This window comes from Lissotriton vulgaris, chromosome 2_1 (genome assembly GCF_964263255.1).
Source record: "Lissotriton vulgaris chromosome 2_1, aLisVul1.2, whole genome shotgun sequence".
In the NCBI taxonomy this organism is placed as follows: Eukaryota; Metazoa; Chordata; class Amphibia; order Caudata; family Salamandridae; genus Lissotriton; species Lissotriton vulgaris.
In genome coordinates this window covers 178,172,242-178,243,874 of record NC_141687.1, presented here as the reverse complement: position 1 = coordinate 178,243,874, position 71,633 = coordinate 178,172,242, and the positions used below count along the sequence as shown (strand labels likewise).

Here is a 71,633-nt window from a genome sequence, read left to right as displayed (position 1 = left end):
TTCACCTTTAATGTTGGCTAATAAAATAGCTGAGGCTTGTTTGAAACTTTTCAATAATTTCATACCAAGATTCAAGGCTGGTTCTGGACCGTGTTCATTTTGAATATGTCTCAGAACGAGGGGAATCATCGCCATAGACAGGACACCATGTGTTTTTGTGTAATTGAAGCAAAGGCTGTACCCCAAGTGTCACAGTCCTCCACGTGTGGTGCTATCCCCATTGGTAAACAGATTGTTAGAATTCTGTGTTTCTCATGAGGTGTACTATGGGAAAATACTGCCTCTATTTGAGTAATTTTCTGGGCTAACCAGAATGGAATTTGTTCCCTTTTTGCGGGCAACTTACCCATGAATGACTGTATAGTCTGTGGTGTGATTTTGTTTGTGTTCCCCTGATGACGGATGTGCCGTGGAATTCTTATAGCAGGTTGGACTGTTAGAGTCTGCATGACATATTGTACCAATTGTCTATGTATTTTGATTAACTGTTTTAGCTGAGCTAACAGTTCTACATCTGTCATTTGTTCTATGGCAGGATGTGGTGTATAGCTGGCTAGTACCGGATATGTTGCTCCTGGTCTACCTAGTTTACCGAGCCTGGTAATGTAATTTTGATGTTGTATGGCGCCTTTAAACCAGAGCTGATACTCTTGGTAAGTTAGTGGAATTTCAATGTCCTCGAAAGGAACGTATTCCACTGTATGTTCCTCTATCTTATAGTAGTGGAACACATGTGTTGTTGGATTTGCTTGTGGAAAGACAATTCATGAATAGAATACCTCTGTCTGCCGATATTCGTGTGCCTCTATGACAAATATGACTCTACCACCTCTTGCTGATAGGCCATTTTCTATAAGCTTTATAGCTATGTTTTCCTTACATTTATTGGGATGATAATAGCATCATTGTCTGCTTCACTAAAGCCTGTTGTGTCAAGACCTGGTTGGTCTGCTGCTGCTGTTTTTACGGGATAAAGAGATCTCTGTGAAAAGCACGACTGAGTTACTCTAGTATCTAGCGTTAAATTAGTGCCTTACCAAACGTTGGGCGCCATGTAGTGTAGTTCCTATATTCCCAGTAGGCTCTGCGCATCGGATTAATATATCCTATATATCCTATAGATTAGACTTAGGACTAAGGTCTATTAGATCTCTACCAAATATATTAGACTTAATTGTGAGTGCCAGCAAGAAACTTTCTCCAATTCACAAGAAGGGGTTAGTTTCTGACAACCCCATAAACATGACAACTTTGTTTCCCCAAGATAAAACGTATCTTCAGAGTCGTGGAAACAATAGATAGATATTTCACTCAGTCAATCGTGCATGCTTCGTTTCACCAGAGGTGCAGAGAAATAGATAGACAGGCGTTTTCAATAAAAAGGTTTTATTGAACAGTCTTCATTCTCAAGCATAAGAAATGAACTGCTACAATCGTAATACTGGTTGTAAAATATAATGCGTACAGTAAGAAGAGTAGGATAAAATAATACCGTAAAAGCATTGTATGGTTCCTAAACCATAGATAAATACATACATAAATAACAAAGGCTAAAAGTACTCAACTGGTGCTTCTAAAATACGCCTACCCTGATGTACCTAACCTAACCTTAGTACGAGGGAAGAAGTAAGTGAGGTGTAGCATAAATGTACTATTCTTTGCCAAGAATCTGTCCAAGATTTCTCCTAGGGTCTAATCAGCTCCGTACCTTAGTTTGGAATGAAGAAGGTCAGGCTCAGGAATCGATTTCCCAGCAACCCGCAAGGGTAGCCTGGAAACACTAGAGCTGGATTTCTCGGCAGGAGAAAAGACAGCGTTTCTCTCAGTGCATTTGCTGGAGGGTCGGCTTCCTTCGGCACTTGCAATAGCAAGATGCGTCAGGCAAATAGATAGTCGAACTGCTCCAAACCACTGTGTGTTTGCTAAGGCAAGTGTGGGCATATTTATACCTTGAAGTTGCCGAGTTTGACGTAAAGGTGGGCATAATAACTTCTTTAAAGACTCTCAGTTTGAAAACTCCATGAGTTCTTGGACAAGTCAGTTAACGAGCAAGGGAAAGTCCCTAGCTGTTATAGCCGAGTATTCCAAGATATCGTTGTAGATTTTTGGAACTAGTGGAAGTAGCTCTGCCGTATTTGGACTGCATGAGCTATGACTAAATATGGTTATGATTCTTATGCCTATGTAAGGACATAGTGATTTATATCTATATAAGGGCATGCATTGGGAAATTTACAATTGTGTCCTAAAATGGTTCACAACATAAGTAGGGAGTCCTGTTTGAACAACTATAGCGCTAACAAAAATGGCGCCTCCAGTTGTCTGACCAATGGCTAGTGGCACTGAACATAACCAGAAAGTAAAATACTAAGCTCAAATGTGCTGAAAAACACCCTCCATCCTTTAGCCCCCTTTAGCCATATAAAACTTTAAAAGCTTTCCAAATGCAGCAGGGAACCAGAATTAAAACATTAACACTCTAAATCACAGGTGAGTACAGCCTACTGCAGTGCAAGTACACAATCATCATGAGCCTGAGTGACCAAGTCATAGCTATCAAACAAAGGGTCCTGGTTTTCGGCTAACAGGGCTTCCCATAATGTGGCACAACACCTTTAAATTTATGACCAGGAAGTCTAGCTGGGATTGTCTGGGGGAATATACCTGAGCCCATTTCCACTACCAGATTAAAAAAAAATATATATTTAATTTTAATTTTTAACAAAACAGACAGAGGGACAATCCTGCGGAACAAGCGCGAATTTCAGCAAATTTCTAATTCAGCTGCACTGAGACCGACAGTGAGCCTTTCATCCAGGCTCCCAGCACAAAATACTAATACAACAATTGTATCCTGGACAACGCAGCGACAACCATATATTTATACTTGCCCTCCCCTTCAGGTTCAGCCCAGTGCATTGTCAGTCGTCGTTTCCGATTCAGCCCCCATAGAATCCAGCCAATAGAAGCCCGTCCACCAGCCCAGGCCGTATAAAACTTTGGGGACACGCCCTACTCCAGTAAGTCACTTTTTCTGTCGGCATGTAGGTGCCCATCCCATTTCTCCATTTACGTATGGAAGGAGTCTCAAGTGCACTCGCTATGTCTCTCCTGTCCACTCCTAGTCCTAATGTACTAAACAGGAGTTTGAATCTTGGAAGATCAACCTCATTTGGGATATCCAACAGGACAAATTTGGAATCAAGCGGGATCTAGACCTCCAGTATATGGGAGAGCTCTTGAGTAATTCTGGTCCAGTAGGTCTGTATGTGTAGGCATTCCCATAATGTGTGTAAGAAATAACCTATTGCCTCGGTACAATGAAGACAGGTCAGGGTTGGTGCTTTGCCCATTTGGTTTTAACCTATTATGATCAAAGTATACACCCTGTGCAGAATTCTGAATTGTATGGGATGGAGGCGTGCTTTAAGAGCAACTTTCACTCAGTGCATCAATGTGGCCTCCCAGTCAATATTCTCAAACTCACCCAGGTCTCGTTCCCATTGCTCCCTTAATTTAGATACTGTCTTTCTACCTTACTCTTCCATTTAGTAAGTGGCCCTCTAGTGGGACATATTCAGCGATTTCCATCTCACCTATCCACTTTGCTTGCCAGGCATGACACAGCTGTGCATATTTAAGTAACTGGGATGAATTTAGATGGTATGTCTTCTGGGCAGAAGAGAAGGACATGATATCACCTGCTTCAAGAACATCTCCAATTTTGGAAAGGCCTATTGTGTCCCATGTCTTAAAGCCCCGCACTTTTGCGGTTTCCTTCAACCACATCCTGGTCCATAGGGGTGTCTCCCTTGTGATCTTGTGAGTCGAGCCCAGTGTTTTTCTAGCCTGACCCCATGCCATCAAAGTCACTTGTGTTGCTCGTGCCAGACTGTGGGAGCCCTCTCCTCCATTCAAGTAGTGAAGATACAAACGTTTATGCAGCCCTGACCATTCCAGTTGAAATGTAGAGTGGTCTTAGTGGGGCGTAAATCCAATTGTTTATGTTGGTTAGATGTACTGCCCAGTAATAGCCTTCAATGTCAGGGAGTGCTAAACCACCATTATATTGAGAACGCTTTAGCGTCCGGAGCAAAATTCTCGGGTGTCCACCATCCAAAAGTAAAGTCTGTAGAACCTCATTGATCTTAGAGAACGTTGACTGAGAGATAAATTAATATGTATTTTGAAGGGAATAGAACAGCTTGGGTAGCGTAATCATTTTAAAAAGGGCAGTACTATTAGAAACATTCAATCAGGCAAGGCGATGGGACCCAACTGTCTCCCAATAGAGCTGTATAAACTCACTGCATCTATTGTAGCTCCTCACTTGTTAAAGTTGTATATGGAGAGCCGAATGAAAGGTGCTCTCCCGGAAGATCAAACACGTGCCTCCATAATAGTAATACACAAACAGAGTAAACCACCAGATCAGTGCATCTCCTATAAACCAATCTGCAACGTAGAAGCTAAAATTTTAGCCAAGTTCCTGGCATCCCGACTTCTACAAATAATAACTAAATTAGTACATCCTGATCAATATGGCTTTATGCCTGGCAGAAATACGGGTTCTTGTGGAGACAATACTGTGTAATACAGGTAATCAGAATACACAATGGCAATGGCAATGTACAAGGGTTAAGTGGATATCAGACAAAAAATAGCAGAGTACACTGTAGTTGCGTATTTGTAGTTTATAATAAATATTCAGACAAGTTTCAAATATACATAACAAATGGTGCTTTGTGTCCCCCCCAGTGCAAAATTGGAACCAAAAAAAGGGGAATTTAAGTGACATCTAGTGACAATTATAGTTTGGTTTCCATTACTTTGAAGAAACAACCATTTTAAACTTTTTAACAATTTTGCTACAACACTGTAAACAAAAGTCAATATTTGGACAATGATTCGTTTCTTTTACTGTCAACAGCGTTTCGACCCTTTCATAAAAACAGGGTCTCTTCAGGACCTAATGATATAGGGACATCTGTAAATTAAAAAGAAGAGTGGTGTAAACTATAGTCCAGTGGGATCGCTATTTGTAAATAAACACTTGGATGGCCCAAAAAGAGATGTACCTGGAACAAAGGATAAATTGTATGCACAGCCACGTGAATGGAGTGAAAACACCGGTCAAGTGCAGAAGAATGAAGGTGTAATAGTGCATGTCTATTTTGTAATGTACATTGTGCATTGCAAGCTGCTTTTTTTTGCTTCATTTTAATGGCTTGCAGTTTGAAGCTTTCCCGCTAGGTAACAGTTTTAGCAGATAAATATTAACCCCTTGCATGCTTGTGACGGAACCGTTCCGTCACAAGCCTCGGGTGAGCTGTGCTTGTGACGGAACGGTTCCGTCACGGCCCGCTCGCCGCGCCTGCGCGGTGCGAATTCCGCACCTGCGCTGACGAATTAATGCGCGGGCGGGTTTGTGACGGAACCGTTCTGCCACAAGCACCGCTCACCCGCGAGCCGTGACGGAGCAAGCACGGAACCGCCGCGCGGCCGCCCCACCCCCTTAGCGCTGCGGCAGAATAGCTGCCGCAGCGAAGGGATTAATACTGGCTTCTTTTCTGTGTATTTACGTTTTCTTTTTTAGTTTATCGTAGTTTTGGCTAGTTGCCAGTTCCAAAATGGCTTCGCTTTTCCCGGTTCTGCGCAGTAGAAAAGGCTTACATCATCTGACTGAGAGAACATTGTGCATGGTCTGTGCACTTTGCAACTTCAGCTGACTATGTTCGAGGCCATTTGGTATGAATGACGGTGAGTGGCGGAGAGCCAGAATGATAAACACGAGAACAGCTGAATGCCTGCCAAAGAGAAAATTCAAATGCCTGCCAAATAATGACTATGTAGAAACAGCGGAATCACTGCCAATGAACATTTAAATGCCTGCTAATGAACTGGGACAGTCGAATTTGTATCTATCAGTTTGTCAAACAAAGTTATTCACCTGGAAGTTGAGAAATGCATGGACATTCGAATTTGTATCTGTCATCTTTTTAATCAGAAAGCTATTCACGGACATCCTGAAAGTTAAAAACTACATTGTCATGAACGGACTTCCTGAGAGCTGAGAACTGCAATGTCATGACCAATCAGAGAAAGGGAAACTGCAAGAGTTGATACATTTGAGGGTAGCGAGTCAGCAAATACAGTATAAATATCAGACCAAAATTGGGTTTAGTGTCAGAGAAGCTATTTGTGGAGAGCTGTTTGCAGAGATTCTGGGAGCCTGAAACTATGTTACAATGCTCACTGATGACCCCTGTAGGTTAGAGATTGTTGCGGAACACAAGCCTGAGGAGGCCAGGTTTAATAAGTAAAGTTGGGGTTTAGTGCTGGGTAGGAAGGTTTTAGTGTAGAAATCTTTAGAATTAAATGCATGTTTTTAACTAAGGTTCTCTGATCTTTTCATGAAAAATTCTCTTTCAGCTACATGACCAAGGATTGATTGATTTTTTTTATTTGGAGAATAATGGAATTAATGTGAACCTGAATTTTCTCTTCATGACATTTATTAACAGTTTCTTGATTTATTTCCAGAATAAATGGCAATGCTCAGTGAGAATTAACAATGACAGAATAAGTAATAATTTTCTTTTCTGCAAATTAAATACATAAAATCTTTAAATGATTTCAGGTGTTCATGATTCTTTTAGAGTCAATTCATTATGCAAATCAATGTATTGTTGTAGTAAGGTTAAGCTGGTCTTTACAATCACCATTAACTTGCTCAACTAAGTGGTTCATCGAACTAATTAGTGGAGTACATTGATGCATAGATTAGTTAGTAAAATTATTGATGCATACAAATCTTGGTGTTAAAAGCTGTGCTTAAACGTATCCCGTCATAGGAAAGAATTCATTCAACCCATTTTTTATATATATTTGCAAGGGTCTGGGGTTAAGTGTGTGTGACTAGAGGTGTTGTACTTTGGTGTTATGGGCCCTACCGGAGTGACCAGGACCCTGGGTTGGTGATATTTCTGGGTAAGCTCTGCATCAGGACCAACTGCACTTACTGTTCAGATTTGGCGTGCGACTCTCAGGACATGAGGTTGGGGAAACAGATTTACCCAGGCCACACCACTATGGAATTCTGAACAGTTAGGCATGGGCATGCAGAGGAAAAGCCCCGGCTTTGATAAATGGGGCCTTAATGGTACCTCTAAGAGATCTTTGGTCTAGGGGAGGGTGATTCCATCACTGAATTACTGAGTATGACTAGCAATGGCAGAGACCTTCTGATACCTGTAGGAGTGCTATGCCTTCATGGAAACAATCCCCCGAGGTGAGGTACTTCCCAAAGCATCGCCTTTAGAGGAGAGATTACTAGACCTTTATATGATCCAAGGGGTGCTCTCCCTCACTTATAAAAAGTTAATTATTACCTCTCCTGATACACTCCTCCCCTTGCACCACCGCTGGGAAGCAGACCTAGATAACCTGACTGACGAAGACTGTATGAAAGCGTTAGCCTCTCATAAAAAAGTGGCGATCAGAGCACGGTTTTGATTAGTGCAGCTTATAGGTAGAATGACTGAGTCAACTGTGTTGACAGGAGGGGTCCTTTTTTCATATTATTTGGGAGTGCCCTGTAATTTAGAGCTTCTGTTGTGACTTGTATCAATAGTGTATGTGAAGACGATTTTACGCCATTTGTTACGTGGTCTTCTTAACGGTTGGGCCGCTACGGACTTGAATCGTATAGAGTAGACCTGGGCGACCCTTGGTATGGTGATTGCTAAACTAAATATAGCTCGTCTTTGCGGGCTGAATCAGTATCACTTTTTGCATGCCTCTGTGCTGGAGCATTAGATTGTTCATGCACACATACCTCTTTGTGCACACCAACTATATGTATTTTTCTGGCACATTCATGGCTATGGATTGACGCAAACCATGCATCAGAATCAAAGCAGCTAGAAGATAACTAAAATGTAGACACATTTTCATTTTTAATGCAATTGCTCAAAACGATTTTGCATTCCTCAAACTGACAAACAAAAAGGCTTGAAGGCTAACACAGGAAATGTTGACATTATAGTCCGAAATACGGCAACACCAAATATGTGTCGCTTTTCCTAGGGAATGCATTCTACACAATGAATTGTGTAATGTTAGTGCAGACTAGTACATTGTGACTGAATCGCTGTTTATGATGCTTTGTTCACTTGATGACATATATCTAACTCAAGAATTTATGAAAAGTTAAAAAGTATATGTTTTCCAAGTTGTTGCAACCTAATGCATATACTGATGCAAGGCAATTCTTCCTTGCCCTAACTGGCTGTTCAATAGAACAGTCACAAATGTCAGGATTTTAGGAGTTTTTCCATAACATGGTAATTCCCTCAATTAGGAACATATACCTGTTAAAACATGACCCCAGCTTTGTTCCTCTTGTCTCCTGAGCATGGGGATACCAGACATCGGTGGGCTTTATATGGTTTCCAGTTTCCCACGAAACGCAAAAGCAGATATTGTGCACTTCTGCTAATTTAGTTTTCTGTGCATTTCCCTGTGGAAACATTTTACGGGGCATCCTGTACATGTGTGGTTTAATATATGTTATGAACGGTTCGCTATTTCAGGCTGTTCGCGGTGGATGTCATCTTTTTCAGTTTTATACAAACCACATGTACCACAGTGAACTTGCACCTCCCAATTTGCCTCCATCCGGTGGATTGTTTCTGTGAAAGCAAATTTCTTCTACAGCAAATGTATCTTTTTTGCCAAAATGTTTTTCTTACCCCAAGTAGCACTCACAGGAGGCAACTGTGCTTGTGCCAGACTATATAACACACTCAAGTAACATCGCTCAGATGTTGTCTATACTGAGCAGCTTTGGGGGCCATTTTGAGCGAGGACACTATATAAGCATTCTCCTTGGTCATCATCTGTACACTATGAGATTCGAAGATGCAGCTAACTGGTTAATATCTAGTTTCCTTTAGCTGTGGTTGACCACGACCTGCCATTGATATCTATTTTCTGTTCTGTATCTTTGACATGTGCCGTTCAGAAGTGCCATTCTGGTATTTCTTTTTTTGTGAAAAATCTTTTAATTAAGATTAAACAAGGGCAAACCATGTGTGTAATCAAGAAACAATTGACATATTTCATCATACAGAACAGTTCACCATGTAAAACCTGAAGCGTAGTCAGGGGACATCTCGTGATCTTCGTTTTGAATATTGCCTATTCTAGTTCCACTGTAGGGGACACACATAATTCACCTTGATATGTATTACATTTGCACCACTTTCTGTCCCATTGTTTGGGGCACCCTCTCACCTTGAACACCTCCCTCTCGGCAATCATACATTTGCCATATTCCTTCATCTGGAGTGAGGGTCTGTCTGCCACCGCCCAGTTTCTCGCTATGTCCCTCTTGACCAATGTGTAACCCAATGTCATGAATTATTGATCCGCGTCCATAAGGTCAGTTGGCTCCCGTATATATATTTAGTAGACCCAGCCTAGGTGTAAGGGTATGCTCTTTTCCCAGGACTTCTAGGATACTTTCCGTGGCCCCCTCCCATAGGGGTCTCACCCCTGGGCCTTCCCATATCATGTGTAAAAAGGATGCGTCTTGCTGACCCCCTCTAAGGTATAATGCATCAGGTCTGGAGCCTATCTTTGCTAGGGTCGTTCCCGTGAGGTAGGATCTATGTGAAATATTTAGTTGGATGAGTCTATGCCGCTGTGCTATGGCTGCCTCCTGAAGTGACATCAATGTCGCCTGCCAGTCATCTTCATCCATTGCGCCTAAGTCTACCTGCCATCTCTCTCGAAGTTTATGAAAGGTGTCCGGTAGATCATTACATAGTTTCTTATATGTGAGTGATATAGCTTCGTAAGCAGAGGACCGTCAAGTAACCTGTCTTCCATAGGGGACGAGTCGGGGATGTCTGCCATGTCAGGGATAGCTGTTGTGAGGGCTTGTCTGACCTATAGGTATCTAAATACCTCCCCTCCGGCCATAGCATACATTTTCTGTAGGTCTTCAAACTTGAGTAGCGCCCCCCTTTTTTACCAAGTCTCCTATTGTTGAAATTCCGATAGTGTCCCATTTATCGAACCCGGGGTAATTGCCTAGGAGTCCCAGTTTCCGAGTTCATCACAGGGGGGTGACCTTGGTGAGGGTCACTGCCCAGCCCTGACGGGAGGTTGCCAGGTGCCATATGATTACCATGTGCGCCGTGGGGCCAACGTATCAACCTTTTTGGGCCTTAGAGTATAGAGCCTCCAGATATTCCAATCTTCCCATCTGGTAACTATCCAGCATGTACGCCGGATCTACCGGAGAGCTGTAAATTCAGTGGTTAACCACCACTAGCTGTGTCGCCCAATAGTACAGACAGATGTCGGGGAGGGCAATACTCCCATCGTACCACCCTTTAGTCAGCTCGTGCATGGCTATTCAAGGGGATCCATCATCCCACAGCAGCATGCGAATCTCGCTCTCCACTCCGGCGAAATAAGGCGTCTAGGACCCTGTGGGAGTAGCTCTGAATAATGTACAAGAACCGGGGAAAGCATCTTAAAGAAGGCTGCTCGCCCCACCAGGGATAGAGGCAGAGAGCACCAGTGTTTGACGTCCGCACGAAGCCGGGCTAGGGGAGCCCCGAGATTGCGATCGTAGAAAAGTTGGGGGTCAGGAGTCACAGAGATTCCCAAATACCGGAAGCCTAACAAGGTGATTTCCACTGTGCAGCCCGATGGCAATCGGGGGCCTCCCCTTTCTAGATAAACAGCACTGATTTGCTCCAGTTAATGGCATATCCCGAGTATTTCTCGAAGTTGGTGAATATATCCAAAACCCAATGCAAGGATTTATAGGGGGATGCCAGGTAGAGCAAAATATCATCAACATAAAGTGAAATCCTGTCATCATGCCCCTCCGCCCACCTCAAAGCCCTCACCATTGCATCTCGCCAAACCCATGCCGCGAGTGGTTCCAGCATCAGAGCAAACAGCAGGCGAGAGAGAGGGCAAACCTGTCTGGTACCCCTGCCGAAGGGGAAGGACCTGGATGGATGGTCATTGACCCATACCTGTCCCCGAATATCTGTATATAATAGTCTCACCCACCCCATGAATTTAGAACAAAAACCCATACGCCTCAAGACTTCGAATAAGTAGGGCCATTTGATGGAATCAAACGCTATCGAAGCGTCCAAGGAGCGGATCACAGCGTCTTCTTCGATAAACTCCCGACGGGCAATGACATTATGTCGGTGCCTGATGGATAAGTGTGGCTCAGGGGTTAGAGGCGGCAGACCCGGAAGCTGAGATCGGCCCTGGACCAGGGTACAATTCCCCGCCTCGGCAGGTCTTGGGCTAAAAATTCCACGGACTCGATAATTCTCGGTCCGGTGCCTTCTCGACTCACGGGTTCACACTCTGCGACTCTGGGCAATAGCTTGCTTAATCTCCACAACGGCCCCTCGCGGCGGGATGCCTGGCTTTCACCTTGTGGATACCCTGCCGTTGTAATCTCACAGGGGAATACCAGGACGGGTTCCCTAAGCAAGCGCCGGGATACCCACTGCGGGTAGCTGTGCGCTATATAAGCTCAAATACATTTACAATAGATTTACATTCAACGCTGTATTCATCCTGGGCATGAAGCCCGACTGATGTAAAATGTAAATTGATACTTGTATAGCGCACTACTCACCCACAAGGGTCTCAAGGCGCTTGTACGAATACCGCTGTGGAACCCATCCTGCCTTTCCCTGTGAGGCGTCCACTCCTGGGCACCCCCAAGGTGGAGGCCAGGCATCCTTAGCATTGTGGGGGCCGTTGTGGAGATTAAGCAAGCTATTGCCCAGAGTTGCAGAGTGGGACTCCATGATTGGAATAGGCAATGAGGCGATAATTATCAGGTCCGTGGAATTTTGAGCCCAAAACCCGCCGAGGCGGGGAATTGAACCCTGGTCCCGGGCTAGACCTCTGCAGGTGGATCAGTGATGGAATGACCGCTATTAGACGTAAGGCTAGGAATTTAACTAAGATTTTTGCCTCCGGATTGATCAGGGAAATCGGGCGGTAGTAGCCACAAGTTTCATCCAGCTTACCCGGTTTCCTAATGACTACAATGGATGCTAGCCATAGGCCCGCCGGCAGGAGATCCTTCTCATAACTTTCTTCAAACATTGCCCTCATATGAGAAGTCACTTGTGTGGCAGTCACTTTCAAGAATTCTATAGGGATACCTTTGGGGCCCATTGCTTTGCCTGATTGTATCTTGCTCCTAGCCTGTTGAATCTCCACATCAGTCAAATCCCCCTCCAATGCCTCTGTGTCTTCGTCTGATAAGACTGGTATGTCACTGTCTTTCAGGAGTTGGAGGGAGTCCTCTGAGGTGTTTGGAGTGGACGGGGTATAGACTTGTGCTAAGTGAGTGGCGAAGACATTGGCAATATCTAGTGGGTGTGTGACGTGCAACCCATCCCCTAGAGTCAGCAGAGGCACCCATCTCTCCCCTTGTTCCTTCCTCTCCAACCACGCTAGTAATGTCCCCATTCCGTCCCCGTTCGTACAGTGTGTGTGCGGTATGAAGGAGTTTTGCCTGTATGTTTTCTCTGGCCAGGAGCTTATATCCCTCCTATTTGACCTGCTGTCAGAGGGGGCCATATTGTGGTCATCTTCCAGTCTCTGGAGGTCGCTTTCTACCTGGACTGTATGGTGTTGCCGTTGTGTAGTGTATCCCACCTTGAGAGCCAGAGCCTGTCCTTTGATCACTGCCTCAAATGGCTCCCACACCGTTTGTGCTGAGTCCACTGAGCCTACATTGTCTTACAAGTAGTTCTTTGTGCATTCAATTAGATCCTCTTTAATGTCTGGGATCTTCAGCAACCATAGGCTTATGGTCAGGGTGGTGCACGGTTCGTGCTCAAAAACTGTAAACTCTACTGTCACTGGGGAGTGGTCTGAAATGCCTCGTGGGGGGCCCTGGGGTTCCGAAACTGACCAAGGGAGCCTAACTGTGTAAGGAAATAGTCAATCCGTGAGGAGCTTCTGTGGGCGTTGGAATGGTATGTAAATTGAACCCCATCGGGCTGGAGTGCACGCCAAATGTCAATTAGGCCTAAGGCACCAGCGAACTCTTCCATCAATGTGTGCGGTCGTGGCAAGTGTCTGAGTGGATTCCTGGCTCTGCTATCATGCGTGTCATATTGAAGTCCCCTCCCAGTATTCGCATACCCAAATGAAGATCCGCCACTACCTTCCCCAAATCCGCCAGCGCTTCCGTGCCCATTGCCGAAGGGAGGTACACTGTTATGTTATGTTAGTATGAATTTGTAGAGCGCACGTTCACCCCAGGGTTTCTTGGCGCTGTGTAACGCTGGGGAACCCGTCCTGGCTTTCCCTGTGAGATGGTCCCTATTGGGCATCCCCAAGGTGAAGCCAGGCATCCCCAGCAGCGAGGGGGCTGTTGGGGAGATTAAGCAAGCTATTGCCCAGAGTTGCAGCGTGGGACCGATGGTTAGAGAGGCACCTAGGCGAGATTTATCGTGCCTGCTGACATTGGTTCCGTACCCTGCCGCGTCGGGAATTGAACCCTGGTCCCGGGCCGACCTCTGCTTCTGGGTCTACCGCCTCTAACCGGTGAGCCACACTTCTCCACACTGAGACCACATTTAAAGACCCCTCTGGTCCGCCCATGTCCGCCTCACTTGGTATTTCTTTCTTGACTTGCAATTGTAATTTCCTTCGGGCCATTGCTCGGATCTCATTTTGGGCAGAGAACTGTGCTTATTCTGGAAATTGCCATATGGTTACGACTTTTTCTGGAGTTTATCTTCTACCTTGCTTGAACTACTTTTGAACAGTCTCCTAATTCTGAAACTTGTATACAGTGACTATTTTTCCTTCAGTTACATCTACTTTACCACTTGCCTTACATTCACATTTATTCCTAAGATGTGTTTTCTTTCATTTATCTTTGGAACCTTGATGTTGGCTTCTTTTCTGTCTTAGATTTACCAATTAATTTGGTGGGCAGTGTTGATTTCTTGCGGTCGTTCAGACAGCGTTATGGGTCTCTTAGCTCAGGAATTTATGCCATACTGAAACTTGGTCTTAAATGCGTCCCCAATAACTTCCATAGCCAAAGTTTATTAATTAAAATGATCTTCATCTACAGACTGAACAGTTGTTCAGTCAACACTTACAGTAATGAAGTATTTCTACTTCTTATAACAATCAAATACCCCTTACCTCAAGTTCAAGTTCAAAATTTGTATAGCGCACTACTCACCCAGAGGGTCTCAAGGCGCTTGAGGAGGATGAGGTACTTTACTTATCGAATATCCAAGTTTTTAGGTGCTTTCTGAAGGAGAGGTGGTTCTGTGTAAGGCGGAGGTGGGTGGGGAGAGAATTCCAGGTTTTGGCCGCTAAGTAGGAGAAGGATCTTCCCCCCATGGTGGATCTATGGATGCGTGGAATTGCGGCAAGGGCTTGATTGGACGATCGTAGTTGGCGGGTGGGGGTGTAAAAGGACAGGCGCGTGTTGAGGCATTCGGGTCCTAGGTCGTAGAGGGCTTTGTGTGCGTGGGTGAGGAGACGGAACGTTATTCTCTTGTTGACGGGGAGCCAGTGGAGGTCTTTCAGGTGACCGGAAATGTGAGCTTGGCGGGGGATGTCTAGTATGAGTCTGGCTGAGGCGTTTTGGATGTGTTGGAGTTTTTTCTGTAGTTTGGCTGTGGTTCCAGCGTAAAGGGTGTTTCTGTAATCCAGTCGGCTTGTGACCAGTGCGTGGGTGACCGTTTTTCTTGTTTCTGTGGGGATCCAACTGAAGATTTTTTTGAGCATGCGTAGGATGTTGAAGCATGATGATGAGACGGCGTTGACTTGTCTGGTCATCGCGAGGGAGGAGTCTAGGATGAAGCACAGGTTACGTGCGTGGTCCGTAGGTATGGGTGCTGTTCCCAGGGCCAGTGGCCACCATGAGTCGTCCGAAGCAGAGGGGGATGAACCTATGATGAGAACTTCCGTTTTGTCAGAGTTCAGTTTTAAACGGCTGTTCTTCATCCACTCGGCTACTTCTTTCATTCCTTCGTGTAAGATGGTTTTGGCGGTGTTTGGGTCTTTGGTGAGGGAGAGGATCAGCTGGGTGTCGTCTGCGTATGAGATGATGTTGAGGTTGTGTTGGCGCGCGATGGATGCGAGGGGACTCATGTATACGTTGAAGAGGATGGGACTGAGTGATGATCCTTGTGGTACGCCGCAGATGACTTCGGAGGCCTCAGATCTAAAAGGGGGGAGGCGGACTCTCTGGGTTCTTCCGGCGAGGAACGAGATGATCCAGTCCAATGCTTTTTATTGTATTCCGATGTTGCTGAGGCGTTGTATGAGGGTGCTATGACAGACTGTCGAAGGCTGCGGAGAGGTCAAGTAGGATGAGGGCAGCTGTTTCTCTGTTGTCCAGTAGTGTTCGAATGTCGTCAGTTGCTGCGGTGAGGGCGGTTTCGGTGCTGTGTTTGGCTCGGAAGCCGGACTGTGAGGGGTCGAGGGATTTGTTGTATTCGAGGAAGGTGGCGAGCTGACTGTTGACGGCTTTCTCAATGACTTTAGCAGGGAATGGGAGGAGCGAGATGAGGCGGTAGTTCTTGAGTTCAGTGGGGTCTGCTGTGGGTTTTTTCAGAAGGGCGCTGAGTTCGGCATGTTTCCAGCTGTCCGGGAAGGTAGCGGAGTTGAGGGAGCAGTTGATGACGTCTCGGAGATGGGGTGCGATAATGGAGTCTGCTTTGTTGAAAATGTGGTGGGGACATGGGTCGGTTGGCGATCCTGAGTGGATGGAGTTCATCAGGCGGATGGTGTCTTCAGTGGTGATTGTGTTCCAGGCGAAAAGGTTGTTAGAGGGGGGTTTTGGTTCGGAGGTGGGTGGAGTGGACTGGTCTCCGGACTGGTTTTCAAAGCTGTTATGTATGTCAGCGATTTTGTTGTGGAAGAATGAGGCTAGGGAGTCGCAGAGGTCTTGGGAGGGAGTGATGTCGTTGGTGCTGGCGGTAGGGTTGGTAAATTCTTTGACGATGTTGAATAGTTCCTTGCTGTTGTGGGCGTTGTTGTCAAGTCGATCCTTGAATGCTGATTTCTTGGTGGATCGGATAAGTTGGTGGTGTTTGCGGGTGGCGTTCTTGAAGGTGGCCAGGTTGTCAGTGGTTGGGTTTTTTCTCCAGGCTTTCTCGAGGGTGCAACAGCACTTCTTGGATTTCTTAAGGTCATCGTTGAACCAGGGGGCATTTTTGCTACCTTGCTTGATTTGATGGTTTTTCAAGGGTGTTAGTTTGTCTCCATTGTGTGAGGTTGGTGGCTGCTTGGTGTAGGTCCAATGATTTGGCAGGAGGGTTTTGGTGAAGCGATGTGAAGAGCTGGTCGATGGTAATTTTGTTCCAGTTTCTTCAGGGATTTGGTTGTGTGTGGTTGTGGGTCGTGGTCTTTTTGTAGTTGAAGTGAACGCAGCTGTGGTCCGTCCAATGGAGAGCTGTGGTGTGGTTGAAGGAGATGTGCTTGCTGGAGGTGAAGATTGGGTCGAGCGTGTGTCCGGCATAGTGGGTGGGGGTATCAACAAGTTGTTTGAGTCCGAGGTTGACCAGGTTGTCCAGAAGGGTGGTGGTGTTGCTGTCGTTTTTCTTTTCCAGGTGGAAGTTGAGGTCTCCCAGTAGAATGTAGTCCTCGGAGGAGAGGGCGTGTGGGCTGATGAAGTCAGTGATGTCTTCGCTGAATTGTGTGCGGGGTCCTGGTGGCCTGTAGAGGAGGGTGCCTCTGTGTGTGGTCTTGGGGTCGGTGTGGATCTGGAAGTGAAGGTGTTCGGCGGTGGTGAGGTTATCGTCGGAACTGGTCGTGATGCGGATGGTGTTCTTATGGACGATGGCGATGCCTCCTCCTGTTTGGTTGGTGCAGTCCTTTCGGATGATCTTTTGGCCGTCCGGGATGGCTATGGCGATGTCGGGAGCTGATGAGGCGTTCATCCAGGTTTCTGTAAGGAAGGCGACATCCGGCGATGTAGTGTCGAGTAGGTTCCAAAGGTCAATGGCGTGTCTGTGGACAGAGCGGGTGTTGAGCAGGATGCATTTCAGGTGGTTAGTGTTGGAGTTCTGGTTGGAGTTTGTGGATTTGGTGTGGGTTCTGGTGCAGTCGAACTTGCAGGAGTGGCAGGTGAAGGGTCCATGGGTGTGTCCTGTGGCGGCTTGGTAGCAGTCTGGGAGACGTCCGGGGTTGAGTGCCGAGAGGGTGACAGCGTCGTACGTTATACGGGCGGAGTGGATTTTGCGGGGGCCAGAAGGTCTGGCGCTGGGCGCGGTCCAGGTGCGGACGGGCGTAGACGGGCTTACCTTTGGCGCACCTTCGGCGCGCATAGAGCGCGCCCGCTGCGCGTGAACGGTGCGTGTAAGTGCATCTGTCATAAATGGATAGTGGAGGGGGGCGGAACGAGGGAGGAGCAGCTGGGAGGCGGGAGCGGGGAGGAGGGACGGGCCAGGAGTCAACAACAAAATGGCAGCATAAACAAAAAGCGAAACAGGGGCACCACCGGAACAATGCTACGATCTGGGCAGTGGTAGCGGCACAAAGAGGCACAAATAATTCTGCAGGCGATGCGAGCAGTGCAACAATGGCAATTAGCCAATGAGCAAAAGGACAACAATTAGCAGCAAGCGCTACGGTACCAGGCAGCAAGCGCTACGATATCAGACAATGATTTAGCAGCAAGCGCTACGATACCAGACAGCAAGCGCTATGATACCAGACAATGTTACAGGCAGCAAGGATGGTCAGGGAGCGCGGGGAGCGACCGCTTCAGAGGAATCCAAGACGGTCACAGCGCTAGTCCAGAAGGGACAAGCCTTATCTCTCAGTGGGAGGGAGGAGCAGCTGGAAGGTGGGATCGGGGAGGAGGGACGGGCCAGGAGTCAACAACAAAATGGCAGCACAAACAAAAAGCGAAACAGGGGCACCACCGGAACAATGCTACGATCTGGGCAGTGGTAGCGGCACAAAGAGGCACAAATAATTCTGCAGGCGATGCGAGCAGTGCAACAATGGCAATTAGCCAATGAGCAAAAGCACAACAATTAGCAGCAAGCGCTACGATACCAGGCAGCAAGCGCAACGATACCAGACAATGTTACAGGCAACAAGGATGGTCAGGGAGCGTGGGGAGCGACCGCTCCCGTTCTACGGCTGTCACCGTAGAGTCTCCTAATGCAGGCAGGCAGAGTCTCCTAATGCAGGCGTCTTTGTGGCGGAAGCACTGTCTTGGCCAAAACTGGATCTCCATGTTCAATTCAAACTCTATAACTATACATAACTACAACTCACATTCTTTTTAACTTCTTGGATACAAACATTTCACAAGCATCCCTCCACAAAACACAGGACTATTGAGAGTCCTCCACCTCAGTGAAGTTCTGAACATGAATCTGGAGATTGTGACTTACTGCTGGCATGGGTCTCCTCAACTAAAATACATTCAATACATTCAACGATTTGCTCGATTTGGGATGGGGAGCAAACACAGGAAGGCGTAATAACAGTTGTTTCCCAAAAAGACTGTATGATAACACATCATCTTAGAACAAAGAATGTGCAGGCAAATAAGGTACTCAAATGTAATAGTTTAATCCAGTTCACAAGGGGTAGGGTTTATGTCATCACCTCCACCATTATCCCCTCCTCCGTTATCTCCACCTCCATTGTCCCCACCCCCTCCGTTGTCTCCACCTCCCCCATTGTCCCCACCCCCTCCGTTGTCTCCTCCTCCACCATTGTCCCCACCACCATTGTCCCCTCCTCCATTATCTCCACCTCCTCCATTACCATTGTCATCACATATAATTACTGGCTTGATCAGAATCTCACTAGATTTACAGTTTCCGGGGCATACACCTTGCCAGTGAATCTTATTCTTCGTATTTAGATTTGCATAACGACAATTGTCATACCACCAGCCTCCCCCACCAACTGATGCACAATTCTCCTGGGAGCGGTCATTATCCTGATCATAAGCGGAGAATTTCATGTTGTCATGTGCTGCATGGGCGACGTCAGTGGTCAGAGCATCGGGGGCAGTGCCTGAGTATTTGCCTAAACGTAGGCGGTAGCACCCAGATTCCCCCTCCAGGCGGAATAGATCATAATCCGCAATTTGTTCCTTTCCATAGGCATCGCGTAACAGGAAGCGAATCATATAAAACTTCTGTTTTGTGATAAGGTGTATATGTTCGTTTCCGAGCCAGTGGTCCCCCCGAAGGTCACCAAACCCTCTCTTGTAGCTTGCCCAGTTATTATTCCAGGTGATTTTTGTATTGTAACTGTTCTTTTGTACCACAGTCCAGCCGCCACCTCCTCTCATGTCACAGTGCACCACCACATTCCGGTTGATCTCAGGCTGAACAATGTAAAGTCCACTTGGCTGCCCCTCTGATAAGCCGGCACAATCACCAGGGAATCCAGCTGTCAGAAAACAGACAAAAGTTTATTTTAGAGAATGCGTGTGCCACTTTGCAACTTCTTTTATTTCGCATCTACTAGTCTTTTTGGCATTGCAATACTTTGGGAATGGAGTAAAACTTATTTTAATTGTTAGTACCTTAGAGATTAGGAGTTCCATTAAAGCTAGATTTACTTTCTGTTCCACAGTTTAGTATGTGAATGCTGTTATACGAAACCTTTTTCTGTTTCTTGGACTTAGTAGTGGCACGTGTATGAATCTGATCCCTTCAGGTGAATATTGTTTGTCAGTATGTGACATGTGCTTTGCCTATATAGGGGCCAACCCAGCTAGTTTCAGTTATATTTTTTCTGCGCCAGTCAGAGCAGATCCAGAGAACAACTACTCCAGTCACTTTTTGACTGACCTTTTTCAACCATTTGTTAAAGATTTTTTGAGACATTGGGCCGGATTTAGATCTTGATGGATGGGTTACTCTGTCGCAACGGTGACAGATATCCCATCCACCAAAATATAAATCAAATTATATCCAATGGGATTCATATTTGGGTGGACATGATCTCCGTCACTGTTGTCACGGAGTTACCCATCCGCCATGACCTAAATCAGGCCCATTGTCTCCTGGTGTGGCAGGAATGTCTGCGAAATAGACTGGTTTTAAGCTCTGTGGCACCTGTTACTGGCAGATGTTGGTGACTGACCCATATCTCGTCTGCCTCTGGTGTCTCAAGCACAACCACGACTCCAAGACCTGCATTGATTTTTGCACCATGCACTCTAAGGCCTTGAGGGAGCGGTTCCTCAAGCTCCTTGCCACTTGACCTGTGTCACCGCGACGGTCTTGACTCCGGTCGTGGGGAAGGTCCTTGGATCAGTTGCAGAGCCATCGTCAAAGTTGTCCGGGTGTTCAGGTAAGTCCCCAAAAAAGAAGAAAAACAAGAAGCCGAAGAGGTCTTCGACTTCACCTCCTCTGTCAAAGTCATCCTTTGAGATGCAGGAATGTCAGCATTCAAGGCCTGACTCCGCGGTTGAGCCTGTCATTGGGCCATCTCCATGCCTCCCGGTGTTTCCTGGAGTCAGAGCAACCCCCGGCCAACTCAGTGAGCTTTATGAGGCCATGCATCTCATACTTGGGTGGCCAATTCCTGCTGGCGCCCCTTGGAATCTGCAGGGGTGGCAGGGGTTCCTACTGGTTTTCTGGCTGTAGGTTCCACCCAGGACCTGTCGGGCCCTGTGGATCCATGGATGGATCGGGATCAACGCTGGTAGAACCACCTCAACCTTCTCCGGCGCTGGTCCCACTGCCGACATCCCTGGTTCCGCCCCACATTTGACCCCTGGGATCTGCAGATTGTCCAAAGAGGCTATTCCCTCCCCTTCATGACCAACTCTCCACCCATGCCACTCACTTGCGGTAGACTGGCGGACCATATCTCCTTACTGTTCCAGAAAATGGTGGCTCTTTGACAAAGGGAGTCATAGAGAGGGTGCGGGCATCAGAAGTAGGTTGTTGTTGCTGACACGCTACTTTCTGGTGCCCAAGAAGGGTGGAGGCCTTGGTCATATACTAGACCTGTGCCCTCTTAATTTCTTCTTGAAAAAAGAGAAATTCAAAATGCTCACACTTGCTCAAGTCCTGTCTGCCTTGGACCCAGGAGAATGGATTTTGTGTGTTGGGCTTGCAAAATGCATTCTACATCTCTGTCCTACCTGCCCACAGATGTTACCCACAGTTCAAAGTACACCACACGCACTTTCAGTTCATCTTGCTCCCTCACCAGTGCTCATCAGGTGTTCACCAATATGATAGCAGTGGTTGCCGCTCATCTGTGGGGTACAAGGGTGTGAGTCTTCCCCTAAATTGACTACTAGCTGTTGAAGGCGGGCTGGTCCCAGGCAAGTCTCCCACCTACAGACTACAGCAGACCTCTTGCACTCACTGGGGTCCACTATCAACATAGCGAAGTCACACCTGACTCCCTTTCAGACGCTCGTTTTGATCAGAGCTGTTCTGGACACAGTTCAGTATCGGACTTATCCTCCTGAGTGGCAAGCCCAGGATATTCAGGCTATGATACCGATGTTTAAGCCTCTATCCTGGGTTTCTGTGAGACTGACTTTGAGAATGCTGGGCCTCATGGCCTCTAGAGTACTACTGTTGACACATGCCTGCTGGCATATGCTGGATCTGCAATGGGACCAGAAGTTTCAGTGAGCGCAGCATCGAGAGAATCTCTAGGACATGGGTCAGATCTTGGAGGACAATGCAGAAGATCTGCAGTGGTGGTTAACAAACCATGATTGGATCAGCAGCAGACCCCTCTTTCTTCCCCAACAAGATATGACAGTAGTGATGGATGCGTCCCTCCTGGGGTGGGGCAGCCACCTGAGAGAGGTGGAGATCAGAGGACATCAACCTGCTGGAGCTCGATGCGATCCAACTGGCACTCAGAGACTTTCTACCCTCGATCAAGGGAAGGATAGTGCTCATGTACAACACCACCGCCATGTGGTACTGCAACGAACAGGACAGAGTGGGGTTGAGGACCCTTTTCAAAAGGCCTTGCATCTATGGACATGGCAGGAATGTTAGAGCATTTCCCTGGTGGTTCAACACCTTGCAGGATCTCTGGACACCAGAGCGGACAAAGTTACCTGTAGATGCCAAGTGGATTATGAATGGCAAGGTCTCTTTCAGCAGTTTGGAGAACCTTGGACAGATCTGTTTGCCACCGCCAAGAATATGTAATGTCAGAAGTTCTGTTTGTTGGAGTTTCAAAGGTGGCTGTCGCTCTGTGACACTTTTTAACTTGAGTGAAGCTCAGGCCTCCTGTACTCCTGCGCAGAGTTCTAAAGAAGATTAGGAACAACTAGGCACAAGTCATCTTTATGGCTTCAGACTGGGCTCAGAGAGTCTGGTATCCCAAACGGTGGAGCATGGCCGTCTGTTCTCCGATCAATTTGCCTCTTTGAGAGGATCTTCTGTCACAGAAGCAGGGAAGGGTTCTCCACACAATCCTGTCAATGCTCCGCCTCCATGCGTGATGATTGAGTGGCGACATTTGACAGCTTTTGACCTTCCCCTTAAAGTCTGTAATGCCATCTTGGCAGCCAAGCGTCCTTCCACAAAGAAGGTATATGCCTGCCACTGGTGCACGTTTGTGGCATGGTTGCAGAAAAATAGGTTGATCCCCTTTCTGTGACCCTTTCTCAGGTCCTTCTGGTTAGTCTTTCACTTTTTCACTTACGAACACCAAGAGGGGTAGAGAGGAAAGTGATCAAGCCAAAATGATAGACAAATATAGGCACACATTGTGTGTTTAGAAAACTACCCTCACTCACACATAATTGTTTGACATGCTTCATCATTGGATCTGCTTACAATACATCCTGGTGTAGCCACACACAGGATGGGGCATAGGGAGGGGGAAGACAAAACAACATATAACACAAACAAAAAAGAGTGTCAGGGTGTTAATCCCCTGGTGACTGGGTGCTGTGATAGAAATAGTGCAGTATAGAAAGTGCTTAAAACTGACTCTTGGGTGCCCTAATCAACCCTTTCATTCATGAGCCCCAAGGCCAGGATTAAAAATTATATAGGATGGGTATGCTTAAAGAGAATATTAGGTTCCCCCAAGCACCCCTCCTGAAAACTGCTCGTGTCAACATGTTTTGACCATTCAATTATGCGCCAAAATTGGTCGCTTCGGCCTTCTTCAGGACTTTTATCAGTCCCAGTCTCTTCCCCATCTTACCTTATTTCAGTTCTGTACATAAAAAGGTGGCAACAGGACCCCAAAGGATCTAACACATGTGGAGGTAATTCCCACCAACACAGGAAACAAGTACGAGTTTATCACAGTTGTATACTCAAACTGGCGAGGTGCAGAGAGGGCCCCTAAGAACACAATCGTTCTGCAGGGAAGCCAACACCACTCCGTGTCTGTCCTCTCCTCGCCGCGCAGTAGTCTTTCACTTGCCCATCAGGGCTCTTCTTTGGGCTCTTTTTTACAGGCTATCTTCCTGTCATCTCGGCATTTCTGCGGTTGCCAGATCAGCCACACCTTTTCAAGACCCCTATTGTGCATATGTTTCTGAAAGGTCTACAGCACTTGTTCCCACCTTCACCCTTTATCATGCCTCAGTTGGACCTAAAAGTAGTCTTAACTTTTCGAATGTGCACTACTTTTGAGATGCTACACAATTGTCCTATCAGGCTCCTTATTATCGAGACGACCTTTCTAGTGGCAATAACATCTGCTCGGAGGGTAGTGAGTTCCAGGCTTTGTCATCTAAGCCTCTGTACCTCAACATCTTTCCAGACAAGTTGATCCTTCGCACTAGAGCTTGTTTCCCACTGAAGGTGGTCACTCCCTTTCATATAGGCCAGTCCATCACCCGCCTACCTTTTATACTACACCTCTTTCCTCTATGGAAGAGGAGAGATTCCACCGGCTAGACCCAGAAAAGGATTGCCATTCTACCTTGACTGCATAAAAGAGTTCAGTATGGATGACCAACTCTTCGTGAGGTATATAGGAGCCCAGGAAGGGAAGGAGGTACAGAAATGGCACATCTCTTGATGGAATGTGCTCTGTATCAAAATCTGAAATGCGTTAGCCAAGATGCCGCCCCCTGAGGGTTTGCACGCTTATTCTACCAGAGCCAAGGCTGCGACCACTGCATTAGCACATGGAGTTCAGGTCCTGGACATCTACCAGGCAGTAACGTGGGCATCTCTGCACATGTTTCCTAAGCACCACTACCTTGACTGTCAGGTCCGTAGAAATGGGCATTTTGCCTGCTTGGTACTGCAGGACTTTTTAGTGTGAAATTCTTTTGCATACCCTCCTCCGGGGAGGTATTGCTTGGGTATCTATTCTTAGGTAAGGAATCTGTGGCTTGAACTCTCTATCAGATTAACAAGTTACTTACCTTTGGTTACGACATATCGGGTAGAGACTCTATCTAGCCACAAATTCTTTACTGACCCACCCATCCTCCCCACTCTGCAATCAGATTTATAGACTTAGGACTTTTCCCCCTTTCAGGCCCCTAGTTTCACACACAAGTGGTTAGTATTCTTTGTGGCTCCACGCTTCTGATGTGGAAAGTTGCAAAAAGTAACTGACATCAGCCCCTGAGGGTTGTGCCTATATAGGCACAGCACACGTCACTTCTAGCTTGGACGCCGCCAACAAGTTCACATGGAGCTAAACAATGCCACCTACCAGTGCGCTGGGGTACTCTTCACAAAATATATTCCGGATCTAATATGACGCCTGTGGGTAATTCTAAGTTATGGAATCTGCGGCTAGATAGAGTCTCTGCTAGATAAGGCATTAACAAAGGTAAGTAACTTGTTCTTTAGGGACATAAGTACACTGGGCAACATCAGTCTAGAAAAGAAAATAAGCATATATGAATTCAACAATAAAACCCATATATAGATTGTTGCATCTGTAATTAGGTGTTAATCAGTTGAGCCTAGTATAATTGGCAATATCTCATGAATTCTAATTTGTCAAACACCTGCCAAGAGCTGCTGTATCTGTTTTTGACAGGGGAATGTTCGAGTCATTTCAGTCAGGTATTGGATTTTGGTTCAGCATGTAAAGAGTTTGTGAGGAGTCACTAATGCGACTTTCCAGTGGTGCTGACATTTAGCCCTGCTCATCCTAACTATATGCGATTTTTCTTTGGGAGGAATCTGGGCAGAAATTCCCTCAGAAGGTGGAACAGTAATCTCGGGAACCCAAAGTCAGGATGGACCAGCAATTGAGTAGTTGAAATGCACTTTGTCCTGGTATTTCCTGGTCCCTTGCAATCTCTTTAAACAAGGATAGGGTTGAAGAAGACAAGGAGCCATTGCAATCCTAGATTTAATTTTAGGAATGGAGGCTACCCTTACGCATAATATCTTTTAATGCCACTCTGCTTCACCACTGCATGCATGCCTGTCTGAGCCGGTGGGAAAGGGAGATGTAGGGCTCCAATCTATTGTTGCTGGAGCTGCCCAGGATATTCTACACAGCTATGACGCTTTTGTCCCACTCTTCTTAATTTCCGAAGTTGTCCTAAAACTTGGCTATTTGATCAGGCTTTCTAATCGTGCATTCGAACTTGGGTTCTGACAACATTGTAGCGCCAAGAAACCTCCTCGGTGTATGTGCGCTTTATACATTTATTTTAACATAACATAACATCTGACTTCTACTCAGGGTACCACATTTTCAGTGTACCCTTGTGGGTTTTGAGAGAACTAGTTCCACGAATCAGCTCACTAGAGTGATTGTACCTCATTCACTTATTGGCCCATCCACTAGGAAGGGAAAAAGAACCCTTAGTGATCATAGGGTAGGTAGAAGTGCCCCAGCCCAAGTAATGATGCACCTCGGATAGTAACTCATTTACAAGCAATACCAAGGCTACATTTAATCTCCTGTGTCCATTTCATATGCCTGATGCAATATAGGTTTAGCCTTTCTGTGTTTTCAAATGCACTTGCTAATGGCAAAATATAAACTGCTCTGTCTGCTTAAGGTGCTTTTTTCACACATTATTTGCCATTTCATGGGCAGGTCGGCCCCTCTGCGTATCAACCCTTCCTTGTCAGACCTGCATTTCAACCCCAAAGAAGTATTTCCTTCACCAGGAAGTTGTCAAACACATTTGTAAGTAGCAATCCTTTGATTATATGTAACACCTTTTGTATATTCATGAGACAAATATTTGTGTTAAATATGTATTTTAGGTGCCAGTGTATTCAGTGGATTTTGAACCTGTATCATTAGACTAGTTCAACCTTGGCAAAAGTAATCTCTTCCTTTTTAGGTCTCACCTAGGCAGCCCTTGCGCTGTCTCTTCGAGACATGCTGTATTCAGGATAGGACATGAAGCTCCCCCCACTTTCTGCCCATCTTTTTAATCGGCTCCTGTACCTGTCCTTTATAAATGGTGGCTTTTCATTTGCCAATAGGCTTATTAGTCTCTCCTTAGTACTGCCTTGTCTCTTCTTGTGACCTCCCATGAGGAATCCCCCTGTTACATGTGTTGTTACTCAGTAGGCTTTAACTACAGCCTTCGAGTACTGTTTTCTTAAATAGCTTTGTCTTGCCTGCTATTGCAGGCAGGACACGCTGTCCCTCAGTGTTTTTTTTTAAATCATTTATTCAATGGGGGATGCCTGGCAAGACTAATGGCAGCCACGCTTTACTTTTGTTATATGCTGGATGAACGCGGCTGCATGTATTTCATTTTATGTTTATTTATGTTTTTTTACAATGGCAGGTGCCATGCTTTAGCTTTAAACATCTTAAGGTAAAGCGTGGGTGCCGTGATTACTTCAAGAGTAAACAAATAGAAAAAAAATTGTTTTTTTTTCTTTTCGCTTTTGAAGCAATTGCCGCACCCATGCTTTAGCTTAAAATGTTCAAAGCTAAAGCGCGGTGCCGGGATTTTAACAAAAGTAAATAAATAGAAAAAAAACCTGCAGCAGTCATTTTTCTCTATTTATTTACACAGAGTTCTTTCAGCAGGAGGGAGAGGGGAACCAAGCGCATGTCCACGATGGAAAGGCTTGCATTGACTGGGTTGCAATACAGTCATATATCGCTTTGGTAGTCCGGCAGCCCTATGCTGCAGTGCCTTGTTCTTATGTTCCATTCCAGGCATCACCTTGTAGAATGTTGGGTTGCTGCCTGATTGCCATGTTACTGGGTTCCCTTATTCAAATGGTTTGAGAGCAGTTGGAGTTGGACATGTAACCATCCCGGGCAGCTTCCACATCAATCAAAAATCCGTTTTTGTTTTCCCTGCACTCAATATTGGCCTGAACCTTGGCGTATCTGCGGATAAATGCCATAGATCCAGCTTGTGCACTTTTGACATACAAGTATGCCAGAGGTGGGTACGTTATAATTACGAACACAGAGACATATTGCTGAAATCTAAGACGATCTCTCTTGAAATAACTAGAGGCCCTCCCCACGGTTTGCATGATAAGGAATTTCTTAAGGGTCCCCTGGCAGGAATTCCCAAAAGCCCAAAGGCCTCCACCTAGAATCCAGCTGTGGTCCGTGCAGGTAACAACGGTGGAGCAGGGTAAGGGGGAATTTCGAGGGATAAGGCAGAGGGAAAATTAAATAAATAATTATTTGTCCCTCGCCATCGTCCCTCAAAATCCCCCCTTACCCAGCCCCACCGATGTTACCTGCACGCACCGCAGCATCTAGCATCAACTGGTGCACCTACCTGTGCTCCAGGAGAATCCTGATCCTTGCCAATCAGGACTCTTGCACAGGAATGGATGCCCTCCAGCTGGAAGTTTTCATGTTTAGGGGTAGAGGAAAATGGTGCCAGTAGGGGTCTTATTTGTCAGTGGTGGTGGACGCAAAAGAAGGGCAATAAAGGAGTACTGAGACGAATCAGGTAGAAGGTATTTTGGCCATTAATGCTGCCACCATAGCAAGGTTCAGATAGGATAAATGGGCCAATGATGGAGGAGGAGGTGATGTACATTCCAAGAGCATCTTCCCTGCCTGAAACGGGCATGCAGTTTTGATATCTGTTGACCTGAGACAGCTTATGTCTGAGCTAAAACGTAGTCCACTCCATTAGATAGGAAGTATAATGTATGGGCTCTCAATATTGAGAACATTACAATTTGTGTCAGGGCATATTTTGCAAACATGGATCCGATGGCGGGGAAGAAGAGAATGAGTTGAAAGCAGAACGTATCTTGCTTGCTGCTGCACAGAGAGTAGTGCGGGGGTGGGGTACACCACCCCTCTGCCAGAGAGCAAGGCCAAGTAGGAAAGATGAATGAACATTATATGACAAGACGAGTGCTGTGGTTAGTTGTTGAGCGTGTACAGTAGTGTGACTATTGGTGTGTAATAGTGTGCCATTCTTTGTAGGGTGCTTTGAGACTTTTAGAAAAGTGTGCTGTTTGCATAATTATGTAGTGGTGTTGTAGACTGGCGTGGCCATTGTATAGTGATGTGACAGTAGCAGTGTTTTGAAATGATTGTTGTAGGGAGTAGTGCGACATTGGCGAGTGCTACAGCGGTTGCTTTAGTGTGATATTTGTTGTGGTCTTCTGTTAGTTGCTGTAGAGTGTTTTGATGATTGTTGTTGAGAGGTGGCAGCTCAGGATGTTGCATTAGTGTTGCAGAGTTGTGAGATGTTTGCAGATGAGTGGTGTAGCAGTTATCCTAGAGGCGTCTAACAGATGTCGGAGAGCTTTATAACATTGTTGTGATGATTATTTTCGAGCAATGTTGCAATTACAGGCCTAAGCCGTGATTCCTGAAATAAGTCAGACAGTTGGCATAGACTGTTGTAACAGCATTGGAGAATGCTGTAATAATTGTGGTGGAGCAGTGTTGTGATGGCTGTTAGCGGTGCAACCGTTGCTGCAGTGGGTTTGGGAAGTTGCCATATAGTGTTGTTACGCTGTAGAGTGTTGTGATTGTTGTGGAGCCGTATGCCAGTTACTAAGTTGTATAATCGCTGCCTTCGGGGGTCGGACAGTTGTGGTGATGTGACATTGTTGTGGAGTATAACATTGCTTCTTGTAAAGCTCTGGGGCAATTGTTGAGTGCTATGACAGTTGCAGTGACTTTTGTGGAGTGGTGTGATGGCTGTTGGTCAGTGGTACAATAGTTGGTGTACAGAAATCTAACAGTTCTGGAGTGTTGTGAAGTACTGTGATGAATCAGCTATACTGTATAATATAGAAGTTCATTGTTGCTTTTTCAGGTATGTTTTGATGTTACCCCATACTGTTTCTAAGTTCAGCCTGTCAAATCCAAGCAAATATGGGGCCATCCCTGCTCTCAAAGACTGGACGACTACTTTTATAGAGCCTGTTTTAACCTACCCATGACAGCAGTGTCAGTAAGATCATGTGATGTACGCCCTTGGTCTGACTAACCCAATCTGAGAGGAGAGATTTCGTTGTGGTGTCTGGTCCAGGAGAGAGCTCCTATTGTCATTCTGTCGAGGTGGATTTTTTTTTACCTCTATGAATTGAGATGTATTTTTTAACGTTTTATTGTAATGCAAAGGTTTTAATTAACTTATGCAAACAAATAAATAAATTATAAATTACTGTCGAGGTGGGAGAAGTTGCATTCTAGTAGTAAGATGGCGATACACGAATGAGCAAAACCAGGTTTCCGTGTGCAGTAGAATTAAAAGTCTGATTCTTGGATGGGGAATATATAAAGGTTCAGACCTACAGTTCAGAAGGGAAGCTTTGATAGGATTTATAGATGTTTCACTGGTTTGAGAGGATGTTCTACTTCTCAGGCTTCTATGGCAGATACATCTGTGTGTTTAGGACATCTAGCTGTGGGGCCTGGGATGGTAATACTCATGGAATCTGTAATTGCAGACAATGTGGGTTTCTTTAGTGATAAAGTGCATGGAGGAATGCTCAGACCCACTGGCGATGGTTTGCCTGTTGGGCTCTTCGGGTGTATATGTGTTTGGAGGGTGTAGATGTGTTGAATGTAGGTGGACTAGACTAGGACCTTGGTTGACAGAGTGGCGCTGTATCTAGGGGCTGCGGTGGTTATCAGAAGCGCTGTTCTTCGTCATTGACAGTATTTCGATCCATATCAATGTAAGGGTAGGTTGTTCCAGATTATGGTCAAGACTACATTCATTTATGCTGCCATTTTGCCAAGGGCCTGTGGTTGATGAAGGTGAGCTAGAGGAATTGGGGTCAGCAGGAATGGCGTTTATGGTATGAGTGTTAATATCAATTATAACAGCATCCAGGCTGGGACTGAAATTTGTCACCGATTAAGATTTCTGAGGTGGCCCTCAGCCTTTGGTCTTTTTGGTATTTGAGGGTTGCTTTGGATAGGCGAGCGGGAGTGGGACATCTGAGAGGATGCTGCATTACGCCGGCGACGGACGTGATATGAAACTCTCTTTAGGTTTCATTGCCAAAATGGGATCACTTGAACTAATGTATAGGCTGTTGATCTTGAGAAATAGAATGAGGCAGCTGCATTATGCGTACAGCGAATGCAGTTTTAAATAGTCACATTAGGGGTGAAGGAGGCGCATCACAATTATTTGATATGTGGTACAACATCGCCATTAGTGTGGCTTATCATTGGTTGGCTGCTGGTATATAGCAATCGGAGTAGCATGTTGAAGTAGTGTGTGCTGTGGTTCAGCAGTAGCGCTGTGATGCGACTGTGACTTGTTTTTGGCCGAGTGAGTGCTTGATTCCCATTCAAGGGCGTCACTACGAGTTAGCTGGACTTTGCAGCGGAGATACCAGGGAGCTAGAATTACATTTATCGGCTGGTAACTCTGCGGAAAAGTCCATCTATTAAGAGTTTTTTTCCTGAAATGGGGAATAACTGGTCCCATCCGGATTAACCGGTTGTTTTATTTGCTAGTTTTTCACTATTTTGGTAAAATAAAAGATGCATACATTTTCCACCCGCTCTGGTCAGACAGAAAGTGTATGAGGGACTGCCTATAGGGGTTTGGGTCAGGGTGGGGGCACAGAACTTCAAGGCATGCTTTTGCCTGTCCATGGGGGTGAAGTAACACAACTCATAATGAGGGCCCGCGCGTCAGTGAGTGATGCTAGCTCTGATCTCCACTTTTCCTTGCCAGACAGACCTACTCAGGTCCTCCTACTCTTGTGAGTACTCACCATGCCCAGCACTGGATTTCGGGTAGTTCAGAATCTCGTTCACGTTGATCCCGTTCAGCAAGTGGCTGTTCTCGAGGGCCAGCGAGACGGAGCGCCCCTTCCTGCGTAGCTGTGTGGCACTGACACACACTGAGACCAGAAGAAGCGCACAGAGGCCGCGCATCGCTTTCCAAGGCACTGCGGGGACGAGAAGGCAAGAGAAACATAACCAACTTGTTTCCAGGAGGTGAAGAGGGAATGTGCAGATGGGGGAGGAGTCCTGGGACACAGAAGAGGGGGAGAGGTACAGACTGAGGGAGAGGAGAGGAATGCATAAAAGGAGAAGGGTAGATGCGAGTGATGGAGCAGGGAAGGTTCCCGTCCACCCACAAGCTCACATCACCAGCACAGAATGACTGCCGCCCAGGAGCTGACACAGCAGTGATGCATCGCACTCACAACCCCACTGTGGCAGCCGCAGGCCACGAGCGAGTGCGAATGACTCATCATAGACGACAAACTAAAATACACACACAGGAGGAGAGATTCTGAGCCACCCACCTCCACCTCTGGCAGCAGGGAGGGATTCCCTCCTCAACCCTGACAAGCCATGGCAGGGGCGGGTTTCCACCCCCCACCTACCTCGAGCTAAAATCTGCACAGAGGGGGATTCCACACACCTACTGCCTGAGACACGCTCCCAAAAAGGACACGACACAACCGCATCTACCCACTCACAGCGAAGACAGGCTAATGTATGTCGCTGGGATTCACGCCCACCTGCAGGATCCTGCCCAATAGATCACGTACATCTTAACATTAGCGCACCGGATGCCTTTCCCGTCATATAGTCGGCATTATAGGGACATGTAGAACAGTGGTCTCTGCAACAGGCTCTCATCTGCAGCAAACACATGCCACCGCCTGTCACTCATCCAAGGAGTCCCCTATGACATGCTCACATCTGCAGAAGAGAGCTATTCTCACCAGCTACATTATGTACATGGTAGCATGCACACAGAATGGTCTCTACTTACCAAGGGCCAGATGTACAAAGCTTTTTTGTGGTCGCAAACGGGCCAATTCGCAGATCACTCCGTTTGTGACCGCAAACATGCATTTTGCAATGTACAAAAGGAAAAATTGCGCTTTGGTAACTTGTTATCAATTCACAATTTGCGTTTGCTACCAAATACCAATTCGGTATTTGTAAGGGGAGTTCATTCAAAATACCAAAACAGAATGCTATGTATTAATGTAATGCGACTAAACTCAGGGGTCACAAAACACTGATATTGTACCACCAGTTCAAAACTGGTGGTAACCCATGCGCAAAGGGGAAGGGGGGTCCCTTCGGGATCCCTTCCCCCTTCGATAATGGTAAACAAATATTTTTCAAGAGCAGGCAGACCACTGTCTACTCTTGAAAAATGGAACTGCAAAGTTTCATTTTTGCTGCATTTAAATAAAAAATGATTGCTATATTAAAAAAATGATTCACAGGCATGGTGGTCTGCTGAGCTCAGCAGGCCACCATCTCTTTAATAGCTGCATTTTCTAATGGGTTGCAATTTGCCACCTACATCATTAATATTCATGAGGTAGGTCTATTTGCGACCCACAAGGAATCTCTAAAGAAAATCAGAAGAGATTCATACATTAGCAATACCGATTTCCTAATTGCGATTCAGAGATTATCACAGTTAGGAAATAAGTATTCCTAATGTTTGTACATCTGGCCCTAAATCACCTAAACATACTTTCATCTACATCACATTGACAGCATCCTCTGCCTGGCCTTAGTCACTTGAGGACTTGCAGAAGAGAACAGTTTCTACCCACTGAATCCCCTACAGCGCTCTCACACTTGTAGGAGAGAGTTAGTCTCACATACCTACTTTCAGTCAGACGGGAACATGCATAACAGAAATGTTTCTATAGACTGCGCCACCCGAACATGGATACTTGTACAGCACAGAGACATTTCCATCTGTCTACAGTCAGTGGCATGGAAACGTACAGAACATATAGATTGCCTCCCACTAAAACATCTACTGCTAAGAAACATCCTTCAGCAATACATTTGATGGCAGGTTGTGCAGAGAGTATAAATAAGTCAAGCTAAAAAGCCCAAACAAACACAGGTTTTAATACATTTGACTGGAATTACTGAGATTGGATGCCTAGAGGGTATAAACAATAAGCTTTCAGAGTCCCAATTAATTATTTGTCGCGACAGACTGATGTAACAACCAAAAAGAGATTTCCACTCCCCATCAAAAATTAACTTCAACGTTGAGTAGAGAATGATGCCTACTTTCTATAACAAGCTAAAATGCACAAGAAACAACATTACCCGTGCATGCGAAACAACGCATTCCATTACAGCGAGGTCATTGCAACAACCGCCTTGTTACATCGCATGCCATTACAAACCAAGCTGTTACAATGACTTGCTGTAGGGGGCAGAAGGTGTTTTTTAAGGTGGGTTTTAAATCCAACTCCTTCCCTACTGTTGCTAAGACTGGAGTTGGAATATTAAATTATACTATTCTAACATCCAGCGGCCCTCTACAGCAAGTTGTTGTAATGACTTGTGTTGTAATGGTATGTGATATAACAACAAGGTCATTGTAATGACCGCGTTGTAATGGCATGCATTCTAAACGCATGCATTATAACGTGGCCTATTCAACATGTACCTCAGAAAGAGTATCCGCCCACCACCTATACTGAGCCAAGTTTAAAAGTAGGGTGAAATTGGCACCTACACTTCTAGTGTTTAAGCTAGATTTGAGACATCGCCACCAGCCACTTTTACTATGAATTCCACATCTTCTGACCCTTCTCTATCCATGTTTCCTCTTCTGCTGCCCCCCTCTCGATTCCACATCTCATGAGCCCTCTGTACCATCTTCCCTAAGCTGACCCTTTCTGCTCTGGATTCCACCTCATGAGCCTTCTATGCACTCTTTCCTAAGCTGATCCTTTCTGGTCTGTATTCCACATCTCATGAACCCTCTATGTTCACTTCCCTACGCTGACCCTTTCTGCTCTGGATTCCACATCTCATGAGCCCTCAGTGCCCTCTTCTCTATGCTGACCCTTTCTGCTCTGGATTCCACATCTCATGAGCCCTCAGTGCCCTCTTCTCTACGCTGACCCTTTCTGCTCTGGATTCCACATCTCATGAGCCTTCTATTCACCCTTGCCTACACTGACCCTTTCTGCTCTGGAGTCTACATCTCATGAGCTCTCTGTGCCCTTTTACCTACGCTGACCCTTTCTGCTCTCGATTCCACATCTCATGAGCCCTCTGTGCCCTCTTCCCTACGCTGACCCTTTCTGCTCTCGATTCCACATCTCATGATCCCTCTGTGCCCTCTTCCCTACGCTGACCCTTTCTGCTCTCGATTCCACATCTCATGATCCCTCTGTGCCCTCTTCCCTACGCTGACCCTTTCTGCTCTCGATTCCACATCTCATGATCCCTCTGTGCCCTCTTCCCTACGCTGATCCTTTCTGCTCTCGATTCCACATCTCATGATCCCTCTGTGCCCTCTTCCCTACGCTGACCCTTTCTGCTCTCGATTCCACATCTCATGATCCCTCTGTGCCCTCTTCCCTACGCTGATCCTTTCTGGTCTGTATTCCACATCTCATGAACCCTCTATGTTCACTTCCCTACGCTGACCCTTTCTGCTCTGGATTCCACATCTCATGAGCCCTCAGTGCCCTCTTCTCTACACTGACCCTTTCTGCTCTGGAGTCTACATCTCATGATCCCTCTGTGCCCTCTTCCCTACGCTGATCCTTTCTGCTCTCGATTCCACATCTCATGATCCCTCTGTGCCCTCTTCCCTACGCTGACCCTTTCTGCTCTCGATTCCACATCTCATGAGCCCTCTGTGCCCTTTCTGCTCTCGATTCCACATCTCATGATCCCTCTGTACCATCTTCCCTAAGCTGATCCTTTCTGCTCTGGATTCCACATCTCATGAGCCTTCTATGCACTCTTTCCTAAGCTGATCCTTTCTGGTCTGTATTCCACATCTCATGAACCCTCTATGTTCACTTCCCTACGCTGACCCTTTCTGCTCTGGATTCCACATCTCATGAGCCCTCAGTGCCCTCTTCTCTACGCTGACCCTTTCTGCTCTGGATTCCACATCTCATGAGCCTTCTATGCACTCTTTCCTAAGCTGATCCTTTCTGGTCTGTATTCCACATCTCATGAACCCTCTATGTTCACTTCCCTACGCTGATCCTTTCTGCTCTGGATTCCACATCTCATGAGCCCTCAGTGCCCTCTTCTCTACACTGACCCTTTCTGCTCTGGAGTCTACATCTCATGAGCTCTCTGTGCCCTTTTACCTACGCTGACCCTTTCTGCTCTCGATTCCACATCTCATGAGCCCTCTGTGCCCTCTTCCCTATGCTGATCCTTTCTGCTCTGGATTCCACATCTCATGAGCCCTCTGTGCCCTCTTCCCTATGCTGATCCTTTCTGCTCTCGATTCCACATCTCATGAGCCCTCTGTGCCCTCTTCCCTTCGCTGACCCTTTCTGCTCTCGATTCCACATCTCATGATCCCTCTGTGCCCTCTTCCCTACACTGACCCTTTCTGCTCTGGATTCCACATCTCATGAGCCCTCTGTGCCCTCTTCCCTTCGCTGACCCTTTCTGCTCTCGATTCCACATCTCATGATCCCTCTGTGCCCTCTTCCCTACACTGACCCTTTCTGCTCTGGAGTCTACATCTCATGAGCTCTCTGTGCCCTTTTACCTACGCTGACCCTTTCTGCTCTCGATTCCACATCTCATGAGCCCTCTGTGCCCTCTTCCCTACGCTGATCCTTTCTGCTCTGGATTCCACATCTCATGAGCCCTCTGTGCCCTCTTCCCTACGCTGACCCCTTCTGCTCTGGATTCCACATCTCATGATCCCTCTGTGCCCTCTTCCCTACGCTGACCCTTTCTGCTCTCGATTCCACATCTCATGAGCCCTATGTGCCCTCTTTCCTACACTTACCTTTTCTGCTCTGGATTCCACATCTCATGAGCCCTTTGTGCCCTCTTCCCTACGCTGATCCTTTCTGCTCTGGATTCCACATCTCATGAGCCCTCTGTGCCCTCTTCCCTTCGCTGACCCTTTCTGCTCTCGATTCCACATCTCATGATCCCTCTGTGCCCTCTTCCCTACACTGACCCTTTCTGCTCTGGATTCCACATCTCATGAGCCCTCTGTGCCCTCTTCCCTTCGCTGACCCTTTCTGCTCTCGATTCCACATCTCATGATCCCTCTGTGCCCTCTTCCCTACACTGACCCTTTCTGCTCTGGAGTCTACATCTCATGAGCTCTCTGTGCCCTTTTACCTACGCTGACCCTTTCTGCTCTCGATTCCACATCTCATGAGCCCTCTGTGCCCTCTTCCCTACGCTGATCCTTTCTGCTCTGGATTCCACATCTCATGAGCCCTCTGTGCCCTCTTCCCTACGCTGACCCCTTCTGCTCTGGATTCCACATCTCATGATCCCTCTGTGCCCTCTTCCCTACGCTGACCCTTTCTGCTCTCGATTCCACATCTCATGAGCCCTATGTGCCCTCTTTCCTACACTTACCTTTTCTGCTCTGGATTCCACATCTCATGAGCCCTTTGTGCCCTCTTCCCTACGCTGAACCTTTCTGCTCTGGATTCCATATCTCATGAGCACTGTGTGCCCTCTTACCTATGCTGACCCTTTCTGCTCTGGGTTCCACACCACATGAGCCCTCTAAGCTCTCAGCCCTAGTCTGACCCTTTCTGGTCTGGATTTATCATCTCATGATCTGTCTAGGCCCTCTTCCCTAGGCCGACCCATTCTGCTCTTTATTTCACATCTCATAATCCGTCTAGAACCTCTTCCCTACGCTGTCCCCTTCTGCTCTGGATTCCACATCTCATGAGCCCTCAGTACCCTTTTATCTACGCTGACCCCTTCTGGTCTGTATTCCATATCTCATGAACCCTCTATGTTCACTTCCCTACACTGACCCTTTCTGCTCTGGATTCCATATCTCATGAGCCCTCAGTGCCCTCTTCCCTACGCTGACTCCTTCTGCTCTGGATTCCACATCTCATGAGCCCTCTAAGCCCTCTTACCTACACTGACCCTTTCTGCTCTGGATTCCATATCTCATAAGCCCTCTGTGCCCTCTTACCTACACTGACCCTTTCTGCTCTGGATTCCATATCTCATGAGCACTGTGTGCCCTCTTACCTATGCTGACCCTTTCTGCTCTGGGTTCCACACCACATGAGCCCCCTAAGCCTCTTCCCTAGGCTGACCCCTTTCTGCTCTGGATTCCACATCTCATCAGCCCTCTATGTCCACATCCCTACGCTGATCCTTTCTACTCTGGATTCCACATCTCATGAGCCCTCTGTGCCCTCTTCCCTAGGCTGACCCTTTCTGCTCTGGATTCCACATCTCATGAGCCCGCAGTGCCCTTTTACCTACACTGACACCTTCTGGTCTGTATTCCACATCTCATGAACCCTCTATGTTCACTTCCCTACGCTGACCCTTTCTGCTCTGGATTCCATATCTCAAGAGTACTGTGTGCCCTCTTCCCTACGTTGACCATTTCTGCTCTGGATTCCACATCTCATGAGCCCTCTGAGCACTCTTCCCTAGACTGACCCTTTCTGCTCTCGATTCCACATGTCCCCGTCCTCCCTCGCTGCTCTTAACAATCTCTTGAACCCTCACTGTCCCCGTCCTCCCTTGCTGCTCTGGATTCACATGACTCTTACCCTGCCTACACTCCATTTATCTTGTCTGCTATGCCCTTAAATGTTTTACTAGTAACTGATGTAACTTAAAAATGATGACATTTTGTAACATTGTGGAACCTCATGTAACGCGCTCTGATACCTCTGGGTCTAGCCAGCTCTATATAAAAGTCATCAAATAAATAAATAAATAAAATGTCTCGACCCCTCATTGTCCCAGTCCTCCCTCGCTGCTCTGGATTCACAGTCTCTTAACCCCTCACTGTTCCTGTCCTCCCTCGCTGCTCTCGATTAACACGTCTCTTCACCCCTCACTGCCCCCGTCCTCCGTCACTGCGTTGGATTCACACGTCTCTTCACCCCTCACTGCCCCTGTCCTCCCTCGCTGCTCTGGATTCACAGTCTCTTGACCCCTCACTGTCCCCATCCTCCCTCGCTGCTCTGGATGCACACGTCTCTTGACCCCTCACTGTAATGCAGATGGGATACACCTGTCCAAAGTGGGAATGGACCTATTCTTGCTTGATCTGGGGAAGGCTTTGGAATCAGCAGGGTGTAGGTAACTAGGTCTATCGTGGCGGGGGGCCCTGGGTTGACGGTGGCCACACCCAGTGCTGTGGCGGAGTTACAGGGCAATTCAGAGGCTGTATTGTAGAGAAGGGTAACCTCTGAAGGAGCACAGTAAGGGTGCTAACGCCAAATATCCCCAGAGCGGTCCTTGCGTTGGACCGTGGAGGAGCGACGGTGCCCCGTTAGTCCTACGGGCGGTTGTGGACCTGAGCAACCGTGGGTTGCCAGCAACGCTACGCCACCCTTAGCTGGGGGGTGTGAGTAAGGGGGTTGACTGGCGGTCCACCAGTGGGAGGGCTATCCACTCCCCCAAATCTACAAACACCCATTGACTACATCCACAGTGTAATTTGTCTCATCAGGCGGACAGGCGGTGAGGGGCTGCCTGCCCTGCGATCGCCCGTAAGATAACCCACCAGGTTAGCATATTTGTTATGCAAATAAACCTGCAGCACTTTTCTCTTCTAAGAATGTGTCTTGTCTGATTATTTCCCCAAATTATTGCTGTGGGAGGGATAGGAAATGTTGCCGATATTGGCACTATGCAGGGCTGCCCCAGGCCCACGAAGGGGGCCCTCCTAAGAGTTCGGCCCCCCTTAGTGCCACAGGATGGCACAAAATTCAGCCGCCCAGTGTTGGGGACCCTCGATGGTTCCCCATGCACACGTCACTTCCGGGAAGGAGGGGGCAGGGAGAGAGGTACTTATACCTTCCCGCCCACTGTTCGACCTCTTTCTCATGCTTCCCTGATGCTGTTTCCCTCCCTACCGCTTACCCGGCATATAGGCAGGGGGGTGTTTATCTAACTTATTATTTTGTGTTGAAGGCAGAGTTACAGGGCAATCCAGAGGCTGTAATGTAGAGAAGGGTACCCTCTGCAGGAGCACAGTAAGGGTGCTAACGCCAAATATCCCTAGGGCGGTCCTTGCATTGGACCGTGGAGGAGCGACGGTGCCCCGTTAGTCCTACAGGCGGTTGTGGACCTGAGCAACCAGGGGTTGCCTGCAACGTTCCACCCCCCCCTAGCTGGGGGGGTGTGAGTAAGGGGCTGGACTGGCGTTCCACCAGTGGGAGGGGCTATTCCCTCCCCCAAATCTACAAACATCGGTTGGCTAGGGCCACAGTATAATCTGGCTCATCAGGCAGGCAGGCGGCTAGGGGCTACCTGCCCTGGGATCGCCCGTAAGATAACCCACCATGTTGGCATATTTGTTATGCAAATAAACCTGCAGCAATTTTCTCCACTAAGATTGTAGCTTGTCTGATTATTTCCCCAAATTATTGCTGTGGGAGGGATGGGAAATGTTGCCGATATTGGCACTATCCAGGGCTGCCCCAGGCCCATGAAGGGGGCCCTCCTAAAAGGTCGGCCCCCCTTAGTGCCACAGGATGGCACAAAAGTCAGCCTCCCAGTGTTGGGGACCCTCGAGGGTTCCCCATGCCTGCGTCACTTCTGGGCAGGAGGGGGCACTGTTCGACCTCTTTCCCATACTGCCCTGATGCCGTTTCCCACCCTACCGCTTACCCGGCGTACAGGCAGGGGGGGTGTTTATCTAACTTATTATTTTGTGTTGAAGGCAGAGTTACAGGGCGATACAGAGGCTGTAAGGGACAGAAGGATACCCTCTGCAGGAGCACAGTAAGGGTGCTAAAGCCAAATATCCCCAGGGAGGTCCTCGCGTTGGACCCAGGAGAAGCAACGGCGCCCCGTTAGTCCTACGAAACAAAAGGGGATGATGGGCGGAGCGTTTGAGAAAATCAAACACTCACCCCCCAGTCAATTGATCTGGGTTTAATCCATCACCATTCTTTAGCTCACTCAGCCACCCCAGTTCAGACATGGCCATATGCAAATCAGTCTGACCCTGTGCCTCATGGGAACAGTCCAGGCCGAACTGCCTTGCCATGTCTTCCCTGGACCGGAAACAAGCATCCTGGGACCGGTTTCGGATTCATAATCCTCATCAGCCAGGCTATCTTGAATCCAGTGGCAAAGTGAGCAAGGGACTCACGTCTGAGCATACCCTGCCACACTTATGGCGGCTAAAAGCGGTACAAAAGGGGGTGGTGATGGACGGAGCATCTGAATCAATCAAACACTCACACCCAGTCAAAAGATCTGGGTTTAATCCATCACCGTTCTTTAGCCCACTCTGCCACCCCAGTTCAGACATGGCTATATGCAAATCAGTCTGACCCTGTGCCTCATGGGAACATTCCAGCCGAACTGCCAAGCCATGTCTTCCTTGAACCGGAAACAAGCTTCCGAGGACCGGTTTCTGGCATTCCAGCCGTCTTCAGCCCGGCTTGCTTGAATCCAGTGACCAAGTGAGCAAGGGACTCACGTCTGAGCATACCCTGCCAACTTAGGGCCACACTTATGGCGGCCAAAAACGGTCTGCAAATCAGTCTGACCCTGTGCCTCATGGGAACAGTCCAGCCCGAACTGCCAAGCCATGTCTTCCGTGGACCGGAAACAAGCATGTGTCTTGTCTCATTATTTCCCCAAATTATTGCTGTGGGAGGGATAGGGAGTGTTGCCGATATTGCCACTATGACCCTCTCTGTCCCCGTCTTCCCTCACTGCCCCGTCCTCCCTCGCTGCTCAGGGTTCACAGTCTCTTGACCCCTCACTGCCCCCCTCCTCCCTCGCTGCTCTAGATTCACAGTTCTTGACCCCTCACTGTCTCCACCCTCCCTTGCTGCTCTGGATTCACATGACTCGACCCCTCACTGCCCGTCCTCCCTCACTGCTCTGGATTCACACGTCTCTTGACCCCTCACTGTCCCCGTCCTCCCTCGCTGCTCAGGATTCACAGTCTCTTGACCCACCACTGTCCCCGTCCTCCCTTGCTGCTCTGGATTCACAGTCTCTTGACCCACCACTGTCCCCGTCCTTCCTCGCTGCTCTGGATTGACACGTCTCTTGACCCCTCACTGTCCCCTTCTCTCTCGCTGCTCTGGATTCACATGTCTCTTGACCCTTCAATGTCCCTGTGCTCCCTCACTGCTCTGGATTCAGATGTCTCTTGACCCCTCACTACCCCTGTCCTCTCTCACTGCTCTGGATTCTCATGTCTCTTGACCCCTCACTGCCCCTGTCCTCCCTCACTGCTCTGGATTCACATGTCTCTTGACCCCTTCACTGTCCCCTTCTTCCCTCAGTACTCCGGATTCAAAGTCTCTTGACCCCTCAATGTCCCCGTCCTCCCTCGCTGCTCTGGATTCACACGTCTCTTGACCCCTCACTGCCCGTCCTCCCTCACTGCTCTGCAGTCACAGTATCTTGACCCCTCACTGTCCTCGCCCTCCCACACTGCTCTGGGTTTACAGTCTCTTGACCCCTCACTGTCCCCGCCCTCCCTCGCAGCTCTGGATTCACACATCTCTTGACCCCCTCACTGTCCCCGCCCTCCCTTGCTGCTCTGGATTCACAGCCTCCTGAACCTTCACTGTCCCAGTCTCCCTCGCTGCTCTGGATTCACACGTTTCTTGACCCCTCACTGTCCCCGTCCTCCCACGCTGCTCTGGATTCACACGTCTCTTGACCCCTCACTGTCCCCGTCCTCCCTCGCTGCTCTGGATTCACACGTCTCTTGACACCTGACTGTCCCCGTCCTCCCTCGCTGCTCCGGATTCACACGTCTCTTGACCCCTCACTGTCCCCTTCTCCCTCGCTGCTCTGGATTCACAGTCTATTGACCCCTCACTGCCCCGTCCTCCCTCACTGCTCTGCATTCACAGTATCTTGAGTCCTCACTGTCCCCGTCCTCCCTCACTGCTCTGCCTTCACAGTCTCTTGACCCCTCACTGTCCCCATCCTCCCTCGCAGCTCTGGATTCACACGTCTCTTGACCCCTCACTGCCTGTCCTTCCTCACTGCTCTGAAGTCACAGTATCTTGAGTCCTCACTGCCCCCGTCCTCCCTCGCTGCTCTGGATTCACAGTCTCTTGACCCCTCACTGTCCCCTTCTCCCTCCCTGCTCTGGATTCACATGTCTCTTGACCCCTTACTGCCCTGTCCTCCCTCACTGGTCTGCATTCACAGTATCTTGAGTCTTCCCTGCCCCCGTCCTCCCTCGCTGCTCTGGATCCACAGTCTCTTGACCCCTCACTGCCCCGCCCTCCCTCGCCTCTCTGGATTCACAATCTTTGACCCCTCACTGCCCCGTCCTCCCTCGCTGCTCCGCATTCACAGTATCTTGAGTCCTCAATGCCCCCGTCCTCCCTCGCTGCTCTGGATTCACACGTCTCTTGACCCCTCACTGTCCCCGCCCTCCCTCGCTGCTCTGGGTTCACACATCACTTGTCCCCTCACTGTCCCCGCCCTCCCTTGCTACTCTAGATTCACAGCCTCCTGAACCCATACTGTCCCCTTCTCCCTCGCTGCTCTGGATTCACACGTCTCTTGACCCCTCACTATCACCTATTAACCCTTCTGCTTCCTGCTGCCGGATTCGTGCATCTCTTGACCTCACTCCCTCACTTGAGTCCTCACTGTCCCCGTCCTCCCTCACTACTCTGCATTCACAGTCTCTTGACCCCTCACTGTCCCGTCCTCCGTCGCTGCTCTAGATTCCCCTCTTCCCCTCCACCACACTAACCCTTTCTGCTCCAGATTTACACATTTCCTGCCCTCTCTCGGCTCTCCTCCTCCAATGCCTACCTTTCTTGCTCTGAATTCCCACCTCTCTTGCATTTTCTTGCCACCCCTGCACCCTTCCTTTTCTCCGCCCAAGCTTCTTGTTCTGGGTTCACACTGCTCATGCTCTTCCTACCCTACTGCTTTTTTTAATCCGGGTCTTTTTGCCCCTCTGTAAACCTCGTATTCCTCCCTCGCTGCTCCGGATTCACACGTCTCTTGACCCCTCACTGTCCCCTTCTCCCTCGCTGCTCCGGATTCACACGTCTCTTGACCCCTCACTGTCCCCTTCTCCCTCGCTGCTCTGGATTCACAGTCTCTTGACCCCTCACTGCCCCGTCCTCCCTCACTGCTCTGCATTCACAGTATCTTGAGTCCTCACTGTCCCCGTCCTCCCTCACTGCTCTGCATTCACAGTCTCTTGACCCCTCACTGTCCCCATCCTCCCTCGCTGCTCTGGATTCACACGTCTCTTGACCCCTCACTGCCTGTCCTTCCTCACTGCTCTGCAGTCACAGTATCTTGAGTCCTCACTGCCCCCGTCCTCCCTCGCTGCTCTGGCTTTACAGTCTCTTGACCCCTCACTGCCCCGTCCTCCCTCACTGCTCTGGATTCACACGTCTCTTGACCCCTCACTGCCCTGTCCTCCCTCGCTGCTCTGGATTCACACGTCTCTTGACCCCTCACTGTCCCCGCACCACCTCACTGCTCAGGATTCACACGTCTCTTGAACCCTCACTGTCCCTGCCCTCCCTCACTGCTCTGGATTCACACGTCTCTTGACCCCTCACTGTCCCCGTCCTCCCTCGCTTCTCGGGATTCACACGTCTCTTGACTCCTCACTGTCCCCTTCTCCCTCGCTGCTCTGGATTCACAGTCTCTTGACCCCTCACTGCCCCGTCCTCCCTCACTGCCCTGCATTCCCAGTCTCTTGACCCCTCACTGTCCCCGTCCTCCCTTGCTGCTCTGGATTCACACGTCTCTTGACCCCCTCACTGACCCTGTCCTCCCTCACTGCTCTGGGTTCACACGTCTCTTGACCCCTCACTGTCCCCTTCTCCCTCGCTGCTCTGGGTTTACAGTCTCTTGACCCCTCACTGTCCCCGCCCTCCCTTGCTGCTCTGGATTCACAGCCTCCTGAACCCTCACTGCCCGTCCTCCCTCGCTGCACTAGATTCACAGTCTCTTGACCCCTCACTGTCCCCGTCCTGCCTCGCTGCTCTGGATTCACACATCTCTTGACCCCTCACTGCCCTGTCCTGCTTCGCTGCTTTGGGTTTTCAGTCTCTTGACCCCTCACTGTGCCTGTCCTCCCTCGCTGCTCTGGATTCACACGTCTTTTGACCCTTCACTGTCCCCGTCCTCCCTCGCTGCTCTGGATTCACACGTCTCTTGACCCCTCACTGTCCCCGTCCTCCCTCGCTGCTCTGGATTCACAGTATCTTGACCCCTCACTGCCCCGTCCTCCCTCACTGCTCTGCATTCCCAGTCTCTTGACACCTCACTGTCCCCTTCTCCCTCGCTGCTCTGGATTCACAGTCTCTTGACCCCTCACTGCCCCGTCCTCCCTCACTGCTCTGCATTCCCAGTCTCTTGACCCCTCACTGTCCCCGTCCTCCCTTGCTGCTCTGGATTCACACGTCTCTTGACCCCTCACTGGCCCCGTCCTCCCTCACTGCTCTGGGTTCACACGTCTCTTGACCCCTCACTGTCCCCTTCTCCCTCACTGCTCTGCATTCCCAGTCTCTTGACCCCTCACTGTCCCCGTCCTCCCTTGCTGCTCTGGATTCACACGTCTCTTGACCCCTCACTGGCCCCGTCCTCCCTCACTGCTCTGGTTTCACACGTCTCTTGACCCCTCACTGTCCCCTTCTCCCTCGCTGCTTTGGGTTTTCAGTCTCTTGACCCCTCACTGTATTGTATTGTATTGTATTTATTATTTGTAATGCGCAACTGTCACCCTACGGGTATCCTGGCGCCCAAACAGGAAGTAGTCAGATGGTAATCAGATGGTATACAATACACTAGCTGTCATGATATATAAACCAGCCGCCAAAGCTATTAAATAGAGTCAGGGGGGTTATACTTTGGCGAACAGCCAGGTTTTCAGGCTCTTTCTGAAACCCAGTAGGGTGTCAATTTGTCTGATGTTCTGGGGAAGCTCATTCCACAGCCTAGAGGCAGAGGTACAGAGCGCTCTGCCTCCCATCCTCGATCTCCTGATCCTGGTAATTGCTGCCAAACTCTGGCTAGCAGAGCGCAGGGACCTGGACGGACTATACCAGGAGATCCTTTCCTGTAGAGGGATAGGTCCTGTGTTGTGCAGGGCTCTGTACACGATACATAGGGACTTGAAGGCAACTCTACTCCCGATTGGCAACCAGTGTAGATCTCTTAGCGCCGACGTAGTGGAAGAACTGCGAGGTCTTTTAAGTGCCAGCTTGGCCGCTATAGACTGGACCCTCTGGAGCCCCTGTAAGATATATAGGGGGGCCCCTAGATATAGCGAGTTACAATAGTCCAGTCTGGCCAGAATCACACTCCTAACTACTAGTGGTCTAGATTCGTCAGGCAGGAGGGGCAGAATCTGTCTGAGTGCCTTCAACAATCCATAACAGACACTGATGGTTTTATTGGTCTGAGAGGTCATTTGAAGATCCGCATCAAACAGTACCCCTAGATTGCGCACGGTCTTAACTGGGATGCAAGGTTCTGCTCCCGGCGCGAGCCTGATCTCATGGGAGGGTTGTTGACTCAGCTTGGCTGACGAACAGTAGACAACCTCTGTCTTCCCCTCATTAAATTGAAGGGAGTTTATTGTCAACCACCTGGACACCTTCTTCATGCAGTTCTGGAAGGTCTCCATAGTCACCGCCTGTCTTCCTTCTAGAGAGAACACCAATTGTGTGTCATCGGCGTAGTTTATCAGATCTATACCGAAGGATTTGATCATGGGGATCAGGGGCTGCAGATAAAGATTAAAAAAGATAGGGCTGATCGAGGAGCCCTGAGGTACTCCATGACTGACCAGGGACTTGGGTGATGAAAAGGGTGCTAGGGTTACCACCTGTTGTCTACCTGTCATGTAGGATTCTATCCACCTCAGGGCTTTGCCCTTCACGCCCAGTTTTTCCAGCCTGTTTAGCAGAACTGCATGGCTGACCGTATCGAATGCGGCCGACATGTCCAACAGCACCAAGACTGAGGAGTTGCCATTGTCGGCGCGCATTCGAAGGGTGTCCAGCATGGTTGCCAATGCAGTTTCTGTTCCGTGGCCTGGGCGGAAGCCGAACTGGTCTTTATCTAGAAGGCAGTTATCTTCCAGATAGCCTGACAAGGATCTACTGACCACCTTCTCCAAAATTTTTATCGGGTAGGGCAGGAGGGAGATGGGTCTAAAATGCGCCGGGATAGTAGGGTCAAGCGAAGGCTTCTTAAGCAGGGGGGTAACCACTGCCTGTTTCCATGCTTCTGGCACTATGCCTTCTTCAAGAGATTGGCGACAGATCTGATGCATCCAGGGGAACAACTCTGGCCCATATTCTTTCCAGATCCTGTGCGGAAGGGGGTCTAAAGGGGACCCAGATGATACATTCTGGGCCAGTCTAAGAAAGAGCTCTTCTGTAAGAGGGGTGAAATTTTCCAGTGATGACAATATTGGTGAGAGTTCCTCTTCTTCTGTCTGTGCCTCTGCATCTTTGCAGCTATCCCTTTCCTCATTCAGCCCTCCCACAATTTTAGCGATCTTTTCCTGAAAATAGGTCGCAATCTCATCACAAAGTTCTTGTGTAGCAACCACCTTATTACTCGTACAGGTGGGATGTGAGAGATCCCTTATTATGTTAAAAAGGGTTTTAGTACTGTTAGGGGACTGAAGAATAGTAGTGGCATAGAAGAGAGCCTTAGCTTTGGCAATGGCTCCTTTGTATTTAGCCTGTTCCACTTTCAGCAGTTTTTTGTCCATCTCTGAATAATATCTACGCCATTTCTTTTCTGCCTGTCGGCGTGCATTGCGTAGGGATTTCAGCTCCTCATTAAACCAGGGGGCAGATGGTTTTGTCTTATTTTTTATAATTTTCAGAGGGGCAAGTCTATCTAGGGTCTTTATGATGTAATTACAATATTTTTGATAGTTCAGGTCTACCGATTCCTTTGGATCATAGGAAACATTGCTCATGAAGATAGGCTTTGTTTTATCCTTCGGTAATTTAGACCAGTTCCGTCCCTTCCTATAGGTTACCGGTCGTTCACTTCTATTCCCCTCAGTAGATATGGAGATCTCGAAGTGGATTAGGGAGTGGTCGGTCCAGTGCTGAGGTAGGATATCAACCATCCTAGTCTCAGTCTTGTTGGCGAAGACCATATCTAGGATATGTCCCCCTGAATGGGTTGGTTTCTGTACCAACTGATCCAGACCCCAGTTTCCACAGTTGTCCTTCAGATCCCTCAGGTGGCTCCCCAGGGTCCCGTTGTCCCATAGGTTAAAATCTCCTAGAATCAACATTCTGGAGTGGGACAGGGCGAGGTCAGCAATGGTATCAAACAGCGCCTGGTATTGTGTTTCCGCACCAGGTGGTCTGTAACATATCAGTCCGGTCAGGATCCTACCTTTTGGTTCTTGCAGGGAGAACCCCAGTAACTCTACCCCCGCCACCCCATCGGTCTGTAGAGGGGAAAAGTCCCACTTATCTTTGTAGATCACTCCAAGCCCTCCTCCTCTTCCCAGTGGCCTAGGTTTATGAAATAAATTATATCCTTCAGGGCATGACAGGCCCAACTCAACAGTGGTATCCACAGTAGTCCATGTCTCAGTGATGAATAGGACATCTAGGTCCATATCATTTAGCAGCTCTGACACTGTGCCTGTCCTCCCTCGCTGCTCTGGATTCACACGTCTTTTGACCCTTCACTGTCCCCGTCCTCCCTCGCTGCTCTGGATTCACAGTCTCTTGACCCCTCACTACCCCGTCCTCCCTCACTGCTCTGCATTCCCAGTCTCTTGACCCCTCACTGGCCCCGTCCTCCCTCACTGCTCTGGGTTCACACGTCTCTTGACCCCTCACTGTCCCCTTCTCCCTCGCTGCTCTGGGTTTACAGTCTCTTGACCCCTCACTGTCCCCGCCCTCCGACCTTGCTCTGGATTGAGACATGATCACCTATTAACCCTTCAGCTTGATGCTGCCGGATTCGTGCATCTCTTGACCTCTCTTCCCCTCCACCACACTAACCCTTTCTGCTCCGGATTTACACATTTCCTGCCCTCTCTCGGCTCTCCTCCTCCAATGCCTACCTTTCTTGCTCTGAATTCCCACCTCTCTTGCATTTTCTTGCCACCCCTGCACCCTTCCTTTTCTCCGCCCAAGCTTCTTGTTCTGGGTTCACACTGCTCATGCTCTTCCTACCCTACTGCTTTTTTTAATCCGGGTCTTTTTGCCCCTCTGTAAACCTCGTATTCCTCCCTCGCTGCTCCGGATTCACACGTCTCTTGACCCCTCACTGTCCCCTTCTCCCTCGCTGCTCCGGATTCACACGTCTCTTGACCCCTCACTGTCCCCTTCTCCCTCGCTGCTCTGGATTCACAGTCTCTTGACCCCTCACTGCCCCGTCCTCCCTCACTGCTCTGCATTCACAGTATCTTGAGTCCTCACTGTCCCCGTCCTCCCTCACTGCTCTGCATTCACAGTTTCTTGACCCCTCACTGTCCCCATCCTCCCTCGCTGCTCTGGATTCACACGTCTCTTGACCCCTCACTGCCTGTCCTTCCTCACTGCTCTGCAGTCACAGTATCTTGAGTCCTCACTGCCCCCGTCCTCCCTCGCTGCTCTGGCTTTACAGTCTCTTGACCCCTCACTGCCCCGTCCTCCCTCACTGCTCTGGATTCACACGTCTCTTGACCCCTCACTGCCCTGTCCTCCCTCGCTGCTCTGGATTCACACGTCTCTTGACCCCTCACTGTCCCCGCACCACCTCACTGCTCAGGATTCACACGTCTCTTGACCCCTCACTGTCCCTGCCCTCCCTCACTGCTCTGGATTCACACGTCTCTTGACCCCTCCCTGTCCCCGTCCTCCCTCGCTTCTCGGGATTCACACGTCTCTTGACTCCTCACTGTCCCCTTCTCCCTCGCTGCTCTGGATTCACAGTCTCTTGACCCCTCACTGCCCCGTCCTCCCTCACTGCCCTGCATTCCCAGTCTCTTGACCCCTCACTGTCCCTGTCCTCCCTCACTGCTCTGCCTTCACAGTCTCTTGACCCCTCACTGTCCCAGTCCTCCCTTGCTGCTCTGGATTCACACGTCTCTTGACCCCCTCACTGACCCCGTCCTCCCTCACTGCTCTGGGTTCACACGTCTCTTGACCCCTCACTGTCCCCTTCTCCCTCGCTGCTCTGGGTTTACAGTCTCTTGACCCCTCACTGTCCCCGCCCTCCCTTGCTGCTCTGGATTCACAGCCTCCTGAACCCTCACTGCCCGTCCTCCCTCGCTGCACTAGATTCACAGTCTCTTGACCCCTCACTGTCCCCGTCCTGCCTCGCTGCTCTGGATTCACACATCTCTTGACCCCTCACTGCCCTGTCCTGCTTCGCTGCTTTGGGTTTTCAGTCTCTTGACCCCTCACTGTGCCTGTCCTCCCTCGCTGCTCTGGATTCACACGTCTTTTGACCCTTCACTGTCCCCGTCCTCCCTCGCTGCTCTGGATTCACACGTCTCTTGACCCCTCACTGTCCCCGTCCTCCCTCGCTGCTCTGGATTCACAGTCTCTTGACCCCTCACTGCCCCGTCCTCCCTCACTGCTCTGCATTCCCAGTCTCTTGACACCTCACTGTCCCCTTCTCCCTCGCTGCTCTGGATTCACAGTCTCTTGACCCCTCACTGCCCCGTCCTCCCTCACTGCTCTGCATTCCCAGTCTCTTGACCCCTCACTGTCCCCGTCCTCCCTTGCTGCTCTGGATTCACACGTCTCTTGACCCCTCACTGGCCCCGTCCTCCCTCACTGCTCTGGGTTCACACGTCTCTTGACCCCTCACTGTCCCCTTCTCCCTCGCTGCTTTGGGTTTTCAGTCTCTTGACCCCTCACTGTGCCTGTCCTCCCTCGCTGCTCTGGATTCACACGTCTTTTGACCCTTCACTGTCCCCGTCCTCCCTCGCTGCTCTGGATTCACACGTCTCTTGACCCCTCACTGTCCCCTTCTCCCTCGCTGCTCTGGATTCACACGTCTCTTGACCCCTCACTGTCCCCGTCCTCCCTCGCTGCTCTGGATTCACAGTCTCTTGACCCCTCACTACCCCGTCCTCCCTCACTGCTCTGCATTCCCAGTCTCTTGACACCTCACTGTCCCCTTCTCCCTCGCTGCTCTGGATTCACAGTCTCTTGACCCCTCACTGTCCCCGTCCTCCCTCGCTGCTCTGGATTCACAGTCTCTTGACCCCTCACTACCCCGTCCTCCCTCACTGCTCTGGGTTCACACGTCTCTTGACCCCTCACTGTCCCCTTCTCCCTCGCTGCTTTGGGTTTTCAGTCTCTTGACCCCTCACTGTGCCTGTCCTCCCTCGCTGCTCTGGATTCACACGTCTTTTGACCCTTCACTGTCCCCGTCCTCCCTCGCTGCTCTGGATTCACACGTCTCTTGACCCCTCACTGTCCCCTTCTCCCTCGCTGCTCCGGATTCACACGTCTCTTGACCCCTCACTGTCCCCGTCCTCCCTCGCTGCTCTGGATTCACAGTCTCTTGACCCCTCACTACCCCGTCCTCCCTCACTGCTCTGCATTCCCAGTCTCTTGACACCTCACTGTCCCCTTCTCCCTCGCTGCTCTGGATTCACAGTCTCTTGACCCCTCACTGTCCCCGTCCTCCCTCACTGCTCTGGGTTCACACGTCTCTTGACCCCTCACTGTCCCCTTCTCCCTCGCTGCTTTGGGTTTTCAGTCTCTTGACCCCTCACTGTCCCTGCCCTCCCTCACTGCTCTGGATTCACACGTCTTTTGACCCTTCACTGTCCCCGTCCTCCCTCGCTGCTCTGGATTCACACGTCTCTTGACCCCTCACTGTCCCCTTCTCCCTCGCTGCTCCGGATTCACACGTCTCTTGACCCCTCACTGTCCCCGTCCTCCCTCGCTGCTCTGGATTCACAGTCTCTTGACCCCTCACTACCCCGTCTTCCCTCACTGCTCTGCATTCCCAGTCTCTTGACACCTCACTGTCCCCTTCTCCCTCGCTGCTCTGGATTCACAGTCTCTTGACCCCTCACTGTCCCCGTCCTCCCTCGCTGCTCTGGATTCACAGTCTCTTGACCCCTCACTACCCCGTCCTCCCTCACTGCTCTGGGTTCACACGTCTCTTGACCCCTCACTGTCCCCTTCTCCCTCGCTGCTCTGGATTCACAGTCTCTTGACCCCTCACTACCCCGTCCTCCCTCACTGCTCTGCATTCCCAGTCTCTTGACCCCTCACTGTCCCCTTCTCCCTCGCTGCTCTGGGTTTACAGTCTCTTGACCCCTCACTGTCCCCGCCCTCCGACCTTGCTCTGGATTGAGACATGATCATCTATTAACCCTTCTGCTTCCTGCTGCCGGATTCGTGCATCTCTTGACCTCTCTTCCCCTCCACCACACTAACCCTTTCTGCTCCGGATTTACACATTTCCTGCCCTCTCTCGGCTCTCCTCCTCCAATGCCTACCTTTCTTGCTCTGAATTCCCACCTCTCTTGCATTTTCTTGCCACCCCTGCACCCTTCCTTTTCTCCGCCCAAGCTTCTTGTTCTGGGTTCACACTGCTCATGCTCTTCCTACCCTACTGCTTTTTTTAATCCGGGTCTTTTTGCCCCTCTGTAAACCTCGTATTCCTCCCTCGCTGCTCCGGATTCACACGTCTCTTGACCCCTCACTGTCCCCTTCTCCCTCGCTGCTCCGGATTCACACGTCTCTTGACCCCTCACTGTCCCTCTCCTCCCTCACTGCTCTGTGTATACAGTCTATTGACCCTTCACTGCCCTGTCCTCCCTCGCTGCTCTGGATTCACAGTCTCTTGACCCCTCACTGCCCCTGTCCTCCCTCGCTGCTCTGTATTCACATGTTTCTTGTCCCCTCACTGTCCCCTTCTCCCTCGCTGCTCTGGATTCACAGTCTCTTGACCCCTCACTGCCCCGTCCTCCCTCACTGCTCTGGGTTTACAGTCTCTTGACCCTTCACTGTCCCTGTCCTCCCTCGCTGCTCTGGATTCACATGTTTCTTGTCCCCTCACTGTCCCCGTCCTCCCTCGCTGCTCTGGGTTGAGACATGATCATCTAATAACCCTTCTGCTTCCTGCTGCCGGATTCGTGCATCTCTTGACCTCTCTTCCCCTCCACCACACTAACCCTTTCTGCTCCGGATTTACACCTTTCCTGTCCTCTCTCGGCTCTCCTCCTCCAATGCCTACCTTTCTTGCTCTGAATTCCCACCTCTCTTGCATTTTCTTGCCACCCCTGCACCCTTCCTTTTCTCCGCCCAAGCTTCTTGTTCTGGGTTCACACTGCTCATGCTCTTCCTACCCTACTGCTTTTTTTAATCCGGGTCTTTTTGCCCCTCTGTAAACCTCGTTCTCCTCCCTTCTCTCCCCCCTCCCCCTCTTTCTTGCATTGCTGCTTCTTTAGCCACACCTCGTTAATCTGCCATCTCAACCTGCATATCACGCACTAATGCTTTCTTATGTTTGTATTTTCATTGTAATTCCCCTAGAAGGCCAAATCTCAGCTCCTGCTCTGTCTCCAGGTTGCTCTCATGCAGAATGTGGGCTCCCGTCGAACTTACCCATGCTGACTGTGATCCTGGGGCTCCCGGTTTTCATTCCCCCCCTGGCAGCTTCTCCTCTCTTTTATACATGTGGCTGTGGGTGGCCCTGCTCCAGCAGGTGTGCATGCCCCATCCACGCGACAGCTGGCACAGGGATAAGGCAAGCCCGGGGCCCGCCCTGGGATGAGCGGGGGAGCAGAGATAAGGTGTGTGTAAGGAAAAGGTGTGGAGTTCCCCATCACAGCTGCGGGGCTGGATGCTGGCCCCACCCACACAGCGCGAGAGAGGGGTGACTCCTTTTATCAGAGACGAGTAGTGGCCAGGCACGCGTCGACAACATCATGCCAGGGCCTGCCCATGGTTCATGCCAACCCCAGGTAGTGGCACTTTAAACTGTTCCAAGGTAGGATCTAAAACATTTCTTCACCCAGGAACCATCCTGACACATTGTACTGAAACCAAGCCGGGAGAAAACACCTTCCATTTATATCCACGAGCCCCTGGTACTGTATTCTGAATTCAAAAAGGCGGCAGCATCTCAACCGACTTTCAAGCCCTAGGCTTGCTCCTTTCTTGCAGCCAAACCAGGGCTGACACTTTTTGGACTTTAAAAAATGCCAATCAACCAACACTCAAGTAGTGGTGGGCGGCATTTTTTGGAAAGAAACAAGGGGCACCCGTGAGCTCTACCGTGATCTGCAACAGATTCAGGACAGACCTCGGCACCTCTGAATCAACCTCTCACCTTTCCCTGGAACCCACGGGAGGGTCCGCCCACTCTGTATGGAGCCATTGGCACTAAAGGGCTATTTGTCGGAATGGTCCATTTTTACAGACGGATTCATGCGGCTTCACATGTGCACGTGCCTCAAGGCGCGTTCAGATCTGCACGTCAGTGGAGCTGCACGTGCACAGATGTCAGTGAGGCTCGACATTTGCTCCCTCCTCACTGTGATCACCCAGCTGCAGCGTTCAGTGCTCATCTTAAGTCCTTAATCACTGCTCCTTTAACTGAGGTGTTGGTTTTCACACTATGCTGGCTCCCCAAACTATTATTTAAACTGCCTGTGACTTTGGTATTGTTAGAGCGCACACACACCGGTTGGTTTCTTGGCACTATATATAGGAGGAGCCTGAGTCCTGGTGAGTTATTCACATGCGTGAGTGAACAGCCATGTCTTGAGAAGTCTCCTAAATCTCGGGAGGTTTGTACATGAACTGATATCAAGGGGAAGGGTACTCCAGAAGGGGGTGGTGGGGGGGGGGGGGGGGGTAAGAGGCGGGAGAGGGGGGGGGGGGCAAAGCTGCTGCCACCTAGCTGCTTCAATTTGTAGGACGGGGTGACCAAAAGGTTCATTTGGGCAGAGAGCAGAGTGGGGGTGGGTATATGTCTCTGAATGAGATTAGAGACAACATTTGAGTAGGTGCCATTCAAGGATTTTAAAAGGAGGCACCTGACTATGAAGGCACAGTATTGTGGTATAGGGAGCCAATGTCGCTTCCTCATAAGAAGGGAAACATGTTGCCACCTGGGCTGATGGAAAATCAGTCTTGCGGCCTGGTTCCACATAAGTTGCAGTCTTTCGACTAAATATAGCGGTAGACCGAAGTACAGAGAGTTGGCGTAGTCTATGTGGGAAATGACCATGGTTAGAACAACCTGCCCCAGTGCTTCCCAGCTGATTTTCCGTATCTTCCGCAATTCCTTCGATGAATTATTGGCAGTTTCTTTTTTCTTCAGTGTAAAAGTTGCATATGGTTTTCCTAATAAGCGTGTAGTACTTTTTATGTTCCAATATATAATTATTTTTGCTCATATGGCAGTATTGTTTCCTCCAAATGCGTTCCAGATGTTTTCAAGCTTTTTTTGGCTAGGCTCAGCTCGTCGTTGAACCACGGACCTGGGATTTTTGTTTCCCATAGTCCATGGCGCAGCTTCATCCAGGGCTTTCGATATCCGACTCTCAATCTGAGATTTGGCCAGAGTGACCTTTTCTATTAACTGGGCATAGGAGAGATCTGGCGAATATTTCAGGATTGAGCATGCTCCACTTTCTTCTTCTAGTCATCTGGTTAGGCAAATTATTAGGAGAAGTCCGGGGAACCAGCACGGAGAAAGGGATCACATAATGATCTGACCAGTGGACTATTAGTGGTGACGCAACTTCAATGGTTTGAAAGTTGGAGAATATGGGGTCTAGGGTGTAGCTTAGTTGATGGGTCAGAGTGATCACTCTTTGAGTCAAATTCATGATGTCCAACTCCCTGCATAGAGTTAGTGCTTCGGGATTGTACTCATTATTAGAGTGAAGTTTCAAATCACCTAAGATTATCAGGTTTTTGTGTCTTAGAGCCGGTTGGACAATATTCTTAGCCAGACTCCAGATGAATTGAGTTGTGGGGCCTGGTGGGCGATAAATCAGCCTGCTGATCAGTTACTGCCATGTTGCCCATCAGCCCTGCAGCCAACTTCAATGGACCTTCCAGTCTGCTAACCACTTTGCAGCAGCCCCACCCACAAAACCCCTTTAGCATACTCTTAATGGAACACGGGCACCCGTTGGGAGTCAGGAGCTGACGATTCTTGCCGGATTGGCAGGCCATAGCATAACAGGTAGGTCCTGTAAATTGTTCGGAAGAGCTATGCCCATCCCTTCCTTTCCACACTGCTACACCTTCCACTGTCTCCCCAACGACTGACAGAGGGCCATCTTTCAGTTTTGCAGCAGGAAGCGCAGGTCCTTTTGGCAAAAAGGGCTATTGAGATGGTGTCTGTGCCAGAAGCAGGACGTAGTTGTTATTCCTGCTACTTTCTGATGGGCAAGAAGGACAGAGGTCATTGAACTATTTTAGACCTATGCCCTCTCATTTTCTTCTTCCAGAAGGAAAAATCCAAAATACTCACCCTGGCCCAGGTCATGCCTGCCCTCGTCCTTTGATACTGGATGGTGGTAATGGACGAGCAGGACGCCTATTTCTATGTTCCCGTCCTGCTACAGCATCAGTGCTACCTACGGTTTGTTGTGGGAGAGGAGTATTTTGAGTTCACTGTGCTCCCCATTGGTTTTACCAGCCCTCTTCAGGCGTTCACAAAAGTAATGGTAGTTTGTGGCAGCACATCTTTGGATATCTGGGGTGACAGTATTCCCATACCTCAAAGACTGGATTTTGAAGGCGGACTTGCCCCAGGCAGTCCGCCTGGGGCAAGTTCGCCTCCAGACCTCCAGACCTCCTGACTACAGCGAATCTTCTATTATCTTCAAGATTCTCTATAAATGTGCTGAAGTCACACCTCACTCCTTCCCAGACACTCCTCTTTATTAGAGCCATTCTGGACATGCTCTGGTTTTGTGTCTTTCCCCCGGGAGAGAGAGTCCAGGATACTCCGACTATTATCCTGATCTTTCAGCCTTGGTCCTGGTTCTCGGTGAGGTAGACTCCGAGGCTACTCGGACTGATAGCCTCCTGCATCCTGCTGGTCGAGCATGCCAGGTGGCATATCCAGGCTCTGTAGTGGGATCTAGAGTCTCAATGGGCCCGATCAAGGGGACTTCTTTGACCACATCCAGATTTCGAAGGAGACTGTGAAAGATCTGCAGTGGTGGCTACTGGGCTGTGCTCGGGTGAGCGACAGACCCCTCTCCCTTCCCCAGCCAGAGCTGACAGTAGTGACCGATGCGTCACTTCTGAGCTGGTGCCCTGCCTGGAAGAGGCAGAGATCAGAGGCCTCTGGTCTCCAGTGGAGTCCCTGCTCCACATCCGCCATCCAGAACTGAAGGCCAATCTCTTGGCTCTGAAAACCTTCCTAGTGTTCATCAAGCGGAGGCTGGTTCAGGGGCTTATAAACTACCCCAATGCCATTGGTACAGCAATAAACAGAACGGGGTGGGGTCATGGACCCAGTAACAGGAGGCCTTGCAGCTCTGGAAGTGGATGGACCACCCCTGAATTTGCCTGGCCATTAACCACCTGCAGGATTGTTGAATGCTGGAGTGGACAAACTCAGCCACCAGTGCACCGTGGAGCATGAGTGGCAGTAACACCCAGAGGTGGTGCAAGGTCTCTTGCACCAATACAGAGCCTCTTGGCGTGTTCTGCCTTGAGTGGAACTCGGTCTCCTGTATGTTTTTCCAACTCCTGCCCGCATTTTCTGAAGAAGATGAGGCCAGACCGGGTCCAAGTGATCCTAGTGGCTCTAGACTGGGAACAGAAAGCATGGTATCCAGGGGTCCAGGGCTGGAGCATATGTCCTCCAATTAGGCTGCCTGTCTGGAATCACCTACTGTCGCTGCAAAGAGCAGCATTCTCCACCTGGGCCTTCGCAATCTCCACGTTCATGAATGGAGATTGAGCGGTGACAGCTGAACACCTTTGATCTTTCTCCAGAGGTGGTTGATGTCATCTTGGAGGCCAATAGACCCTCAAGTAAAACATTATACACTTGTTGTTAGGACAAGTTTATGGTTTGATGCAGCAGTAGCCAGGATGACCCCACAAGGTGCAGGGTTCAGTATCTACACCGAGGCGGTCGCTACCTGCAATTAGATTTATCCTTGCGGTCTGGGGAGACAAAGGAAGCGGAATGGTGTTCAGCAGACCGCCAACGCAGTTACCATTGTGGTCACCAGCAGCAGGCTGCTGTGGATCGGATGTAGGAGTTCTGCCATCGGGGGACCATCTCGCAGTGGTCGGGCCTGCAGTGCAGAAGGCCCTGGAGGAGGCCGTCAGGACCACTTGCAGGAGGATATGGGCTCTTGGGCATGGATCTGGGCACAGCTTGGGTCATTAGGCCGAAAGGATCCCTCGAGGACATGGAGGCCATCCAGCTAGTATGCTATCTTCTGGCAGGGCAGATTCATGTCGGCACAAGTGCCGGGCCTCTACCACTGCGGACAGGGATTTATTTCTGTAGTGGTGAGTCATGTCGACACCAGTGTCGGTCTTCACTGCTGCGGGACTTGTAGTCTGAAGGGAGGATCTTGGCCACTTTTGTGAAGACTGAAAGTTCACCGGGGTTACTTGGAGGCCTTGAAGGGTTTCTGGAAGAACAGCAGGCCCAGTGGTCGAACCAGTGGCAGGTGGCAAACGTTTTGCCGAGTTTTTCCTGCAGCGGATCAGTTCCTGGTCCTTCAGCAGTCATCTTCTGCCTTCTTCTTTGGTCCGTTGAATCTGATGGTCAAGTCTGGGGGAGCCGCCTAAAAAATATACTCCTGTGGGAGGGGGCAAAGACCTAACCGTGACTGGAGGGGTCCTCCAATCTTCAAGATTGAGGGGACTGTAAGTTGTGCTTCACCCCGCTTCCCCCAACTTAGGGGTGGGGTTGGCAGACGTGGGCCTCCCTCCTATATTTTTTAATTTTCCCACCGGTTTTCCACCCCAAAGGGGGGGGTGTAAACCAGGGGCTGACATCTGCTGCTAGTAGCAGAGGCTATGGTTGCCTTATAAAGGCAACCGACCTTTGAAGCTTTCCCTCTTAGAGCATTGGCCCATCCAAGGGGAGAAAGCAGGACATCTCTGCCCAGGATGTGCATTGTTTCTGGTCCATGAGAGCAGGGCTCTTTACCCAGGGGCCCAGAAACATGTCGAGTGGTGGCTGGCTGCCTACAGCTGGTCAGAGAATGCACCTGGGGTGGTAGGGATTCAGAGGGCACCTCTGTCCTTTTGGTACATGGTACAATAAATCCCACACTGGCATCAGTATGGATTTTTTGAAAGGAGTAGTCTGGTACCAAACACTCCTGTATTTAGTGAAACCACCATGATGCTGTGGAACTCGAGTTGTTGAGTTCCCAGGCTATGTACTCTCTATGCTTCACTGGCACTTACAACATTAGGAAATGGTGCCCAATATTGTAGGGGCATATCTATCAATGTAGATATGCCCTCACCAGTAGTATCATGCACCCTGCCTTAGTGCTGTGAGGCCTGCTAGAGGGATGGCTTATCTATGATGTCAGGCAGTACTAGCTGGCATGGCACCCAGGTAGGGTGCTGTTAGACCTGGCATCTTTGGCGTGGTTTCCCCCTATCTTTTTGCCTCTACCTCCTGTATTTTTGATGCTGTCTGGATTTCTTCTTTGCTGGTTTAGATGGTTTGGGCACTTTGCCACTGCTGTTCAGTGTCAAAGTGCAAGTGCTCCCTGTGTAAATTGTTATTGAGATTGGTTATCCAAGATTGGCATATTTGTGTCACCAAGAAGTCCCTTGTAAAGTGCACTGAGTGTGCCAGGGCTGGTGATAACAAATGCTACTAGTGGGCCTGCAGCACTGATTGTGCCACCCACATGAGTAGCTCTAAAATGGTGTCTCAGGCCTGCCACCGCAATGCCTGTGTGCAGTTTGTGAACTGCAATGTCCTCCTGGTCAGTGTCCCCACTGGGGAGCCTAACTCTTCCCTTTCTGTACACATTGGTCACCCCTATGGAATGCCAAAGGTACCCCCTTGGGCAGGGTGCAGTGTATGTGAAAGGTAGAGCATGCACTTGTGCAGGTAACATTCTCTGGTAATTAATACAGCTATTTTCGTTTTTCACTATTGTAAGGCTAACTTGCCCCATAGGCTATCATGGGGGATGTTGGCTACAGTGGCTACCAGCATATCTTCCCATAGGAGCAAGATAGGACATAAAAGTCTGGTATCCCTGAACTCAGAATTTAATACCACATCTTTTGGGAAAGGTTGTTTTAAATCCTGTGTGTGAGAACAGCACTTTTAGAAAGTTGCTGTTCTCTTGTCGACCCTTCTGTGTGCCTTGGCCTGTTTGTGACTTGTCTTTCTGCTTTGAGAGTGACAGGGGCTGGGAGCCCCCAGGAGTCTGGCTGAGTCAGCCCTAGGGTGAATGACTGCATCTGCATCTTGAGTGGTGGGAGGGGATCGCACCTGGGCCTTAGTAGGGCTGTGTCTGCCTTCCACAATGCTGGCTCCTCCTCCTACTGGGCAGCTGATGACCCTGCCCCTCTCCCTGAAAGGAAAGGAGAGGCCAGGAAAACAAAGTGCTCCTGGAAAACACCCAGAACTGGTTCGGACCGGGCTCAGAGCCTTCCTGCACAAAGGTATCAAATACTTTTAGGGGTATAAGTACAGGACCCCTGACTACAGAAAATTAGATCATCCTGGAATCAAGAAGGAACCTCTGCCAAGGAGAAAGCGGAAACTGAAGAAGGAAGACTGTCCTGCTGTTGCTCTGCTGGACTGACCTGCTGTTGCTTTGCTGCCAAGGAGAGGGGTAGGACTTTGCTTTTGGTGCTGTGATCCCTTGCTTGAAGGAATCTCCAAGGGCATGAGAAGAGCTGGCTCCATGTTAAGAAGTCCCAGGAACAAAAGGACTTCACCCCAGCTTCCCTGAACTCTGCTGAGAGAGTTCTGTCCTTCCTGGAGTGCTTGGGCCAGTTGTGGTGCCTCTGGAAGTTGTACCTGTGTTGGGAAGCTAGAAACCAAGCTTTTAAAGACTTTCTGCAAGTTGTGTCGCATTGCTCGCTTGTGGAGCGCATCCCCAACAGTGCGAGGTAATTCCCACCGCTACGAAGGCCGACATCGTTGCAGCATCTGTTGCCGCTGCCAGAGTCGTTGCATCCTACGTTTGCAGGATGCACCAGACCGGTGCGGGAAGATTACCATCGCTGCAAGTGTTGTCGCAGAGCCTGTCATCGCTGGGTGAGATCATCGCACCACTTGCTTGTGGACCGCATCCCGTCACTGCTAGTGTCATCGCAGAGCCATCGCATCGAGGAGCTGCGAGAGGAAGATCACCGCTGGTCCGCGCATCATCGCCCTAGAGATCATCTCAACTCCATAGATCATCGCATCGTGCCTTTGCAAGCTTCTTTCACTACACAACCTCCGCACCGGAATCCATACAATGTCGCATCCCTCCCCATACAGACCGGAGTCACCGCATAACGCCCGCTACATCCAGCGGGGCTGTTGCATCGCCTCCCCAAGGTCCCAGGAGTGACGCATCGCTTGTTTTCCACCGCACCAGTTTCTGTTTTGGAACTTTGTCGCATTTAAAGGTACTGTTGGCTAAATGTAACCAACCGTGAACTTTTCACGCAACTGTGGATTATTTTATCGCAATTTTAAGAACTCTTTTGCAACCATATTCTTGAACTGTGTATGTTGGATTTTTGTCGTTTTGGTCTTGTGTAGTTTAGATTAAATACCTTTATTTTCCTAAACTGTTGTGGAGTCAGTTTGTGGTGTTTTCACTGTGTTACTGTGAGTGTTGGTACAAATACTTTTCATATTGCCTTTGATAAGCCTTTCCTGCTCGTGCCAAGCTACCCAGGGGGTGAGCAGAGGTTATCTAAGAGTGTTTCCTCCTTAACCTGACTAGAAGCAAGGGTCCCTATTTGGACAGTGGTACCTACTTCTGCCAACTAGTGAACCCCAGTTCTAATAAGTGTATGTTGACTTTTTCATTTTCTACCTCACAGGGCCATGCAGGCTGCAAGGGCAGTGGCATGATCCCAGTGAGGGGGGTCCCAAAGGACGCTTTCCAGCTCCCAGGCCCTAGGAACCCAAGGTACCATTTACTAGGGACTTACAAGGGGCAGAAGTACCAATTGGAAGTTTGTTTTAGGGAAGGAGCACTGGCATAGGGGACCTAGTTGGCAGGGACCCTATGCACTACATTTGAAACCACATCAAAACCAGGCAGAAAGTGGGGGGCCAGCCATGCAAAAGAGGCACTTTCACACAGGTGTTCACATAGCTTCCCAAAACACTGTTGACGTTATTAAGAAGGGTGTTGGCCTTGGACTTGGAGTTAATAGCATGAGAGATAAATTCAAGCTTTAGTTTGTCTATAAAGATGCTTTTGAAGCATCTTAAGGTTTGGTCTTCTCTTTTGCTTTTACCTTGATCTATTGATAGGCATTAAGCAAGGAGATAGGAATTGCGAAGTGTCTGTCCAGTACATGGGTATGGGTGGTTTGCATTTGATTGCTGGAAATGTCACCAACAATCCAGTGTGTTACCAGTATGTAACACTGACTTTATAATTTCACAATAGGTGGATTGCTTAATAGCTTGCATTGGAACAATCATATTCAATATTTAAATTAACCCCGGGCAGCATACTATGCTCCGCCAGCGGAGTTTGCAGAGTTTAACTAACTCCACGCTTCACTGGGAACACGAAGTGGAGGCAAAACTCCGACTGCATGGCTGAGCAAAGTACTTCCCTCAGCCCTGGGTCCGGGCCCAAAACAAAAAAAAAGGGTAAAAAAAACACTTACCTGCTTTCTCGCATCTGTGGGCTGCCCTGCTCGCCGTGGTGTCAACGGGGAGGCACAACGGCGGGGAGGAGGGAAGCCCGCAGACACATGAGATAAGGTAAGTCGTTTTTTTGTACCCTTTTGAAAAAAAATCGGTGGGACTGGGGCGGAGAGGAGGTTTTGTCTGTATGTAGACCAGTATCTGTACCCTTTGTTGACACAAATTCTGGTAAACACACGGGCCCCTGAAAAAAAGATGAGCCCTAACAGGGAAAGCACTGATTGGAAAAGTTTATGCACCAGGCTCAGTGCTGATTTACTATAGAGGGTCGTAAAAACTCTAGACATACAATAATGTAAAACACATTAGAACGCATAACATAGAAAAATATTTTTGATTTTATTATTTTTGTTTGTTTTTGTGAATAGAAAAAGAAAAAAAATATATATATATATATTAAAAAAGATTTTTTTCCAAATGTATACACAATTAGCTTCAGAGTATAAATAAGTATACATTTCAACAATTAAATACACTGGTTAAATCCACATCTATAAATTGATTAAAGAATATCCTAGAGGAAATAAATATTAATGTATGGTACAACTGTTCCAACTCATATACAGTCGATATGCAAACGGTACATTGTGTTCCTCATAATCTGTATAGTTGTTACACAATTCAACATGAAGATTTTAAAGCTGTATATGCCAACACTGGTAATGATTTGTAGAATACAGCCAACGATTTTCGGCAAATGCCTTCTTCAGGATTTTGTCACCAGTGGTTTACTGTACCGAATTCTTCCTTAGTCTACATAGAGATCGCCCTTCATCCATTTAGATTAGCAGCTATAAATTGCCGCCCTGTATTCGCACTTATTATAAAAGGATGAGTCTTCATATTTAAAATAATGATCTTGTTAATGAGGCAGGTACATCGGATTTCTTCTCTACTTTATCTGTGTTTTTCTCTTTTGTTGTCAATCTCGAACAGTTTTTAGGTCGAGGGACCGAAAGGCTGCGCTTGCGCAGTCTCCGGTCGGAGATCTTATGTTTTTGAGTATGGTGGTTTAACCCGCCTCTCTCCTCCAGCTCTCCTCCATTGGCTGGCTTCCTAAACGGAGGCCAGCCATTGGAGGAGAGAGGCGTTACTCGAAACAAGCTCCGTCTCTTTCGGATTCGGGGGCGTCCTCGTTCTGTTCTTTCCACTTTTAAGCCACGCCCCTTTTTTGAACCCGAAAACACGCCCCCGAATCCGAAATTTGCGGAGCTTTGCGGCCGCCATTTTCTTTTCTCGGTGAACGCTGGCACGAGTGGATCCTGCTGCCGCTCCAGAGTCTCTGCGTCTGCCGGTGAGGATCGTCTTGTTTTTTTTGGGTTGTTTTCTGGAACAGCCTCGCTGCCAATGCAGGTAAATTACACCCCTCATTGTCTGCGTTTTCCATCCTCCCGCCGTCCTCCCGTTGTCAGCGATCCATTTGTTCCCGCCTCCTCCCTGTTGTCCATGTTCTCTATCCTCTCCGTTGTTGTGCCTTGTTTATCCCCCGCCTTCCCTCCCGTTGTCCGTGCCTTCTCCTTCCCGCCCGCCCCCTGTCCGTGCCTCCTCCCTCCCGCCCGCCCACTGTCTGTGCCTCCCCTCGCAAATGCGAGGGACCCACTCCACCCCTGCCTCATGCTAGCCATTGCCTCTCAGCGCTGAGGTAACACACGCAAACATCGTAGGCACAGCAGGCGAGTACCGGTGCATGGAGGGGAGGAGCACGCCCTGTGGTCCGAGATGGCTTCCCTGAGCCTCAACTTCTCCCGTAACAAGAGCATTAGCAGGAATGCGGGACGTGGAGCGGAAGAACCTGATCATAGTGTGCAGGGAAATACCGGGGCAGGGCGAGCAGAGGGGTGGAGGGCTGCGTGGGGCGCACAGGTACGGGGAGCAGAGCCTCCCATCATTGCGGGCAGAAGCGCCGCTCGGTCTGAAGATGACTTCATATTTGCGCCCTTGTATCTGTAATGATGAATGTCAACAGTCTTTACCATAACTCGGAGTCTGTGAGGAGCGTTGAGGGGTGATGTCACCCAAGCTTGCGAGCTTCTGGTGCATGCTGTGGCAGCGTGTACAGTGGCAGTGTGTGAAGGGGTATGAGAAGTAGCACGAGTGCGAGGGGAAGGTGCGTACAGAGTGAGAAGTATGGTGGGCGTGTAGCGGCAGTGTAAGTGCGAGGGACAGGTACATGGAGTGTGAGGGAGGTGTAGAGGCACTTTGTGTACAGAGTGAGAAGCAGGAGCAAGAGTGCGAGGGGCGGAGTATACAGAGAAAAGCATTAGTAGAGGCACTGTAAGTAGATGTGCTCTGGGTGTGTGTGTGTGGCTCTGGGTGTGTGTGTGTGGGGCTCTGGGTGTGTGTGGGGGGGGCTCTGGGTGTGTGTGTGTGTGGCTCTAGGTGGGTGTGTGTGTAGCTCTGGGTGTGTGTGTGTGGCTCTGGGTGTGTGTGTGTGTGTGTCTGTGTGTCTTTGGGTGTGTGTGTGTGTCTCTGGGTGTGTGTGTGTGTGTGGCTCTGGGTGTGTGTGCGTGTGGCTCTGGGTGTGTGTATGTGTGTCTGGCTCTGGGTGGGTATGTGTGTGGCTCTGGGTGTGTGTGTGTGTGGCTCTGTGTGTGTGTGTGGCTCTGGGTGTGTGTGTGTGTCTCTGGGGGTGTGTGTGTGTGTGTGGCTCTGGGTGTGTGTGTGGCTCTGGGTGTGTGTGTGGCTCTGGGTGTGTGTGTGTGGCTCTGTGTGTGTGTGTGTGTGTGTGGCTCTGGGTGTGTGTGTGGCTCTGGGTGTGTGTGTGGGTCTGGGTGTGTGTGTGTGGCTCTGAGTGTGTGTGTGTGTGTGGCTCTGGCTCTGGGTGTGTGTGTGGCTCTGGGTGTGTTTGTGTGGCTCTGGGTGTGTGTGTGTGTGTGTGTGTGGCTCTGGCTGTCTGTATGGCTCTGGCTCCGTGCGTGGCTCTGGCTCTCTGTGAGTGAGGCTCTCTGTGTGTGTGGCTCTGTGTGTGTGGCTCTGTGTGTGTGTGTGTGTGTATGTGTGTGTGTGTGTGGCTCTGTGTGTGTGTGGCGCTCTGTGTGTGTGTGTGTGTGTGGCTCTGGGTGTGTGTGTGTGGCTCTGGGTGTGTGTGTGTGTGGCTCTGGGTGTGTGTGTGGCTCTGGGTGTGTGTGTGGCTCTGGGTATGTGTGTGTGGCTCTGTGTGTGTGTGTGTGTGGCTCTGCGTGTGTGGCTCTGGGTGTGTGTGTGTGTGGCTCTGGGTGTGTGTGTGTGGCTCTGGGTGTGTGTGGGTCTGGCTCTCTGTGTGGCTCTGGCTCTCTGTGTGTGTGGCTCTCTGTGTGTGTGTGGCTCTGTGTGTGTGGCTCTGTGTGTGTGAGTGTGGCTCTGTGTGTGTGTGTGTGTGGCTCTGTGTGTGTGTGGCGCTCTGTGTGTGTGTGTGGGGCTCTGTGTGTGTGTGTGGGGCTATGTGTGTGTGTGTGTGGGGCTCTGTGTGTGTGGGTGGCTTTGTGTGTGGCATTGGGTGGGTGTAAATGCAATAGGTCATGCATTTGCGAGCGATTAACATATTGGTATTGTAAATGACGATGCCATTTATTTAACGATTAAGCTATTGGCAATGTAAATGACAATGCCATTTATTTAAGATTTAAAAAAAAAAAATCATGAGCTATGCCAATAGCTCTACCTTTAATAATGCCAAGACCATTGCATTGTAAATGCTTGTTTAGCTATTCATGCCGGTCGGAGGTCTAATGAGTCTATCCGTCTTATTCTAAAGTGAAGATAAACCTGCTGGCAATTGCCTGTTTACTCTTTTCTTAGTGCCCTTGCTGGGTAGTACGATACAATAAAATTCTTGTGTCTTGAGGTTAGATGTGGTGTCTCCCTGCTTTGCCTCCGACCAGCTTACCGGCAAATGTTGACATGTCCATTTCCCTTGCTGCGCGTTTGGATATGTAAGACATTTAAAGCAAAACTTTATTTAGGCAAATCAAAAATGCTGTTGTTTTACATACTTGGTTGTACTATAGTTGTTTGTAAACTATATGATTAACAAACATTTTAACTCTGATGTGACGTATGAGTTGTGTTTATTTGTTAATGTATTTATTGAAAATGACAAAAGTTAACAATAAGTTTAGACCCAGTAAGAATATTGGAAAATATAATGACTTGTATGTTGGATGAGAAATAACAATTAACCAACAGTTTTTTAGAGACCTTATCTAGAAATCCCTTTTTGTGCCTCTTGTTGGTTTGTTCTTTGGAGCTGTACTCAATTGGACTAGATGAATTACCCCTCCTAAGGGACACTGAATGTGCCTGAGTACCAACGGGGGGATGGCAACAGCTGGCTCCATGGGCAGCAAAGTCCCACTTTCCATGGAGCTGCAGATGTTTCTGGAACCAAGCTGGCAGAAGATAGTACTTAACCACAAAAGGCAGAAGCTAAATCAGACAATGCTACAGTCAGTATTATGAAGAAATCTTGCACCACCCCTGACAGTAAATTAGGACACTACGGTGACACTCCAGGAGATCCTTCTGGGCCCTCAGGAGATCATTCTGGGCCCTCAGGAGATTGCCATGTAGAAGAACCCATCGGTTCTCTACTCATTATGAACTCAATGATACCCACAACCTGAACCTCCCTCCCCGCAGCAGGTCCTGCACAGGCCTACCCAAACCACCCTGTGAGCATGACTTGGTGTCCGCAGGGGGTCTGTGGGGACGCTGATGTAAGTCACGGGGTCACCCGCTCTGCTGGATGTAGTTGACTGTATGTCCTCATGGGGAGGGCCAGGCCAAGGGTGCTGGCCACCCACACCTGATGAGTCAGCATGTCTTCAAGATCATCCTCGCCTGCAGTGTTGTACCCTCCAGCAGTTGAGGCTGATGATTGTTATCTTGCTATGTCACCTTATAGACAAATAAAAAAGATATCATGACTTTTTGAAAATGATAGTTGTTACTATATAAACTGCTATGGTATTGAATTGAATATTTTCCCTTTGTTCATGTTTATAATCTCAGACAGCTCATCGCTAATTTTCCTCGCCCTACTGATGGAATTGAGGGACCTGATTTATCTTTTAGCTCCTACACCTACGAACCATTGAGAGGCCTATTGATAAAGAGTGAAGTACAGAGATTTGAGGTTCCACAGGGTAGTGCTGGCCTGGTGAGCCTCAGGCATGAAACCTAGGGGCATATTACCAACGAAGTGGCGAAGAGAGGTGTCAGCCGACTTGGCTTAACGCGTCTCTTTGCCACTTCGGAAACGCTAGGCTGCACCGTATTACCAAGGATATGGTGCAGCCTGGCGCTTCCCCCTGCGATGGCGATACGTTTTTCAACTTAACGCCAGCGCAGGCAGGGAAGGTTTGTTTATGTACAGAAAGGTGTTCCTTCCTGCACATAAACAAAGCTTAAATGCCATTTTGTAACTTACAATTGTGCTGCTTCATGCAGCACACATGTAAGTTACAAATTGGCATTTTTAAAAGAGGTTTGTTTATGTACAGGAAGGGACACCTTCCTGTAAATAAACAAACCTTGGCATTTTGCTTTTTCCATGTGTGCTGCACAAGGCAGCACACATGGAAAAAGCAGAAACGAGGAGAAATGAAGCATTTCTCCTCTTTTCGCCACCTTAAGAACAGGTCTTTCCTGTTCTTAAATTCTGTGCTGCCACCTATTATCGCCTCTCTTGATAATAGGTGGCAGCGTCGAAGTGGATGGGTGTTGCGGTGGAACGCCCACCGCAGCACCCACTGCACGCCCCCTTTCACAATGAGTTTATCGCGAAAGGGGCCCTATGACCAAGGCAGCGTTAAGTCAATTAACGTGCCTTTATGCCACGTTAATTGACTTAGAGCTGCCTTGATAATAGGGCGATGCAAATATCGCCGCATTATCGGCTGAAAAGTGCCGATGACGCGGCGATAAGGGGCTTGATAATATGCTCCCTAGAGTTGTTTGGCTGTCTGTCCTAGGGTCCATCATACTACGCATTAGCAACACTATGACAAGCACAGCCCTTTCAGGCACCTGACTCAGTATTCATAATGGTGATCAATTCTAGGCTTTTCAAGGAGGTTAGTGTGGGCGCATAGATCGCAACACACAGACTACAATGCAGTCCAAATATGGAATTTCACAATGATTGTCTAAAAAAATAGTTTTTATTTAAAAATTTTAAAAACACTCTAACTCCACACAATTTATTTGATAGGCAATATGCAGGTCTGAACAAGTGAAACATCTAGGCTTGCTCATCCCCTGTAACTGGTATTCACCTGTTACAACGCATTTTTTACAACGCACTACCACTACAACGCAGGCATTACAACGCATACCATTACAACGCATTGCGCTGGGGGGCGCTCTAGGATAAGAGGTAAGTTTAATTTACTATCCAACACCTTCCCTAGGGTCCACGGGGACTGGAGTTAGAATAGTAAATTATACTTACCACTATCCAGCACCCCAAAGCGCTATGCGTTGTAACGGTATGCGTTGTAAATACCGCGTTGTAATGGTATGCGGAGTAAAAGTATGCGTTGTAACGTCATACATCCCCTGTAACTCTACCCACCCACATTTGTAGAGTCGGGTCTATTAGTAATATACATAGTACAGGTACAGCATTACCCCTCAGTTCTTTCTTAGTATTTTCAACTGTATTTTTCTTATAGATTGTCCAACAATTACTGGCAATCAATGAGCAGGCAATGGTGTCCCATTCACTTACAATCTATTTTTAGCAGAAGTATGTTGCGACACAGTTGAGTGAGAAAGCTGTACCACTTTGGTCAGCAGACACAAGGCATTTTGCAGTGCTCTAGAGTGACATATGTACATTACTCTGTTCCCATGAAGTAAATGGAACAAGGGAAAACGGAGTAGTACGTCACTTTTCAAGTTACAAACTGCTCACTATTATGGGTGGGGATTATGTGTGCCATGGTAGTGTGTTACTTAGTTGACAAGACGTGTGACACCATTTTTCAATTTCTTGACCTTACTTTTACATATCTTTAGTATTATGTGTTAGTTTAATGTGAAATAAGTTAGTGAAAATAAACTCCTGGAATTCAGTAAAATGTTGAATCAAAACCCTGGACTGGAACAGTTTTGTCGTAGTGACTTGGATTTATCTGGGCAGCCTTGTACTAGTGCATATTTTTCATATAGCAATGGAGTGGCTCCTGAGAGGTCGTATGTGCTATGTGAATATAAGAAGAGTGCAAGGTCGCTAATTTCCCCAATCATGTTTGCCATTATGAGCAATACAAAACAATTCATTGGCAGTACATTAGTTAATTCATGTGTGTTATATTGATTCATACATGTCTGTTTTATCCAGCGTTGGAAGCAAACGTGTGGATTTTTCTTCAGAAACGGCCAGCAACGTGCAGTGCTTTACTTATTATTAAACAGAAACAGGCTGTGTGTAGACTGTGATAATGGACCTCCTAATCTCCAATATCTCACAAATTTTCATTGATCATGTGCTGAAAGGTGGCCCTCTGAAGGATTGGAGCTCCTTGGTGCAGTGGGGTTTCCCCCTGCACCATAGGGGCCTGCTTTGTGCCTCCGCCTTTTGCCCCAGTCCAGGACAGGGAGAGGAAATGCCAGCCCAGTCACAGCAATTGTAAGAAGCTACTGGCTGGGGCAGTTTTTGTAAGCAGCTCCACTGCCCCAGGAAATATAGGCCATATTAGGCAGGCACTGTGCCAGCTAACTGGAAAAAGGCTACGGTCAAAGCCCTCCTAAAGAAACTCCACCTGGACCCTCTAGACCCCTCCAACTTCAGGCCGATTTCACTTCTTTCAGGGATTAGTAAAGTGGCTGAACGAATAGCTAACAAACAGCTATCCTCCTTCTTGGAGTCCAATCACTTACTACGCGACTCCCAGACTGGCTTCAGACCGGGCCAAGGCACCGACACCGCCTTGCTCGCAGTTGTCGAAGAGGCGAGAGCCATCATAGACGCAGGAGGATCAGTGGCAGTGTTCCTCCTCGATCTAAGTGCCGCCTTCGACACGGTGGACCACTCCATCTTGGTCCACCGGCTGAGCCAACTGGGAATCACCGACTCAGCCCTCGCATGGATTAAATCCTTCCTCGAGGGAAGATCATTTCAGGTATCAGACGGCTTTTCCACGTCTAAACCCCTGCCTATGCGGTGTGGGGTCCCTCAGGGCTCCTCCCTTAGCCCCACACTTTTTAATGTCTATATGGCTCCCCTTGAAGACATCATCACTCCCTTCGGTGTCAAGTCAGTGATGTACGCTGACGACACCCAGCTGGTGGTGTCCATTAACCACTCTGACTCTAGCCTAGGAAACCTCGCCAGTTGCCTAGAAGGGATCTCACAATGGATGTCGGACTCTAGACTCAAGCTCAACGGCGACAAATCCGAAATCCTCCTACTGGGCAACCGACACAAACTACCCGTAAACCTTTCTTGGCCAGCCTGCATGGGCACCTACCCTACTCCCAAAACAGAAGTCAAAAGTCTAGGTATCTGGCTCGACCAGGACCTTAATTTCAAAACTCAGGCCAGGAAAACATCAGGGACTTGTTTCGGACTAATCCGTATGGCCCGTAAGATCCTCCACCTGATCCCTTTCCAATCCAGGAAGTTACTGATGCAGGGACTGGTTAACTCAAGACTTGATTATGGCAACATCCTATACTTGGGAGCCCCTGCATCAGTCATTCAAAAACTCCAGGTGGCCCAAAACGCCGCAGCTAGAGTCCTCACGGGAACCAAAGCACGGAACTCGGCGAAACCTGCCCTCAAGAGCCTTCACTGGCTCCCAGTCAAAGAGCGCATCACGTTCAAAACGCTCTGCATAGCGCACAAAATCCTACAGGATAAAGGCCCCCCTATACTCAGATCCCTGATGAAACCTCACAAAGCTAGCCGTCACCTAAGATTTGATTCACTGGCACTGGCCTCCATCCCGAGAATAAAAAAGGCAAGATCGGGCGGCCGCAGGTTCGCCTATAACGCGCCTAAACTGTGGAACTCCCTCCCACTACCCATGAGGAGTGAACAGAACTTACTATCATTCCGGAAAAAATTAAAAACCTGGCTCTTTCCCTAAACACTTTCCTGCACCGACCCCACTCGGAAGAATCTTGGTCCTCTTAGCGCTGGGATGCCCAAGGGTAGCTATGCGCTCTATAAATCCTCATCCAAATCCAAATCCAAAATCCAGTAGCACTGCCTGTGTACCTTGGACCAGCAGGCCTGGGTATATCGGTGGGCAGAGGTTTTGCTGGCCACTGACACCTGCTGAGGCTCAGGGAACCATGTGAGACCCAGTGGAAACTACTTGTATGGGTTCTGCTTATTTCTTGCATTTGCAGCAGATTTCTAAGAAATAATTGGATTGCCGCCTTCCTTACAGGATGCACACAGAGCATCTGGCTGCCTCCCTTCACCGCACCACCCAAAGACATCATATGCGGCGTACCACAAGGATCATCCC

The 71,633-nt window shown here is 48.9% G+C and overlaps 1 protein-coding gene across 6 annotated transcripts; it reads right to left on the bottom strand.

Moving 5' to 3' along the window:
• Window positions 1–18,609: 18,609 nt before the first annotated feature.
• LOC147729786 (fibrinogen-like protein 1-like protein) lies at window positions 18,610–53,008 on the bottom strand. Of its 6 annotated transcripts, none has more exons than XM_086958494.1 (4): window positions 52,911–53,008; window positions 31,155–31,331; window positions 18,778–19,467; window positions 18,610–18,720 (listed from the first exon to the last, which is right to left on the bottom strand). In XM_086958494.1, exons 1-4 carry the CDS (start codon window positions 52,945–52,947, stop codon window positions 18,632–18,634), a joined length of 993 nt encoding a protein of 330 aa, XP_086814620.1. In that variant the 5' UTR covers window positions 52,948–53,008; the 3' UTR covers window positions 18,610–18,631. The 6 variants fall into 6 exon arrangements, with proteins under 6 accessions (XP_086814620.1, XP_086814621.1, XP_086814622.1 ...); XM_086958495.1 differs by having other exon boundaries at window positions 18,793–19,467; XM_086958496.1 differs by having other exon boundaries at window positions 18,610–18,735; window positions 18,820–19,467.
• Window positions 53,009–71,633: the final 18,625 nt, after the last annotated feature.

Excerpts from the sequence above, each read along its gene's own strand:
- LOC147729786 (XM_086958493.1), bottom strand. The coding sequence starts at position 52,947 with ATGAAAACCGGGAGCCCCAGGATCACAGTCAGCATGG. Across the intron at positions 31,332-52,910 it reads CAGGATCACAGTCAGCATGG|TGCCTTGGAAAGCGATGCGC; the intron begins GTAAGTTCGACG and ends TCGTCCCCGCAG. Across the intron at positions 19,468-31,154 it reads GAAATCCAGTGCTGGGCATG|CTGGATTCCCTGGTGATTGT; the intron begins GTGAGTACTCAC and ends GTTTTCTGACAG.